This window comes from Pongo pygmaeus, chromosome 10 (assembly GCF_028885625.2).
Source record: "Pongo pygmaeus isolate AG05252 chromosome 10, NHGRI_mPonPyg2-v2.0_pri, whole genome shotgun sequence".
Lineage (NCBI taxonomy): Eukaryota > Metazoa > Chordata > Mammalia > Primates > Hominidae > Pongo > Pongo pygmaeus.
Window position 1 is genome coordinate 117,507,739 of NC_072383.2, and position 72,089 is coordinate 117,579,827.

General features: G+C 40.5%; 1 long non-coding RNA gene across 1 annotated transcript; it reads right to left on the minus strand.

Moving 5' to 3' along the window:
- Positions 1 to 29,657: 29,657 nt before the first annotated feature.
- LOC129010237 (uncharacterized) lies at positions 29,658 to 53,533 on the minus strand. Its single transcript, XR_008492954.1, has 3 exons — positions 53,382 to 53,533; positions 52,957 to 53,038; positions 29,658 to 29,878 (listed from the first exon to the last, which is right to left on the minus strand). It is a non-coding gene; the product is annotated as an uncharacterized LOC129010237 (long non-coding RNA).
- Between the last annotated feature and the right edge of the window lie 18,556 nt (positions 53,534 to 72,089).

Consider the following 72,089-nt stretch of genomic DNA (forward strand, 5'->3'; position numbering starts at 1 on the left):
CTATAACAAAGAATAATATAGCCCTAAACATCAATAATGGCGAGGTTGAGAAACTCTTGTCTATAAATAATCCAGTTCAGTTCCCTTCAAATGGGATAATCCTGAGGTGTGTGTTTTACCCTAATTCCCACTGGAATTAATCTCTAGTTGCCCACAGTGGTGGCTGGCTTGACAATGCACCTTCCCTCCCCTCACTTCCCTCCATCACCCACTGCTGTTTCCTTTACCTCTCAAATAAACTACTTGATCTTACATCCTTGCCTCTGGATCTATTTTTGGGATAACCCAAACTTAGCCAGTGGAACCATATACTTGCCAGAGGATTTGAGGATACCTTCCTTGGTCAACAAAGTGTCAACAAAGGGAAATACTACATACTCTAGCACCTTTTTCTTTTCTTTTTTTTGTTTAATTCACAATGCACAATTGCACGTTCCTAGGACTCCCAAAGCAGAAGTAATCAAACCTCTTTTTTCCTTTCTCTTCCTTTCTTTTCTTTTTTTCCTCTCTCTTTCTTTTTTTTTCTTTCTTGGAAACTTTTGAGGGAATATATCAACGCTTTAGCTCTTGAGACCTCATGGAATTAGTGGTAAATTCACCTGAACACATCTTAGAAATTGCTGGTATAAAGGAGTATTTAATAACATAAAAAGTTGTTTATACCTTTTCCTCCATTCTTGTCTAGTTCTCTGACATATTTTCATCTTGGTGTCTGCACGCCTAGCACAGCCCTGTTCAGAGCTGGACTGACATGTGGTTGATGAATGAATGAATGAATGAATGAATGAAGGAGTGATGGGCTGCAGTCCTTCTGCTTTCCTCCTCTATCTAGGCCCTCTCAGTTCCACATCTCAGCTCTTCCCTGAAGCCAGGGCACCCTTACTCCTGGGTTTTAGGGCCCCCAGTACAGTTGGGAGAGAGGAACGAATGGAGACCCCACTGCTGAGCTATAACCAAGTATGTGTATTGAGCATCTACTGCATGCCAGCCCTGTGCTGAGGACTCGATATGCATCACTTCATTTACTCCTCATGCCAATCCTATGAAGCAAGTGCTATCAGTTTCATCCCTATTTGGGGGAATGTAAGGCCCAGAGAGGAAAGAGCACCTGCTCAGGGTCACACAGCCATCAGTTACTAGCTACAATTCCAGCACCAACTTGGCTGACTACATAGTCCTTATCCTTAACCACTATTCTATGTTAGCAAGGGGTTGAGGGTAGGGTGAGGGTCTTGGAGAGTGAGACACAACTTGCTCAATGGAATGAGAGGCAGCATAGTAAAGTAGTTAGATATTTAGACTCCAGAGCCAGGCTGCCTGAACATGCATCCTAACTCTGCTTTCAGCTGAGTGACCCTGTGCAAGTTACCTAATCTATGTCTCAATTTTCTCATCTATAAAATGAAGACAGTAATGACTTTTACCTCCTAAGGTTGTTATGAGGTTTAAATGAAATATCTGTAGATATGTTTAATAAGCACTGTTTAAGCACTGCTTAGTAAGCACTATGTAAGTGTTAAATAAATAATTTATGCACCTCTGTGTGCCAGGCTTTGTCACCAACATTATCTCATTGAAGTAAGCAGAATATGGAATATGCAAGGGTGGGCCCTGATATCAAACTGCCTTGGTTTGAATCTTAGCTCTCATAACATACCAGCTATGTGACCTTAGGCAAGTTACTGAACTTATTTGGCCTCAGTTTTCCCATCTGTACAATGGGGGATAATAGGTTCTTCACCTTTCAGGGTAGTAGTGAGAATTAACTGGATTAATAGGCATAGTCAAGTGCTGTGTTAGTTATAAGCATTTATTTTTATTTAACCCATAACAATATATGACGTAGGTACTATTATCACCCCCATTTGCAGAATAGGAAACTGAGGCACAAAGGAATGATGTCACTTGTCCAGGTCACACAATTGGGAGGTGGCAGCATCAGGATTGGAGTTTATACCCATCTGACTCCAGTAAAACTCCACTTTTGAGGGGTCTGTTCTTTTTTGAGAGGGAGCCACCAGCCCCTCCCCTACATGCATATGGGGACTCAGAGGGATATCATTGGCTGAATCTAGGGGATTCTTCTGCAGACCAGGGTCTATGATAACTCAACAAAAGCAAAAAGACAAACAGTCATTGCAATGGAATTGCTGCCTTACTTAAAGTAAACATCTCAATTAACACAGAAGACCTTTTTGGTTCTGTGGCTGCAGGCAAGTTCATCTTTTGGATCAAATTGTTGACAGCCTCTATAGGAGGCTACATACAAATCAACAGCCAAGGTGCCTTTTGGTGCAGATGTGTACATGTGGTGTGTGCTCCAATGGGGCTGTGCAAGGGGAGAATGGACTAGAGTCAGCTTCAAATATTTCGATGTGACCCTCAGTAAGAAATACATTTTACATCACAACCAATACATCTCCTCAATCTCTCTCTCTCTCTCTCATACACACACATGCACACACACACACACACACACAGAGGCATACATATATAATTGCTTGCATTGGGTTATTTTTTCATTTTTTAAAATGCTGGCTCAACCCACTAAATTAGTTTCATGACCTTGTGGCACCATGTTGCAGCCCACAGTTTGGAAAACCTTAGATTAGATTGTGGTTGCCCAAACCGTATGTTGGGACACTCGGATATTGCAGGGAAGGTGGGAAGATGCCCTTGAAGTGTTGCCATAGGATTAAGGGCAAGTCTTTCAACTGGAGTGAGATAGACCCTCGCACTAGATGTTTGTAAAGTTTCATTGCCTTTCAGAAGCCCCTGCCTTCTTGTCTGACTACCTCTCCCACCATCCTCCTTCTTGCTAACTTCATCCAGCTACATTGACCCCTTTGCTTGCTTTTCCTATAACACATCAAGCATGTTCACATCTCAAAGCCTTTGCATCCAGCTGCTCCTAATGCTTTGAACCCTTTGCCTCCCAGGTCTTGCTTCCTTGAGGTCTGTCTCTGCAAAGATACCAGCTTATCAGCAAAACTTTCCTGCACTTCTCCTGCAAAATGGCAGCTCTCCATCATTTTTATATATGTGTCTTGCTTTATTGTTCTTCTTAAGTTATCACCACTTAATATATATTTACTCATTGTCTAGCTCTCTCCACTCAAAAGTAAGTTGCATAAAGGCAAAAAATTTGTTTCTTTTCATGCTGTATCCCAGGTTTTAGAGTAGTGCCTGGTGCATAGCAAGCACTTAGTAAGTTTTGTCAGATGGCACAGTGCCCACCACACCATAAACACTTTGTAAATATTAGTGGTTATTTTATCTTCTAGGGTCATTTTTTTGGTATTTATCTCCTAGGAAATCTTTAAAAAAATAACAGCTCCATTGAGAAATAATTCATATGCCATACAATTCACCCAAAGTATACAATTCAATGTTTTTTAGTATATTCAGAGATGTGTGAAAACATCACCATAGTCAATTTTAGAACATTTTTGTAACTGCAAAAAGAAACCTTGTACGCTAAAAATTTTTCAAATCAACAATTAAAAATTGTATATATTTATCATGTGTAACATGTTGTTTTGAAATACATATATATTGTAGAATGGCTAAATCAAGCTAATTAACATGTATTACCTCACATATCTATTTTTGTGGTGAAGAGATTTACAATCTAATCTCTTAGCAATTTTTAAGAAATTTGAATTTTCAAGAAATTTGTATTTCAGTCAATACATTGTTATTAACTGTAGTCACCATGTTGTACAATAGATCTCTTGAACTTATTCTTCCTAACTGAAATTGTGTACCCATTGGCCAGCATCTCCCCAACCCTCAGCCCAAGCCCAGTCCCTGGGAACCACCATTCTACTGTCTGTTGTGAGTTCAACTTTTTTGGATTCCACATATCTATGAGACTATGTATTTCTATTTGTCTTTCTATGCCTGGCTTATTTCACTTAACGTAATGTCCTCCAGTTTTATCAATGCTGTCGCAAATGAGAAGATGTTTTTTAATGACCAAATAGTATTCCAGTGTGTATACATAATGTTTGTGCCACATTTTCCTTTTTTTATTATCTTATTTTACTCTAAGTTCTGGGATACAAGTGCAGAACGTGCAGGTTTGTTACATAGGTATGCATGTGCCATGGTGGTTTGCTGCACCTATCAACCCATCATCTAGGTTTTAAGCCCCACATGCATTAGGTATTTGTCCTAATGGTCTCCCTCCCCTTGCCCCCCAACCCCCGATAGGCTCCCGTGTGTGATATTGCGTTCCCTGTGTCCATGTGTTCTCATTGTTTAACTCTCTCTTATGAGTGAGAACATGTGGTGTTTGGTTTTCTGTTCTTGTGTTAGTTTGCTGAGAATGATGGCTTCCAGCTTCATCCATGTCCCTGTAAAGGATATAAACTCATTCTTTTATGGCTGCATAGTATTCCGTGGTGTATATGTGCCACCTTTTCTTTATCCAGTCTATCATTGATGGGCATTTGGGCTGATTCCAAGTCTTTGCTGTTGTAAATAGTGCACATGTAAACATACATGTGCATGTGTCTTTACAGTAGAATGATTTATAATCCTTTGGGTATATACCCAGTAACGGGATTGCTAGGTCAAATGGGTATTTCTGGTTCTAGATCCTTGAGGAATTGCCACACTGTCTTCCACAATGGTTGAACTAATTTACACTCCCACCAACAATATAAAAGCATTATTTCTCCACATCCTTGCCAGCATTTGTTGTTTCCTGACTTTTTAATGATTGCCGTTCTAACTTGCGTGAGATATGGTTTTGATTTGCATTTCTTGGATGACCAGTGATGAGCTTTTAGTCATATATTTGTTGGCTGAATAAATGTCTTCTTTTGAGAAGTGTCTGCTCATATCCTTTGCCCACTTTTTGATGAGGTTGTTTGTTTTTTCTTGTAAATTTGTTTAAGTTGTTTGTAGATTCTGGATATTAGCCATTTGTCAGATGGATAGATTGCAAAACATTTCTCCCATTCTGTAGGTTGCCTATTCACTCTGATGATAGTTTCTTTTGCTGTGCAGAAGCTCTTTAGTTTAATTAGATCCCATTTGTCAGTTTTGGCTTTTGTTGCCATTGCTTTTGGTGTTTTAGACATGAAGTCCTTGCCCATGCCTATGTCCTGAATGGTATTGCCTAGGTTTTAACATAACATTTAAGTCTTTAATCCACCTTGAGTTAATTTTTATATAAGGTGTAAGGAAGGGGTACAGTTTCTGTTTTCTGCATATGGCTAGCCAGTTTTCCCAGCACCATTTATTAAATAAGGAATCCTTTCCCCATTGCTTGTTTTTGTCAGGTTTGTCGAAAATCAAATCAGATGGTTGTAGATGTGTGGTGTTATTTCTGAGGCCTCTGTTCTGTTCCATTGGTCTATATATCTGTTTTGGTACCAGTACCATGCTATTTTGGTTACTGTAGCCTTGCATTATATTTTGAAGTCAGGTAGCATGATGCTTCCAGCTTTGTTCTTTCTGCTTAGGATTGCCTTGGATGTATGGGCTCTTTTTTTGGTTCCATATGAAATTTAAAGTTTTTATTTCTAATTCTGTGAAGAAAGTCAGTGGTAGCTTGATGGAAATAGCATTGAATCTATTAATTGTTTTGGGCAGTATGGCCATTTTCATTATGTTGATTCTTCCTATCCATGAGAATGGAATTTTTTTCCAGTTGTTTGTGTCCTCTCTTATTTTCTTGAGGAGCAGTTTGTAGTTGTCCTTGAAGAGGTCCTTCACATCCCTTGTAAGTTGTATTCCTAGGTATTTTATTCTCTTTGTAGCAATTGTGAGTGGGAGTTCACTCATAATTTGGCTCTCTGCTTGTCTATTATTGGTGTATAGGAATGCTTGTGATTTTTGCAGCTTGATTTTGTATCCTGAGACTTTGCTGAAGTTGCTTATCAGCTTAAGGAGTTTTGGGGGCTGTGACAAGGGGGCTTTCTAAATATACAGTCATGTCATCTGCAAACAGAGACAATTTGACTTCCTCTCTTCCTATTTGAATATGCTTTATTTCTTTATCTTGCCTGATTGCCCTGGCCAGAACTTCGAATACTATGTGGAATAGGAGTGGGGAGAGAGGGCATCCTTGTCTTGTGCTGGTTTTCAAAGGGAATGCTTCCAGCTTTTGCCCATTCAGTATGATACTAGCTATGGGTTTGTCATAAATAGCTCTTGTTATTTTGAGATATGTTCCATCAGTACACCTAGTTTTCTGACAGTTTTTAGCATGCAAGTGTGTTGTTGAATATTGTCAAAGGCCTTTTCTGCATCTATTGAGATAATCATGTGGTTTTTGTTGTTAGTTCTCTTTATATGATGTATTACATTTATTGATTTGCTTATGTTGAACCAACCTTGCATCCTAGGGATGAAGCCAACTTGATTGTGGTGGATAAGCTTTTTGATGTGCTGCTGGATTCAGTTTGCCACTATTTTATTGAGGATTTTTGCATTGATGTTCACCAGGCATATTGGCCTGAAATTTTTTGTTGTTGTTGTATCTCTGCCAGGTTTTGGTATCAGGATGATGCTGGCCTCAAAAAATGAGTTAGGGAGGGGTCCCTCTTTTTCTATCATTTCAAATAGTTTCAGAAGGAGTGGTACCACCTCCTCTATGTACCTCTGGTAGAATTTGGCTATGAATCTGTCTGGTCCTGGGCTTTTTTTGGTTGGTAGGCTATTAATTATTTAATTTCAGAACTTGTTATTGGTCTTAATTTCAGAACTTTTTATTGGTCTATTCAGGGATTTGACTTCTTCCTGGTTTAGTCTTGGGAGGGTGTATGTGTCCAGGTATTTATCCATTTCTTCTAGATTTTCTAGTTTATTTCTGTAGAGGTGTTTATAGTATTCTCTGGTGGTAGTTTGTATTTCTGTGGGATCAGTGGTGATGTCCCCTTTATCATTTTTCATTGTGTCTATTTGATTCTTCTCTTTTTTCTTTATTAGTCTGGCTAGTGGTCTATCTATTTTGTTAATCTTTCAAAAAACCAGCTCCTAAATTCATTGATTTTTTTGAAGGGTGTTTTGTATCTCTATCTCCTTCTGTTCTGCTCTGATCTTACTTATTTCTTGTATTCTGCTAGGTTTTGAATTTGTTTGCTCTTGCTTCTCTAGTTCCTTTAATTGTGATGTTAGGTTGTCAATTTCAGATCTTTCCCACTTTCTGATGTGGGCATTTAGTGCATAAATTTCCCTCTTAACACTGCGTTAGCTGTGTCCCAGAGATTCTGGTACATTGTCTCTTTTTTCTCATTGGTTTCAAAGAACTTCATTATTTCTGCTTTAATTTCATTATTTACCCAGTAGTCATTCAGGAGAAGGTTGTTTAGTTTTCATGTAATTGTGCAGTTTGAGTCAGTTTCTTAATCCTGAGTTCTAATTTGATTGCACTGTGGTCTGAGAGACTGTTATGTTTTCCATTCTTTTCCATTTGCTGAGGAGTGTTCTACTTCCAATTATGTGGTTAGTTTTAGAATAAGTGCTATGTGGTGCTGAGAAGAATGTATATTCTGTTGATTTGGGGTGGAGAGTTCTGTAGATGTCTATCAGGTCCACTTGGTCCAGAGCTGAGTTCAAGTCCTGAATATTCTTGTTAATTTTCTGTCTCATTGATCTGTCTAATAGTGACAGTGGGGTGTTAAAATCTCCCAGTATTATTGTGTGGGAGTCTAAGTCTGTTTGTAGGTCTCTAAGAACTTGTTTTATGAATCTGGGTGCTCCTGTATTGGGTGCATATATATTTAGGATAGTTAGCTCTTCTTGTTGCATTGATCCCTTTCCCATTATGTAATTCCCTTCTTTGTCTTTTTTTATCTTTGTTGGTTTAAAGTCTGTTTTATCAGAGACTAAGATTGCAACCCCTGATTTTTTTTGCTTTCCATTTGCTTGGTAAATATTCTTCCATCCCTTTATTTTCAGTGTATGTGTGTCTTTGCACATGAGATGGGTCTCTTGAATACAGCACACTGAAGGGCCTTGACTCTTTATCCAATTTGCCAGTCTGTGTCTTTTAATTGGGGCATTTAGCCCATTTACATTTAAGATTAATATTGTTATGTGTGAATTTGATCCTGTCATCATGATGCTAGCTGGTTATTTTGCACATTAGTTGATGCAGTTTCTTCACAATGTCATTGGGCTTTATAGTTTGGTGTGTTTTTGCAGTGGCTGGTGCTGGTTTTTCCTTTCCGTATTTAGTGCTTCCTTCAGGAGCTCTTGTAAGGCAGGCCTGGTGGTAACAAAATCCCTCAGCATTTGCTTGTCTGTAAAGGATTTTATTTCTCCTTCACTTATGAAGCTTAGTTTGGCTGGTCATAAAATTCTGAGTTGAAGATTCTTTTCTTTAAGAATGTTGAATATTGGCCCCCACTCTCTTCTGGCATGTACGGTTTCTGCAGAGAGATCTGCTCTTAGTCTGATGGGCTTCCATTTGTAGGTAACCTGACCTTTCTTTCTGGCTGCCCTTAACATTTTTTCCTTCGTTTCAACCTTGGAGAATGTGACGATTACATATCTTGGGGTTGCCCTTCTTGAGGATTATCTTAGTGGTGTTCTCTGTATTTCCTGAATTTGAATGTTGGGCTGTCTTGCTAGGTTAAGGAAGTTCTCCTGGATAATACCCTGAAGTGTGTTTTCCAATTTGGTCCCTTTCTCACTGTCACTTTCAGGTACACCAATCAATCGGAGGTTTGATCTTTTCACATAGTCCTGTATTTCTTGGAGGCTTTGTTCATTCATTTTCGTCTTTTTTCTCTAATCTTTACTTCATGTCTTATTTCAGTAAGTTGATCTTCAGTCTCTGATATCCTTTCTTCTGCTTGATCGATTCAGCTATGGATACTTGTGTATGCCTCATGAAGTTCTTGTGCATGCCTCATGAAGTTCTTGTGCTGTGTTTTCAGCTCCATCAGGTCATTTATTTTCCACTCTAACTGGTTATTCTAGTTAGCAGTTCCTGTAACCTTTTATCAGGGTTCTCAGCTTCCTTGCATTGGGTTAGAACATGCTCCTTTAGCTCAGAGGAGTTTGTTATTACCCACCTTCTGAAGCCTACTTCTTTCAATTCGTCAAACTCCTTCTCTGTCCAGTTTTGTGCCCTTGCTGGAGAGGAGTTGCAATTATATGGAGGAGTAGAGGCATTCTGGTTTTTGGAATTTTCAGTATTTTTGCGCTGATTTTCCCTCATCTTCATGGATTTATCTACCTTTGATCTTTGAGGCTGATGACCTTTGGATGGGGTTTTTGCGTGGAGGTCTTTTTTGTTGATGTTGTTGCTGTTGCTTTCTGTTTGTTAGTTTTTCTTCTAACAGTCAGGCCCCTCTTCTGCAGATCTGCTGCTGTTTGCTAGAGGTCCACTCCAGACTCTGTCTGGGTATCACCAGCAGAGGCTGCAGAACAGCAAAGATTGCTGCCTGCTCCTTCTCTGGAAGTTTTGTCCCAGAGGGGAATCAGCCTGATGCCAGCTGGAGCTCTCCTGTGTGAAGCGTCTGTTGACCCCTGCTGGAAGGTGTCTCCCAGTCAGGAGGCACAGGGGTTAAGGACCCACTTGAGGAGGCAGTCTGTCCCTTAGCAGAGCTTGAGTGCTGTGCTGGGAGAATCCTGCTTATCTCCAGCACTCTTCAGAGCTGGAAGGCAGGAAAGTTCAAGTCCATTGAAGCTGTGACCACAGCCGCGTCTTCCCCCAGGTGCTCTGTCCCAGGGAGCTGGGAGTTTTATCTATAAGTCCCTGACTGGGGCTGCTGCTTTTCTTTCAGAGATGCCCTGCCAAGTGAGGAGGAATCTAGAGAGGCAGTCTGGCAACAGCTGCTTTACTGTGCCGTGGTGAATTCCACCCAGTCCAAACTTCCTGGCCTCCTTAGCACTGTCAGGGGATAACCACCTACTCAAGTCTTGGTAATGGCAGATGCCCCTCCCCCCACCAAGCTTGATCGTCACAGGTCAACTTCAGACGTCTGTGCTGGCAGTGAGAATTTCAAGCAAGTGGTTCTTAGCTTGCTGGTCTCCGTGGGAATGGGACCCACTGAGCAAGACCACTTGAGTCCCTGGCTTCAGCCCCCTTTCCAGGGGAGTGAATGGTTCTGTCTCGCTGGGGTTCCAGGCACCACTGGGATATGAAACAGCAACAACAACAACAACAAACTCCCACAGCTAGCTCAGTGCCTGCCCAAACAGCTGCCCAGTTTTGTGCTTGAAATCCAGGGCCCTGGTGGTGTAGGCACACGAGGGAATCTCCTGGTCTGCAGACTGCAAAAACCACAGGAAAAGCGCAGTATCAGGGCCGGACAGCACAGTTCCTCATGGCTTCCCTTGGCTGGGGGAGAGAGGTCCCCAGCTCCTTGCACTTCCCAGGTGAGGCAATACCCCACCCTGCTTCTGCTCACCCTCTGTGGACTGCACCCACTGTCTAACCAGTCCCAATGAGATGAGCTGGGTACCTCAGTCAGAAATGTGGAAATCTCCCACCTTCTGCCTTTGTCTCACTGGGAGCTGACCAGAACTCTTCCTATTCGACCATCTTGCCAGGTCTGTACCATGTTTTCTTTATCCATTCATCCATCAGTGGGCACTTAAGTTGGTTCTATTCCTTGGCTATGTGAATAATGCTGCAATGAACATGAAATTGCGGATACTGATTTCATTTCCCTAGGAAATAGACCCTGTAATAGGACTACTGGATCATATGGTAGTTCTATTTTTAATTTTTTTGAGGAACCTCCATACTGTTTTCCATAATGGCTGTGCTAATTTACATTCCAGGGTTCCCATTTCTCCAAATTCTCTTCTACACTTATCTTCCGTCTTTTTGATATAGCCATTCTAACAGTTGTGAAGTAATACCTGATTGTAGTCTTAATTTGCATTTTGCTGATAATTAGTAATTTTGAGCATTTTTCATCACCCTTTGGCCATTTGTATGTCTTCTTTTGAGAAATGTCTCTTCAGATCCTTTGAATTTCTAATTGGGTTATTTGTTTTGTTACTATTGTGTTGTTTGAGTTCCTTATATATTTAGGATATTACCCTCTTATCAGAAGTATAATTTGCAAATATTTTCTCTCATTCCATAGGTTATCTCTTCATTCTGTTGATTGTTTCCTTGGTTGTGCAGAAGCTTTTTAGTTTGATATACTCCCGTTCTTCTAGTTTTTGCTTTTATTGCCTGTGCTTTTGCGTTCATTTACAAAAAATTATTCCCCAGACCAACGTCATGGAACTTTCTCCCTGTTTTCTTCTAGTAGTTTTAGAGAGAAATTTCATACTCTTTAGTTATCACCTTCTCAAACCTCCACCTCCCCATCAATAAGCAACTGCAAATCTACTTTTTGTCTCTATAGATTTGACTATTCTGGTAATTTTCAATGGAATCATATAATATGTGTTTTTTTGTGTCTGACTTCTTTCAGTTAGCACAATCTTTTCAAGGTTTATCCATGTTATAGCATGTATCAGAACTTTATTTCTTTTTACAATCAAATAATATTCCATTGTATGGATATATAATACTATATTTTGTTTATTTATCCATCAGTTGATGAGTATTTGAGTTGTTTCCACTTTCTGGCTATTATGAATAATGCTTTCATAAAGATTCCTGTACAGATTTTTGCATAAACATATATTTTCGTTTCTCCTGGGTAGATCTGTAGGGTGGAATTGCTGGATCATATGATATCTCTATGTTTAACAATTTGAAGAATTACCCGACTGTTTTCTAAAGTGGCTGTGCCATTTTACATTCCATCAGCAGGGTTTGGGGGATTCAATTTCTTCACATCTTTGTCAATATTGTTATCTCCAACTTTTTTTATTCTAGCCAATCCTAGTAGGTGTAAAGTGGGTACCTCACTGTGGTTTTCATTTACATTTCCGTGATGACTAATGATGCTGAGCATATTTTTATGTGCTTATTTGTATACCTTCTTTAGAGAAATGTCTATTTTCCCTTGCCCAATCTCTAATTGGGTTATTTGTTTTTTATGAGTTGTAAGAGTTCCTTACACTCTTTAGATAAAAGTCGTTTATCGGATATATGATTTGCAAATATTTTCTTGCATTTTTTGCTTTGCTTTTTCACTTCCTGGATTCACCCTTTGAAGCATAAAAGTTTACAATTTGAAGTCTAATTTATAGTTTTCTTTTGTTACTTGTGCTTTTGATGTCATATCTAAGAATCCATGCCAAATCCAAGGTCGTGAAGATTTATTTCTCTGTTTGCTTCTAAGAGTTTTACAGTTTTAACTCTTACATTTAGGTCTTTGATCTACTTTGAGTTAATTTTTGTGTATGGTTGAGGTAGCTCACATTTCATTATTTTGCATGTGGCTACCCAGTTGTTCAAACACTATTTGTTCAAAAGACTATTCTTTCCTCATTCAATGGCCTTGGCCCTTTTCTTGAAAATCAGTTTACTGTAGACACATGGTTTATTACTGAACTCTCAATTCTAATCTATCTTTTTCTATGTGTTCATCCTTATGCCAGGACCACATTGTCTTGATAGTTTTTCCTTTGTGGTAAAATTTAAAATCAGGAAGTATAAATTCTCCAACTCTGTTCTTCTTTTTCAAAATTGTTTTGGCTATCATGGGTCCTTTGCAATTCCATATGAGTTTTAGAATCAGTTTGCCAATTTCCACAGAAAACGTCAGTTGGGATTCTGACAGGGTGCATTAAATCTATAGTTCAATTTTCAGAGTATTACCGTATTAATAATACTAAGTCATCTGATCAATGAACACGAGATGTTTTTCTATTTATTTACATCTTCTTTAATTTTTTTCAACAATATATTGTAGCCTCCAGAGAATGGAGGCTATTAACATATACTTTTGTTAAATATGTTCCTATATATTCTATTCTTTTGGTATCTATTGTAAATGAAATATTTTTAATTTTATGGTCAGATTGTTCATTGAAAGTGCATGGAAATACAATTGATTTCTATATATTAATCTTATATCCTTGAATAAACTGAACTTGTTTATTTTTTCTAATAGTTTTTAGTGGATTTCTTAGGATTTTCTTATATGCAAGACCATGCAATTTGCAAAAAGACAGTTTATTTCTTCTTTTCCAATCTGGATATATTTTATTTCTTTTTCTTGCCTAATTGCTTTGGTTGGAAATTTAGTATGATGTTGAAGAGAAGAAGTGAGAGCAGACATCCTTTTTGTATTCCTAATCTTAAAGGAAAACATTTAGTCTTTCACCATTAAGTATTATGTTGGCTGTGAGGTATTTTATAGATGTCTTTTATCAGGTTGAGGAAGTTTCTTTCTAGTCTTTGTTTGTTGTGTGTTTTTATAATGAAGAATTTTAGATTTTATCCAATGCTTTACCTGCATCTATCAAGATGATTATGTGGCTTTTGTTGTTTATTCTACCGATATGGTGTATAACATTAATTGATTTTCAGATGTTAGATTAACCTTTCCCTTGTACTCCTAAGATAAATGATATCCCAATTGGGTATGGTGTATAACTTCCTTATATGTTGCTAGATTTGATTTGCTAATTTTTTTGGAGGATTTTTGCATCCATATTCATGAGGGATATTGGTCTTTAGTTTTCTTTTCTTTGTCTACTTTTGGTATCAAAGAATGGGTTGGGAAGTATTCCTTCCCCTTCTATATTCTTTAAATGTTTGACAAAATTGACTCACAAAGCCATTTGAGCTTTGGATTTTCTTTCAGAGTAGTTTCTTTATCACTAATTCAATCTCATGACTTGTTATAGGTCTATTCAGATTGCTTGTTTCTTCTTGAGTCTGTTTAGGTAGTTCGTGGCTTTACAGGCATGTGTCTATTTCATCTCATTATCTAATTTATTGGCATAAAATGGTTCATGATGTTCCTTTATAATTCCTTTTTATTTTTGTAAGGTCAGTAGTAATTTCTCCTCTTCATTTCTGATTTTAGTAATTTGAGGCTCCTCTCTTTTTCTCTTTTGCAAATTAGCTAAAGGTGTGTCAATTTTGTTGATCTGCACAAAGAATCAGCTTTCAGTTTCATTGATTTTGTGTGTTCTTTTCCTATTCTCTGTTTCATCAATTTTCCTTTTATCTTTATTATTTTGTTCTTCTCTTTGCTTTTGGTTTAGTTTGTTCTTCTTTCCAGTGCCTTAAGGCAGAAATTTATGTTATTTGTGATATCTTTCTTCTTTTTAATATAGACATTTACAGCTATAAATTTCCTTCCAAGCACTGCTTTAGCAGCATTACATAAATTTTGGTATATTGTGTTGACAGTTTCATTCATCTCGAAGTATTTTCTATTTTTCCTTTTGATATCTTTTTTGACCCATTGGTTATTTAGGAATTGGTTATTTAATTTCAATATATGCTTAAATTTCCCACATTTCTTTTTTTTATTCATTCCTAATTTTATTTCATTGTGGCTAGATAATATACTTTGTATTATTTCTATCCTTTTAAATTTGTTGAGGTTTGTTTTATGGCACAGCACATGTCTGTCATGGAGAATGTTTCATATGCACTTAAGACAAATGTATATTCTGAGTTTAGGGGTGGAGTGTTCATTAGTGCCTGTTTTAATATGTTTATAATGTTGCTCAAGTATTCTGTTTGTTGGTATTCTGCCTAGATTTTTTATCCATTATTAAAAGCAAGTTATTAAAGTCTCTAACCATTTTTGTTGATTTGTCTGTTTCTTTCCTCATTTCTGTCAGTTTTGTTTCACATATTTTGGTGTTCTGTTGTTTGATACATACATAGTTGTTATATCTTCTTGATGGATCGACCCTTTTGTCATTATAAAAATTCTCCTTTATCTCCAGTGACATGTTTTGTTTTAAAGTCTATTTTGTTTGATATTAGTACAGACACTCTAGTTTTCTTGTGATTTTTATTTGCATGATACATCTTTCCCATTTTTTTACTTTCAATTAATTTGTATCTTTGAATCTAAAGTATGTCTCCTAAAGATAGCATATAGTTGGATCTTGTTTTCCATCTAGTTTGATAGTCTCTGTCTATTGATTGGATTTCTTAATCTATTTACATTTAATGTTATTGTTGATATAGTTGAATTTATGTCTGTCATTTTACTGTTTGTATTCTAAATATTTCATGTCTTTTGTTTCTCCCCTCTTTTACTGCTTTCTTTTGCATCAAGTGAATATTTTCTAATGTAGCATTTTGATTTATTTAATGATTTTTTTTCTTTCCAACTTTTAAGTTCAGGGGTTACATATGCAGGTTTGTTACATGGGTAAATTATATGTCGTGGGGGTTAGGTGTACAGATTATTTCATCACTCAGGTAATAAGCATACTATCCAATAGGTAGTTTTTTGGTCTGCACCCTTTTCCCATCCTCCACCCTCAAGTAGGCCCCAGTATCCACTCTTCCCTTTTTTGTGTTCATGTGTACTCAATGATTAGCTCCAATTTATACATGAAAACATGTGGTGTCTAGTTTTCTGTCCCTGTGTGAATTTACCTAAGATAATGGTCTACAGCTCCATCCATGTTGCTTCAAAGGACATGATTTCATTCTTTTTCATGGCTGCATGATATTCCATGGTGTATATGTACCACATTTTCTTTATGCAGTCTACTGTTGATGGGCATTTAGGTTGATTCCAGGTCTTTACTATTGTGAATAGTGCTGTGGGCTGGGCGTGGTGGCTCACGCCTATAATTCCAGCACTTTGGGAGGCCAAGGAGGGTGAATCACCTGAGGTCAGGAGTTCGAGACCAACCTGGCCAACATGGCGAAAACCCGTCTTTACTAAAAAAGCAAAAATTGGCTGGGCATGGTGGTGCATGCCTGTAATCTCAGCTACTTGGGAGGCTGAGGCAGAAGAATTGCTTGAACCCAGGAGGTGGAGGTTGGAGTGAGCTGAGATTGTGCCACTGTACTCCAGCCTGGGTGTCACAGGGAGATTCCACCTCAAAAAAAAAATAGTGCTGTGATTAATATATATGTGCATGTGTTTTTATGGTAGAATAATTTATATTCTTTTGGGTATGTACCCAGAATGGGATTGCTGGGTAAAATGGTAGTTCCATTTTTAAATTCTTTGAGAAATCTACAAACTGCTTTCCACATGGCTGAATTAATTTACATTCCCACTAGCAGTGTGGAAGCATTTTCTTCTCTCCACAACCTTACCAGCATCTGTTATTTTTTGACTTTTTAGTAATAGCCATTCTGACTGCTGTGAGATGGTATCTCATAGTGGTTTTGATTTGCATTTCTCTAATGATTAGGATGTTGAGCATTTTTTCATATGTTTGTTGGCCACATGTATGTCTTTTTTTCAGAAGCATATATTCATGTTTTTGCCTATTTTTAAATGGAGTTGTTTGGTTTTTGCTTGTTAATTTGTTTAAGTTTCTTTGAGATTCTGCATATTAGACCTATGTCAGATGCACAGATTGCAAATATTTTCTTTCATCCTGTAGGTTGTCTGTTTACTCTGTTTATAGTTTATTTTGCTGTGCAGAAGTTCTTTAGTGTAGTTAGGTCCCACTTGTCAATTTTTTTTTCAGTTGCTTTTGGAGTCTTCATCATGAAATCTTTGCCAGGGTCTATGTCCAGAATGATATTTACTAGGTTTTCTTCTAGGATTTTTATAGTTTTAGGTTTCATATTTCAGTATTTAATCTACCTTGAGTTGATTTTTGTATATAGTGAAAGGAAGGGGTCCAGTTTAAATCTTCTGCATATGGCTAGCCAGGTAACCTGCACCATTTATTGAATAAGAAATCCTTTCCCCATTGCTTGTTATTGTTGACTTTGCTGAAGATCAGATGGTTATAGGTGTGCGGCTTTATTTCTGGGTTCTTTATTCTGTTCCATTGGTCTGTGTCAGTTTCTGTAGCAGTACCATGCTGTTTTAGTTATTGTAGCATTATAGTATAGTTTGAAGTCAGGTATTGTGATGCCTCTGGTTTTGTTCTTTTTGCTTAGGATTGCTTTGGCTATTCGAGCTCTTTTTTGGTGTCATATGAATTTTATAATAGTTTTTCCTAATTCTGTGAAAAAATGTCGTTGGTAGTTTGATAGGAATAACATTGAAGCTGTAATTGCTTTGGACAGTATAGCCATTTTAACAATATTGATTCTTCCTATCCATGAGCATGGAATGTTTTCCCATTTGTTTGTGTCATCTCTGATTTCTTTCAGCAGTGTTTTGTAATTCTCATTGTAGAGATGATTCACCTCCCTGATTAGCTGTACTACACCTAGGTATTGTGTGTATGTGTGTGTGTTACCACTGTGAATGGGATTACAATCTTGATTTGCTCTCAGCTTGGAAGTAGTTGGTGTGTAGGAATACTACTAATTTTTATGCATTGCTTTTGTTTTTTTCATCCCCTTAAGCATTTATCCTTTCTGTTAGAAACTGTCCAATTAAACTCTTTAAGTTATTTTAAAGGGTACAATTAAGTTATTATTGGCTATAGCCACCCTGTTGTGCTATCAATAGTAGGTCTTATTCATTCTATTTTGTTTGTATCCATTAATCATCCCTACATCTCCACCTCCCTGAGCCCCACTACCCTTCCCAGCCTCTGGTAATCATCCTTCTACTCTCTATGTCTATGAGTTCAATTGATTTGATTTTTAGATCCCAGAAATAAATGTGAACATGCAATTTGTCCTTCTGTGTCTGGCTTATTTCACTTAACATAATGATCTCCAGTTCTATCCATGTTGTTGCAAATGACTGGATCTCACTCTCTTTTTATGCCTCAATAATATTCCATTGTGTATATATACCACATTGTATTTATCCATTTATCTGTTGTTGAACACTTAGATTGCTTCCAAATCATAGCTACTGTAAACAGCACTTCAACAAACATGGGAGTGCAGATATCTTTTCAATATATGGATTTCCTTTCTTTTGGGTATATACCTAGCAGTGAGATTGCTGGATCATATGGTAGCACAATTTTTAGTTTGTTGAGGAACTTTTAAACTGTTCCCCATAGTGGTTGTACTAATTTACATTCCCATCAAAAGTGTAAAAGTGTTCCCTTCTCTCCATAGTCTTGCTGGCATTTGTTATTGCCTGTTTTTTTGGATATGAGTCATTTTAACTGGGATGAGATGATATCTCATTGTAGTTTTGATTTGCATTCCTCTGATGATCAATGATGTTGAGCACCTTTTCATATGCCTGTTTGTCATTTGTATGTCTTGTTTTAAAAAATGTCTATTCAAATATTGTGCCCGTGTTTTGATCAGAGTATTATATTTTTTCTTATAAAGTTGTTTGAGCTCCTTATATAGTCTGATTATGAATCCCTTGTCAGATGTGTAGTTTGCAAATATTTTCTCCCATTCTGTGGGTTGTCTCTTCACTTTGTTTATTGTATTCTTTGCTTGCAGAAGCTTTTTAACTTGATGTGATGCCATTTGTCCATTTTTGCTTTGGTTGTCTGTGCTTGTGGGTATTGCTCATGAAATTTTTACCCAACCCAATGTCCTGGAGATTTTCCCCAATGTTTTCTTGTAGTAGTTTCATAGTTTGAGGTCTTGGATTTAAGTCTTTTATTCCTTTTTATTTTATTTTTATATGGCAAGAGATAGGGGTCTAGTTTCATTCTTCTGCATATGGATATCCAGTTTTCCCAGCACCATTTATTGGAAAGACTGTCTTTTCCCCAGTGTATGTTCTTGGCACCTTTGTTGAAAGTGAGCTTGCTTGTGAATTTGTTTCTGGGTTCTCTATTCTGTTCCATTGGTCTATGTGTCTGTTTTTATGCCAGTATTGTGCTGTTTTGTTTACTATAGCTCTGTAGTATAATTTGAAGTTAGGTAATGTGATTCCTCCAGTTTTGTTATTTTTGTTTAGGATAGCTTTTACTATTCTGGTGCCATATAAATTTTAGGATTGTTTTCTCTATTTCTGTGAAGTACTTCTTCCTCCTCTATTTTTTGGAATAGTTTGAGTAGGTTTGGCATTAATTGTTCTTTAAATGTTTGGTAGAATTCAGCAGTGAAGCCATCAGGTCTCAGGCGTTTCTTTTATGGGAGATTTTTATTATGGCTTCAATCTCATTACTTGTTATTGGTGTGTTCCGGTTTTGGATTTCTTCCTGTTTCAATCTTGAGAGGTTGTATGTGTCTAGGAGTTTGTCCTTCTAGATTTTTCAATTTATTGGCATATAGTTCCTCATAGTAGCTCCTAGTGATCCTTTGAATTTCTGCAGTATCAATTGTAATGCCTCCTTTTTTATTTCTGATTTTATTTATTTGCATCTTCTCTCTTTTTTCTTAGTCTGGCTAAAGGTTTGTCAATTTTGTTTAACTTTTCAAAAAACCAACTGTACATTGATTTTGTATCCTGAAACCTTGGCAAAGTTGTTTATCAGATCTAGGAGCTTTTGGACAGAGGCTATAGGGTTTTCTAGGTATAAAATCATAGTCTTTGAAGAGAGATAGTTTGCCTTCCTCTCTTCCTATTTGGATGCCTTTTATTTCTTTCTTTTGCCTGATTGCTCTGGCTAGGACTTCCAATACTATGTTGAATAGGAGTGGCAAGAATAAGTATCTTTGTCTTGTTCCAGTTCTTAAGGGGAATGCTTCCAGCATTGGCCTGTTCAATATGATGTTTGCTGTGGGTTTTTCATAGATGGCTTCATTTTTTGAAGTATGTTCCTTCACTGCCTCATTTGTTGAGAGTTTTTAACATGAAGGGATGTTGAATTTCATCAAAAGCCTTTTCTGTCCAGGTATAGTGCCTTATGCCTATAATCTCAGCACTTTTGGAGACTGAGGCTAGCATATTGCTTGAGTCCAAGAGTTCAAAACCAGTCTGGGCAACATGGCAAAGCACCATCTCTAACAAAAAAGCAAAAAAAAAAGAAACAAAAATTAACTGGATGTGGTGGCACATGCCTGTAGTCTGAGCTACTCGGGAGGCTGACATGGGAAGATGGTTTGAGCCTGGGAGGCGGAGGTTGCAGTGAGCTGAGATCATGCCACTACACTCCAGGCTGGGCAACAGAGAGAGACCCTGTCTCAGAAAAATAAATATTAATAAGTAAAAGGATTTTCTGTGTCTGTTGGGAAGATCATGTGAGTTTTTTCTTGTTGTTCTGTTTGTGTGATGAATCATATTTATTGATTTGTGTATGTTGAACCAACCTTGCATCCCAGGAATAAAATCTACTTGATCATGGTGGATTAGCGTGTTCATGTGCTGCTGGGGATTCAGTTTGCTAGTATTTTGTTGGGAGTTTTTGCAGCTATGTTCAACAGGGATATTGGCATGAAGATTTTTTCTTTTGTCTCTGCCAGGTTTTGGCATTAGAAGGATTCTGGCCTCATAGAATGAGTTAGGGAGGAGTCCTTCCTTCTCAATTTTTGAGATAGTTTTGGTAGGACTGGTATCAGTCCTTCTTTGTATGTCTGTGAATTTGTCTGGTCCAAGGCTTTTATTCACTGGTAGGCTTTTTAGTACTCATTCAGTTTTTTGAACTCATTTTTGGTGTGTTCAGGGATTCAATTTCTTCCTGTTTCAATCTTGGGTTGTTGGATATTTCCAGGAACGTATTCACTTCTGGGTTTTCTAGTTTGTGTGCATAGAGGTGTTCATAATAGTTTTTGAGGGGTGTTTGTATTTCTGAGGGGCCGGTGGTAATGTCCACTTTGTTATTTCTGATTGTGTTTATTTGGATCTTCTCTCTTTTTTTCTTCATTAGTATAGCTAGAGTCTATCAATCTTATTTGTGCCCTTTTACTTTTCAAAGGAAATTCCAATTTTACTATTCTGCCATCTTTATGGAGAGAACTTACTGCCATGGCTTTGTATTTGTTTTCTTTCACATTTGTATACATAGTGAGTCCTCTTACAGGTGGACTCCAGTGACGTCCCACTTCCTTTAATAAGGGTGGCGAGTTCTTCTCATTTGGGAAACCACTATTACCTTTGTGAACTGGTTGGGGTTCTGAGTCCTGCATGTTTTCTGACCAAGACACAGGTGTTATTGTCGTCAATTCTCAGCTACCTGGTGAATGACCACTTTCACAGAAAGGGATTGAAATTGTGACTAAAATGACATTTCAGTATTTTGGTATTTATTTTATATGGCACTGAAATACTGGCATTTTATTTTTTTAAATATGAGGTAGAGTTGCCATTATCTTTACTATTTTATTTTCTTAACTTTTATTTTAAGTTCAGGGATACAAGAGCAGGTTTGTTACCTAGGTAAACTTGTATCATGGGGGTTTGTTGTAAAGATTATTTTATTACCCAGGTATTAAGCCTAGTACCCATTAGTTATTTCTCCTGATCGTCTTCCTCCTCCCACTCTTCACCCTCCAAAAGACCCCATTGTGTGTTATTCCCCTCTATGTGATGAAGGATAACATAATTGAAGTGTGCAAGTCTTAAACCTACAATCACCTCCCAGATGAAGTGATAGAACATTTGCAGTATCCTAAGAGACCCCTTCATACTTCTTCCCAGCTAATGTTCCATCTCCAGAGGTGATCAGTTCTTCTGACTTTTAACACTATAGATTCATTTTGCCTGTTTTTGAAATTCACATAAAATCCTGAAGCAACAGTTCATCCCTTTTTATTGCTGTGTAGTTTTTTATTGTATGGACGTTCCATGGTTTATTTATGCATTCTTCCATTGGTGGACACCTGGGTTGTTTCCAGTTTTTTGCTATTATAAACAAGGCATGCACACAAGTCTTTGTGTGAACATATGTTTTCATTTCTCTTGGGTAATGTGTTAGTCCATTTGCACACTGCTAATAAAGACATTCTGAGAATGGGTACTTTATAAAGGAAAGATGTTTAATTGACTCACAGTTCCACATGGCTGGGAGGCCTCACAATCATGGCAGAAGGCAAATGAGGAGCAAAGTCATGTCTTACATGGCGGCAGGCAAGAGAGCTTGTGTGGGTGAACTCCCATTTATAAAACCATCAGATCTCAACAGACTTATCACTACCATGAGAACAATGTGGGGGAAACTGCCCCCATGATTCAATGATCTCTACCTATTGGGAGGCTGAGACGGGTGGATCACCTGAGGTCAGGGGTTTGAGACCAGCCTGGCCAACATGGTGAAACCCTGTCTCTACTAAAAATACAAAAAAAAAAAAAAAATAGCCCAGCATGGTGGCAGGTGCCTGTAATCCCAGCTACTTGGGAGGCTGAGGCAGGAGAATTGCTTGAACCTGGGAGGCAGAGGTTGCAGTGAGCTGAGATGTCATCATTGTACTCCAGCCTGGGCAACAAGAGCGAAACTCCATCTCAACAAACAAACAAACAAACAAACAAACATCTCCACCTAGCCCTGCCCTTGACATGTGGGGATTACTATAATTCAAGGTGAGATTTGGGTGGGGACACAGCCAAATCATATCAGAAAACCTAGGAATGAGTTTCTTTGGGTTATAGGGTAGATATATGTTCAATTTTATAAGATACTTCCAGATTTTTTTTCTCAAAATGGTTGTACACTTTATGTCTCCATTTGGAATGATTGAGTACTTGGCTGCTTCACATCCTAGCCAATATTATGTTGTCTGGTTTTTAGTATGCCATTTTGATGGACACATAGTGCTTTCTCATTGTGATTTTAATTTGTATTTCCCTGATGACTAATGTCATTGGGTACATTTTCCTGTGCTAACTGATTATTTGTATATCTTTTTTTGTGGAGTGTCCATTCAAGATTTTTGACCATTTTAATTGGATTATTTTTTATTATTGAGTTATAGGACTTTCTTTTATATTCTGGATACAAGTACTTTATTTTAGACACATTTATGGTGACTATTTTCTCTCAATTAGTGGCTTCCCTACTGATTTTCTTAATGGTATCTTTTTAATGAGCTGCAGCTTTAAATTTTTATGACATCCAATTTATGAATTTAAAAAAATAAGGTTAATGCTGTGAGACAATACATTTTTGTTGTTTTTATTGCCCAGTATGTGGTACTTTGTTATAACTACCCTTGAAAACTCATACATTGGTCATTTGCTCTTTTGTAAAATTTTAAAATCAGCTTGTCAATCTCTTCTGTCTGGGATATTGATTTGATTTCCATTCAATCTGAAGAGGATGGGCATCTTAAAAATATTGGGTCTTCTGATTCATGAACATGGTATATTATTCCATTTATTCAAGTCTTCTTTAATTTCTCTCAGCATCCTTTTTTAGTTTTCAGTGTACAAGTCTTGCACATTGTAAATTAAATTTATTTCTAATTATTATATCAGCAAAGATATTTTTTGGCAAAGATAGATATAATAATTAGAAATAAATTTAATTTAAAATGTGCAAGACCTGCCTATTTATATGCTTTAATAAATTCTATTGTTTTCTTTGTTTTCCAATTATTTGTTGCTTATAGAAATAAAATTTATGTTTATTATATATTGGCATGGATCTTGTGACCTTGATAAATTCATTTATTATAGTAGATTTTTTTGGATTAATTCATTAGGATTTTCTACACATAAAAGCATATTGTCTGTCATGGTTGACATTTGTTTAAAATAATTTGCAGTAGGATATAGCAGACACCCTCTATGACCTTAGTCAGACATCTAATCTCACTGAACTTTGGGGGACCTCACTTACAGAGGGACTTATATAGACTCATCTTTGAGGTTCCTTTTTAGATCTAAAATGTAGGGACCGCGCTCTACCATTTGCTTATTCTGTAACCCTGGGCAAAATACTATACCTCTCTGAGCCTCAGCTTGCTCATTTGTAAAGTGGGCATAATCATAGTAGAATATCTGTGTCATAAAGTAGTTATGGGTCTTATGCTTCCACACATAAAGACAGCTTGGGCTAGGGAAGTTTTGTAAAGTCCAGTCCAGGCACGTGGGGACACGGTGACACCATCATCAAGTGTACCCTGAGGTGTGTGTATGTGTGTGCCTATGAGTGTGTATGTGGCTTCCCTAAATCCCCCAGCTTCAAACAATGGTTCTCAAAATGAAATATTCCTTGGAATCCCCGGAGGAGCTTGTAAAAATACAGTTTCTTGGGCTCCACACCCATAGGTCTGACTCATAGCCCTAGAAGGACCCAAGAACCTTCATCTTTAACACTCTCAAGTCATTTTAATACACTGAGTTCCATGTGACTTACAGTTCCACATGGCTGGGGAGGCCTCAGAATCATAGCAGGAGGCAAAAAACACTTCTTACACGGTGGCAGCAAGAGAAAATGAAGATGCAAAGGCGGAAACCCCTGATCAAACCATCAGATCTGGAGAGATTTATTCACTATCACAAGAACAGTATGGGAGAAACTGCCCCCATGATTCAAATTTTCTCCCCCCGGGTCCCTCACACAACATGTGGGAATTATGGGAGTACAATTGAGGATGAGATTTGGGTGGAGACACAGAGCCAAACCATAGCATCAGGTAAATATGTAAGCCTCCACTCCTTATGTTTTTCTCTCTCATTCTGTATATCTCTTGTTTTGTGTCTTTATGTTTCTGTCACTCTTTGTATTGGTCCCTTTTTTTGTCTGTCTGTCTTTCATGTGCACATGTAATCTCTGTCTCTCTCGTCTGTCTCTGTATACTTGTGTCGTCTCTCTGGTTAATGTCTCTGAAATGCTGCCTCTCTACATCTCTCTCATTTCTTCTTTTTCTCAAGTTGTTCCTGTGTGCTGTGGTCTCTGCCCTGTCTCTCTTGGTCTGACTCTGGCGTCTCTTGCCTTTCTCTGGTCTTGCCCTGCTGTGCATCTCTCTGTGCATCTAAGCCTGTGTGTGTGTGATGCATAAGTCTCTGTTATTCTCTACCTTCAGTCCTTTTCTTTTTCTCTCTTGTAAATCCCCACCCCTCTTCCACCCAGCCCTGCAGCTCTGCAGTTTTTCCTGTGAAATACAAGAAGAGTCTCCTGTGGAGAAGCCTGAAATACCAGGTCAGACCCCCAGACTCCTGTAGACCTCAGAATGTTTAGCTCTAATCAAGAGCCCCCATTGGAGTCTGACCCACTCTCCTTTAGGGCTTATCTGGGGCCCTCAGCGTCCTGTGCTGCCAGAGATAAGGTGCCCTTGGTGGCAGAGATGACTTGGGCATGACCCTCAGCAGACTAGATAAAGAGCACAGGCTCCGAGATCCTGGAAAGACCCCATCCTCCAGGTGGAAAACTGACCTTTCTATCATTGACCCTAAGCGTCTCAGAGTGCACTCTGGGGGTTTATGACCCATTTAAATAGTCCTTAGAAAGATCAGACTAATTTCTTTCTTTGAGCTAATATTGTTAATTCATCATTAATTAAATATTTGATTTACTCAATATTTATTGAACACACTATGAACCAGATTCTGTTCTGAGAATGTAGCAGTGAAGATTTTAAAATGCAATATTATAAATCTCAACACTCATAATAACTACTGTGCCATGCATTGAGCACCTACTGTGTTCTAGGAGCTTAATTTATAGAAGAACCTTTATACCAGAATTCCTTGTGGGGAGAGAACTGCCTCTTTACTGTAAAATACTTTAATTATCTGCATGTAATCATTTTAGTGATTAATTAATTACAGCTATTAATACGGTGGACAGTTAACTCCTGATATTCAAGGGTGATATTTAAATGTTTAATAAATGGTAACCTACTGCCATTGACCAATGAAAGCATTTGCCCCACTTCTCAGTTCTATTCCAATTATTTGAATAAACATCAAATTTGTCATTCATTTATTCACTCATGAAATCATTCAGTTATTCTTTCTTCCAGCATATTGTTAAGGGACTCCTGGGTATCAGCACTGTGTTAGGAACCGGGGATGTAATTAAAAGGACATCATAAGGAACTCAGAGGAGGGAGATAGAGAAAGATACTGACTGAGTTCATGGAACATGACAAAGGAAAGGTTCAGGAGTGCATACCTGGGTGTTTAACTTAGAAGAATCAGGGAAGGCTTTCTGGAGGAAGAGACATTAATGCTGAGACCTAAGAGATGAACAGGGGATAATTCAATGAGGTCTGTATATTGCCAGTTTTGAATATTCCGTAGGATAGAGCCTGAACATAGTAGGGAGTCACTAAATCAATAAATGAATAAAACATGATGATTCTGAAAGCAATTCTCTGGTTGAATGGTAATTGACTAGGGAAGCTATAATGGAGATGTATTATCTTTTTCAGAAACAGTACTATTAGCATGTCCTCTGTCAATGCCTGCACCCAGCATCTGACCAAGAATCAAATGCCTTTTTCTCCACTCAAAATTCATGGTGATGTCAAAGCTTTCAGCAAATTATTTTCCTACTTACTAGCCCCAGACCAAGGGGACAAATAAGAGCCCAGGAAAATAGGCCTAGGAGGCAAAAATAGGTGAGAGAGAACATTAAGTCCTACGTTTTCAAACTCATGCCTGTTGGAGGCCATGCTGATTTGTGTTCCTAGAGCTTCTGTTCTTTTAGAAAACAGCAAGTCTGAATTTTCATGTGAAATTTTCTAATTTTTATGTTGGAATCTAATTTTTTTTAAAAAATATTACACATAGCAAACCAGATATCTATGGCTGTATTTGGCTGTTATTCCAGATTTAGAAGTTATTTCCTACAAATGAGGAAGGAATGAAAGAGACTTTTATATTTACTATGCAGCCATGTTGTTTTGAACATTGTACTACATGTTCTATGGATCTTCATCATAAATATTCATTGCATGAATATTCCTGTTATCTTATTTAATTATTGCAACAACCACATGGGACAGTTATCATAATGTCTGTTGAGGAAGATTACCAAGTTAAGTCTGCAGGGACTCAATATTAACGATAAGGAACTTAGTATTCAAACAGAATTAGAAGTAAACTAAGAAGAGGAGAATGGTTTTGAATTAGAGATCTGGTATTATAAGACTCTCAGTGGAAAGAGCCTTGAATAACCAGATAATTGTCTAGAAACCATCCTTTTGTTGGTTGGGCATCTCTTTAATTGCTTTAAATACCACTGCTCTTTTCTGCAACTTTCTTGCCTAGAGAGTTTTAACATCCTGGGATAGGAACTTGTTTCCCCTGTTATGTAAAATGAATGTAACTCATAAAGTGATTCACTATTAATTAATGTCGTGTCTGTGGTATTTCAGATCCACCTGGCTGAGCAACACCGCTATACTGTCAGTTTCTGTTCTCCCGATGTCTCTGACATAGTTAAATCGTTGGATTTAATTGTCTGTAGGAGTTGCATTTTAGAAAAGACAGTCAAAAAACACTTTCCTTAACCGTGGACTTCTGTCATTTTTGCCACTGAAATGAGCATTCTATAACACTAGCATATCAAGAATTCCTGTATCAGTGAGGATTTCACCAGATGGGCTCTGAGGCCCCTCAGAGTGTCGCCAAGTGGGATTTAGCCAAGTTGTGGATCTGCAGATCATCCCTGTGGAGATGTTGTCTGTTCTAAGATCTGAACCCCATGAACAATCTGATAAAAAGGTTTAACTATTAATATCTCAGAGGTATTAGACAGTCAGAAACTGACCTCCCTCGTTGCTTAGCAGAATGAATCTCAAATGCCGGTGTGCATTAAACCATCAGGTTGCTTTTTAGATTGCAGATTCCTCATCCTGGTACCTAGAGAGTCTGATTCACTGGGAGTGTTTGTTACAGTAAAAAGCTAAGCAAGAGGCCCAATAATAACATGGCTTAGAAAACAAAGAAGTTATTTCTTCTGCATGCACAACAATCTAAAGTGAGGTTTCCTTACTGGTGGAATCTGTTTCATGTGATGTGGCAGAATAAGGAGGGCCACATATTATTTGACAATCCTCTCATTGAGAAATGAGGTTGCTGTCTGCTCCTCTTGAATCTGGGCAGGCTCTGTGCCTGCTTTAAGCAAGAGAATGTTGTAGAAGTGACACTGTGCCAGTTCCTGGGCCCAGGATTTAAGAAACGGTAGGCTTCCACTTCTTTGATCATGTAATACTCACTCTTAGAACTCAGCAGCCATGCTGTGTGGAAGCCCAACACGCTGTGCAGAGGCACATGTGGAGAAGAGGTGGAGTTCCTAGCTGTCAGCCCTAGATGAGCTCAGTTTGCCAACTACGTGCAAGGGCTTAATTACCTCAGAGGCATTGGGCAGCCAGAAACTGACCTCCTTGTTACTTACAAGAGTTACCTTGGAAGTGGATCCTCCTGCCCCAGTTAAGCCTTCCCTCCTGGTGCCATCCTCATCAATCTCTGCCCAAATTGTACATTCACAGGTCCAATAAATGACTGTTATTTAAAGTGACTGAGATGTAGGGTGGTTTGTTAGGCAGCTGTCGATAACTAAACCACATAGGCATTCAAAGACCCAGGTTTCTTTCCTCTTGAGGTACCACCCCCATTCTCAACAAAAATTTCTTAGTCAAGGTTAGTTATCATTTACTTAGTCAAGGTTAGGTTAGGTTACAACCATATTCAGATTCTAGGCAACGAGAGAGCGTAGAGAGGCCATGCATATTTCTTATCCAGCTTGCTGAGGCCTGCCACGCATTACTTCTATTCACATTTCATTAGTGAGAACTTGTCACATGGCTGCATTCAATCACAAAGAGGACAGGGAAATGCAATCTCTAGACATGCAGCCATTTTCCAGCCACAAAGAGGGAAGGGGAGAATGGGTGCTGCTGGAAGTCTAGCCGTCGCCATCATACTGAGTCTGGAGCAAAGAACAGAGATCTGCCTTTGGCAACCCCCCAGGAGATTTTGATATAGGTGACCCAAGCATAGCTGTGAAAAGTATGAGTTTTGAAGTCAATCAGATCTGAGCTTAAAACTAAATTCTATTATTTACCAGCTGGGTGGCACCTGAGAGTTTTGTTTCTTTGTGTATATAAAAATGCAGAAAATAGTAATTCCTACCTCAGGAGGTAGTTGTGCTGATTTGATAATGGCCTGCATGAAAAGTGCTAGCACAGAGTTGGCACAAAACTAGATATAAAAATTAAAAAAAAAATAAAAACGAGAAAAAGAAAAAAGAAAGGTTGTATTGTCAACTGAATCAAGAGTTCCATTCTATCCTTTAAAACCACCAATGTATTCAGTCATTATATTTAAAATATTCCTCTTCACCCTCACATCAACTCTAATCTTATCCCCAATTTACAGATGAGAAAACTGAGATTCAGAGAAGTTAAGGAAGTAGACCAAAAATATCATTGATAAGCGCTGGTGTCAAAATGTGAGCCAAGATCATTTCTGGTGGTGTTTGATTACAGATGCTATATTAAAAATAAGTGAAGAGAAGTAAAAGGATGTTTTGGGGGCAAAGAAGTCACATATCTGGACTTTGCTCTACACAGGGGAATCTGGGAGTGTTGCTATGAGATGTGTGGAATGGGGAAAAACTGAAGGCAGAAGGAGCAGTTTAGGAATAGGGTGAAGAGGTTCTGAACATGGATAATTAAAGTAAAGGCTAAGTGAATATCTGTCTTCCTGCTGCAGTTATTTACCTACACAGAGGCAAACCTAGACATAGCAGTCCCATTCCTCACTCAAGAAGGCCCCTGCCAAACTGACCACCCAGTGCTTTCATTCATGGGGGATATGACTGAAAATGTTTTTAGCATTGGTTCCAGAAACTAGAGACAGTTTTTTGTGTGCCTCAGTTTACCTATTTGGAAAATGGAAATTCAATGCCAGTGATGGCTATTTCACAGAGATTCAGTAAGAAAATGCATGGAAATAGACTTTTTAAAGTTACAGTTGTCAACCCAATGTTAAGGTTTTACTGTACCTTGAGCAACACGCAACAGCAGAAAGCACTCATGTAAACTTCAACTTCATGATTGATTCTTTGTATCTTAATTTTGTAAATTTAAAATTTCGGATATTAAAGAATGAGGTAGTGGAGGGAGATTTTCTTGTGGTGTTGTTTCCATGGTGACCAGCTTGCAGGCATTAACTGCTGGCTGAAATAAAGACAAGTAAGAAAAAGATGGCAAGGTGGCTGGATATGGTGGCTCACGCCTGTAATCCCAGCATTTTGGGAGGCCAAGGTGAAAGGAGTTTGTACACAGGAGTTCAAGACCAGCTGGGGCAACATTGGGAGACCCTGTCTCAACAAAACATAAAAAATTAGCCCTGTGTGATGGTGCATGCCCGTGGTCCCAGCTCCTTGGGAGGCTGAGGTGGGAGGATCACTTCACCTCAGGAGGTTGAGACTGCAGTGAGCTGGGATCATGCCACTGCACTCCAATCGGGGTGACAGAACAAGACCCTGTCTCTAAAATAAAAAATGGCAAAGTGCTTTGCACAGTGCCCGGATCATAGTAAACAATCACCACCTCTATTAAAGCAGCATAGACATAGAGGCTTGTCATGAAGAGTATCATGGGAAATTCTCTTCCGCTTTGGAATGTTTCAGCCTGAATATTTTGAGATTTAAAATGTTTTTAAAGCAGGGAAACTTTACGGGATAAGACTTGGACAAGGAGTCTGATTTGTGGATTTCCCCTTATTCTGAGCCAACTGCACCATGGGGCTTCACCTATCCCAGTTTCCTTGTGTCTTGTTTAAGAAATCTTTGCCTACCTCAAGCTCAAGATATTCTTCTATATTGTCTCTAGAAGTTTTATCATGTTTCCATTCACATGGAGATCTACAATCCACCCGGGATTGATTTTTTTTTCTTTTTTTTTATTATTATTATACTCTAAGTTTTAGGGTACATGTGCACAATGTGCAGGTTAGTTACATATGTATACATGTGCCATGCTGGTGTGCTGCATCCATTAACTCGTCTTTTAGCATTAGGTATATCTCCTAATGCTATCCCTCCCCTCTCCCCCCCGCCCACAACAGTCCCAAGATTGTGATGTTCCCCTTCCTGTGTCCATGTGTTCTCATTGTTCAATTCCCACCTATGAGTGAGAACATGCGGCGTTTGATTTTTTGTCCTTGCGATAGTTTACTGAGAATGATGATTTCCAATTTCATCCATGTCCCTAAGAAGGACATGAACTAATCATTTTTTATGGCTGCATAGTATTCCATGGTGTATATGTGCCACATTTTCTTAATCCAGTCTATCATTGTTGGACATTTGGGTTGGTTCCAAGTCTTTGCTATTCTGAATAGTGCTGCAATAAACATACGTGTGCATGTGTCTTTATAGCAGCATGATTTATAATCCTTTGGGTATATACCCAGTAATGGGATGGCTGGGTCAAATGGTATTTCTAGTTCTAGATCCCTGAGGAATCGCCACACTGACTTCCACAATGGTTGAACTAGTTTACAGTCCCACCAACACTGTAAAAGTGTTCCTATTTCTCCACATCCTCTCCAGCACCTGTTGTTTCCTGACTTTTTAATGATTGCCATTCTAACTGGTGTGAGGTGGTATCTCATTGTGGTTTTGATTTGCATTTCTCTGATGGCCAGTGATGGTGAGCATTTTTTCATGTGTTTTTTTGGCTGCATAAATGTCTTCTTTTGAGAAGTGTCTGTTCATGTCCTTCGCCCACTTTTTGATGGGGTTGTTTGTTTTTTTCTTGTAAATTTGTTTGAGTTCATTGTAGATTCTGGATATTAGCCCTTTGTCAGATGAGTAGGTTGCGAAAATTTTCTCCCATTTTGTAGGTTGCCTGTTCACTCTGATTGTAGTTTCTTTTGCTGTGCAGAAGCTCTTTAGTTTAATTAGATCCCATTTGTCAATTTTGGCTTTTGTTGCCATTGCTTTTGGTGTTTTAGACATGAAGTCCTTGCCCATGCTTATGTCCTGAATGGCAATGTCTAGGTTTTCTTCCAGGGTTTTTATGGTTTTAGGTCTAACGTTTAAGTCTTTAATCCATCTTGAATTAATTTTTGTGTAAGGTGTAAGGAAGGGATCCAGTTTCAGCTTTCTGCATATGGCTAGCCAGTTTTCCCAGCACCATTTATTAAATAGGGAATCCTTTCCCCATTGCTTGTTTTTCTCAGGTTTGTCAAAGATAACTATCCTAAATATATATGCACCCAATACAGGAGCACCCAGATTCATAAAGCAAGTCCTGAGTGACCTACAAAGAGACTTAGACTCCCACACAATAATAATGGGAGACTTTAACACCCCACTGTCAACATTAGACAGATCAATGAGACAGAAAGTTAACAAGGATACCCAGGAATTGAACTCAGCTCTGCACCAAGCGGACCTAATAGACATCTGCAGAACTCTCCACCCCAAATCAACAGAATATACATTCTTTTCAGCACCACACCACACCTATTCCAAAACTGACCACATAGTTGGAAGTAAAGCTCTCCTCAGCAAATGTAAAAGAACAGAAATTATAACAAACTGTCTCTCAGACCACAGTGCAATCAAACTAGAGCTCAGGATTAAGAAACTCACTCAAAACCACTCAACTACATGGAAACTGAACAACCTGCTCCTGAATGACTACTGGGTATGTAACAAAATGAAGGCAGAAATAAAGATGTTCTTTAAAACCAACGAGAACAAAGACACAACATACCAGAATCTCTGGGACACATTCAAAGCAGTGTGTAGAGGGAAATTTACAGCACTAAATGCCCACAACAGAAAGCAGGAAAGATCCAAAATTGACACCCTAACATCACAATTAAAATAACTAGAAAAGCAAGAGCAAACACATTCAAAAGCTAGCAGAAGGCAAGAAATAACTAAAATCAGAGCAGAATTGAAGGAAATAGAGACTCAAAAAACCCTTCAAAAAATTAATGAATCCAGGAGCTGGTTTTTTGAAAGGATCAACAAAATTGATAGACCGCTAGCAAGACTAATAAAGAAGAAAAGAGAGAAGAATCAAATAGACTCAACAAAAAATGATAAAGGGGATATCACCACCGATCCCACAGAAATACAAACTACCATCAGAGAATACTACAAACACCTCTATGCAAATAAACTAGAAAATCTAGAAGAAATGGATAAATTCCTCGACACATACACCCTCCCAAGACTAAACCAGGAAGAAGTTGAATCTCTGAATAGACCAATAACAGGCTCTGAAATTGTGGCAATAATCAATAGCTTACCAACCAAAAAGAGTCCAGGACCAGATGGATTCACAGCTGAATTCTACCAGAGGTACAAGGAGGAACTGGTACCATTCCTTCTGAAACTATTCCAATCAGTAGAAAAAGAGGGAATCCTCCCTAACTCATTTTATGAGGCCAGCATCATCCTGATACCAAAGCCGGGCAGAGACACAACCAAAAAAGAGAATTTTAGACCAATATCCTTGATGGACATTGATGCAAAAATCCTCAATAAAATACTGGCAAACCGAATCCAGCAGCACATCAAAAAGCTTATCCACCATGATCAAGTGGGCTTCATCCCTGGGGTGCAAGGCTGGTTCAATATATGCAAATCAATAAATGTAGTCCAGCATATAAACAGAACCAAAGACAAAAACCACATGATTATCTTAATAGATGCAGAAAAGGCCTTTGACAAAATTCAACAACCCTTCATGCTAAAAACTCTCAATAAATTAGGTATTGATGGGACGTATCTCAAAATAATAAGACCTATCTATGACAAACCCACAGCCAATATCATACTGAATGGGCAAAAACTGGAAGCATTCCCTTTGAAAACGGGCACAAGACAGGGATGCCCTCTCTCACCACTCCTATTCAACATAGTGTTGGAAGTTCTGGCCAGGGCAATTAGGCAGGAGAAGGAAATAAAGGGCATTCAATTAGGAAAAGAGGAAGCCAAATTGTCCCTGTTTGCAGATGACATGATTGTATATCTAGACAACCCCATTGTCTCAGCCCAAAATCTCCTTAAGCTGATAAGCAACTTCATCGAAGTCTCAGGATACAAAATCAATGTACAAAAATCACAAGCATTCTTACACAACAATAACAGACAAACAGAGAGCGAAATCATGAGTGAACCCCCATTCACAATTGCTTCAAAGAGAATAAAATACCTAGGAATCCAACTTACAAGGGACGTGAAGGACCTCTTCAAGGAGAACTACAAACCACTGCTCAAGGAAATAAAAGGGGATACAAACAAATGGAAGAACATTCCATGCTCATGGGTAGGAAGAATCAATATGGTGAAAATGGCCATACTGCCCAAGGTAATTTATAGATTCAATACCATCCCCATCAAGCTAACAATGACTTTCTTCACAGAATTGGAAAAAACTACTTTAAAGATCATATGGAACCAAAAAAGAGCCCGCATCGCCAAGTCAATCCTAAGCCAAAAGAACAAAGCTGGAGGCATCACACTACCTGACTTCAAACTATACTACAAGGCTACAGTAACCAAAGCAGCATGGTACTGGTACCAAAACAGATATAGATCAATGGAACAGAACAGAGCCCTCAGAAATAATGCCACATATCTACAACTAACTGATCTTTGATTTTTTGTATATAATATGAGGTAGAGACCAAGATTCAAATTTGTCCATGTGGATGGCCAATTGACCCGGAACCCTTCATTGAGAAAGCTGTTGTTTCTCCATCGCTCTCCAATGGCACCTTTCTTATAAATCAAGTGTCCCTAGGCTGGGCACAGTGGCTCATGCCCGTAATCCTAGCACCTTGGGAGGCCAAGGTAGGAGGATTATTTGAGGCCAGGGTTTCAAGACCAGTCTAGGCAACATAGGGAGACCCCGTCTCTACAAAAAAATTAAAGAATTAGCTAGGCTTAGTGGTGTCTACCTGTAGTCCCAGCTACTTGGGAGGCTGAGGCAGGAGCATCACTTGAGCCTGGGAGGTCAAGGCTATAGTGAGCCATGATCACACCACTGCACTCTAGCCTGGGCAACAAGAAAGACCCTGCCTCAAAAAAAAATAAAATAAAATAAAGTGTCTCTACGTGTGAGGGGTTTGATTCTGAGCTCTTTATGCTGTTCCACTGGTCTATTTTTTTTTCCTGTATCAAAGCGTGCTCCTTTAATTCCTCTGGCTTTATTATAACTCCTGATATCCAGTCATGAAAATCATCTGACTTTGTTCTTCTTTGTGATAATCTTGGCTTTTGATTTTCCACACATATTTCAGAATCACCTTGTAAATTTCCACAAAAACAAAAACTTGCTGGGGTTTTCATTCTGATTACAGTGTCTATATCAATTTGGGGAGGATTGATGTCCTCACAGTATTGATTTTTTTTCACAATAACCCTGTGCAGTAGGTTCTGTTGTTATCCCACTTGAAAAATACATTCCTCCTGTGTAGCTGGGGCACAGGAATGTGAATGAATCCTGTGGTCTACCAAGGAAGAAGAGTGGGCATGGTTTGCCCCTCCTGGAAGATATATTTTATCATTGACTTTGTTTAGAATTACTGGCTCATGACAGTAATATAAAGCACACTGATTGTAGTCAGTATGATTATATTGCTTTTAAATTTTCTTTTTCTTTTCTTTTCTTTTTTTTGAGACAAGGTCCCATTCTGTCACTCAAGCTGAAGTGCAGTGGCACCATCATGGCTCACTGCTGCCTTGGCCTCCTAGGCTCAGGTGATCCTACTGCCTCAGCCTCCTGAGTAGCTGGGAACCACAGGTGTGCACCACCATGCCTGGCTAATTTTTTAAGCATGTGTAGGGATGGAGTCTCCTTATGTTGCCCAAGCTGGTCTTGAACTCCGGGGCTCAAGCAATCATCCCACCTCAGCCTCCCAAAATTCTGGGATTACAGGCGTGAGCCACCGTGGCCAGCCCTTTTAAATTTTCTACTAATCATGCACCTGTCACTCTGTGCACCTGGGGCAGGCCAGTCCCACTGCCCTTAATGTGCCGCCAACCTAATCTCACCAATTTGATGAGTCAATGAAAGACATCAATTTGGAAGTGAGAAACACAGGTAGGTAAATACAAGTGATGTCTTTTTTTTGGATGAGCATGGTGGAAGACACACTCAGCTTTTCACAGGGAGCAATGGCAGGGGAGTTGTGATATAAATGAGCCATAAATGGCCTCTGTATATTAACCCCAAGTTGGCCTCTGTATATTGGCCCTTGGTTGTTTATTTTTTCACTCTAGGCTGAGACCTATTAGATAAAAAGCCCAAGAAATGAAATTCAAATTTTTGCACATCCAATTGTTTTAAAAATAGCTCAAACAGATTTCCAGTCATTTAGAGCCTATGCTGGAAAATCTCAGCTCTTAGCCATTGATAAGAAAGGGCCTTGTAATTATGAGGCCCCAGGCCACTGCTGCCCTTTGGAGCTCTCTGACTCAGAGACCACTGTGCTGATGAGCCCCAGCATCTAGACAAATAACCTGCTGTCTGATCCCCTTTCTTCAAGGAGTCCCCTTGCCCTCCTCTCCTCTGGATGGTCTCCTGCTGTGAGGACTTCACCTGTCATGCAACCACATTCAAGCACTGCTCAGTAATGCTTGTGGTGTATTACTGCCTCTGCTGGTCATATCCTTTTCCTTGATCAGCTTTGAAATGGAAACCCCTAACAGAGATGGTGTTTAAAACAGTTAAACTGAGGTGTCTGTAGCATAGCGGTAGCAGTTGCCCTTGCTGAAGTGTCGCAGGTTAGATTTATTCCTGACAATACAGCAGTCCCCCTTAATCCTCGGGGGATATGTTCCAAGACCCCCAGTGGATTCCTGAAACCACAGATAGTACTGTAGCTGATTGCCATCCATTGGAAGACGTTTCTGTTCATGTCTTCCACCTGCAAATGTAATGCATTTTGCTTCTTAACTAAGCACTTACCACGCACTGTAGCCATGACTTTTGCAGTCTAAGATACAATAGCAAAACTCGCATGAATTTCTTTTTCCTTTTTCACAATTTCACGGATAGAAGATTTGTTCTTACTGTAGATCTTAGCAACCTCAGCATGTGATTTTTTTTCCTCCGTCATTAAGTTGAGAACTTTCACCTTTTTTACATTAAGGAAGCATTTTGGCATATCCAAATTGCTAGCATCACCACTCTTGTGCTTTGGGGCCATTATTAAGTAAAATAAAGGTTACTTTAACACAAGCACTGCAATACTGTGACAGTCGATCTGATGACCTAGATGGCTACTAAGTGACTGACAGGTGGGGATGCTGGACAAAGGGAGGATTCCCATGCCAGGTGGGACAGAATGAGATGGCTGGAGATTTCATCACGCTATTCTATGCCTCCCCAGTCCAGCTCATTTGTTGCCATCTTTCTCTACTGCATGCCAACCCAGACTTCCAGCATACCAAATTTTGCCCAGCTCACACACGTCAGACACCTCCTTGTCTGGAGCCAAGGATTAGAGAAATAGCAATTAGGATTCTGTCATTGAGCTGCAGTATAATGAATGGTGTCTCCTTTTGTAGTGCCCCCGCATTAGGAATGACCCCCGTGCATTTGGCCTGTGTTCAATGACATCATGCAGAAGGAACCAGCATGCTGCTGGCTAAAGGACTCCAATAAGTCATGCTGTGGATGTGAGAAATCAGCTAGGCCTTCCCCGGAAAGGCATCCTCATCCAAGGTGCCATTAGTAATGCTGCTATTCGCAATCATAATAAAAATAAAAGTAATAGGAAAATCGCATAGAGGCAATTCTGCTGCCTACTGGATTTCTAATTTTCTTGAGGATGCCAGAAGCAATCTTGGGCCCATTATGTCTAAATGAGGCACATTATAAAAGGCTTGCAAAGTCCAAACTGCTTTTACAGTCATTAATTAGCCAGACTTGTAAATAGGCCCATAAGATTAAGCCTGGGTATCGTCTCTGGTCTCTAGAATGGGGCTGTAGTATGCAGGGAAGTCAAATATCAGTTGTTCAGTCATTATCTTCCCTTCTTTCTTATCTCAGTTCTAATCAGATGTTGCCTTTTTGAGGGGTTGAAAGAGGGAGATGCCACATAACCAAACACCTGATGAGAATGCTCTGAACTTCCCTGCAAGGCTGTGGGCAGTGTGAGCACAGGGACTGATGGTGTCATCTTAGTTCCTATACACACAGCATCTTATACTCAGCAGGTGTATCAGCCAGCATTCCTAGCAAGCTAAAGGAATTTCACTCTGGCTTTCTTCACCTAAAAGAAAACATACAAGAAGGATTTGGGGGTGCATGAAATGAATGAATGAGAAACTGAAGAATCAGGCTTGCAAGAGAATAAGCACCAGAAATTCCAGCAAATGTCCAGCAGCAGGAATGGTGTGGTTCGCGACTTTAACCATCTTCAGGCACTTGCTCAAGATTCTGAGCCCATATATATATATATATATTATATATCCTAATCCCCAATACCTCAGAATGTGACCTTCTTTGAAAATAGGGGTTTTGCAGAAGTAATTAGTTATGGCGAAGTCATATGTATGGCAGGTGTCCTCATAAGAAGACAGCCATGGGGAGGCACAGAGATACAGGGTGAATGCCAACTGAAGAGAGAGGCAGAGACTAGAGTGATGCATTTGCAAGCTAAGGATTGCTGAAAGCTACCAAAAGCTAGGAGAGATGCATGGAACAGATTCTCCCTTAGAAACTTCGGGAGTAACCAGTCCTGCCATTCCCTTGATCTCAGACGGCTTGACTCCAGAACAGGGAGACAATTTCTGTTGTTTGAAGAAACCCAGTTTGTGGTACTTTGTTATAGGAGCCCTAGGAAAGTAGTAGAGATGATCTGAAGGCTTGAACCTGAGCAACTACAAGGTTATGGTTGCCATTGATTAAGGTAAGAAACACTAGATAAGGTTCTCCATAAAGAGGGTAAATGGTCAATTGTATGCATATGTGATTCTGGGTTTACCAGACAGATTAAGTTTATTCCTATAGAACAGGGTTTCTCAGTCATGGCACTAACTACATTTGAAGCCAGATAATTATTTGTTATGCAGGTCTGTCCTATGCATTGTAGGATGTGTTTGCAGCATCCCTGGCTTCTGCTATACAGATGCTAGTAACACCAGCCACCCTACCCAAGTCATTACAATAAAAAAGTCTTCAGTCATTGATATCCTTTAGGAGGTATTTTAGTCCACTTGAGCTGCTGTAACAAAATAACCTTAGATTAGGTAATTTATAAACAGCAGAAATTTATTGCTCAAAGTCTTGGAGGCTGGGAAGTCCAAGATCAAGGCACCAGCAGATTTAGTGTCTGGTGAGCATGCTTTCTCTCTCTCTCTCTCTCTCTCTCCCCCACCCCCTTTGAGACAGCGTCCTTCTCTATTGCCCAGGCTGATGTGCAGTGGCATGATCATGGTTCACTGCAGCCTTGACCTCCCAGGCTCAAGCAATCCTCCCACCTCAGCTTCCTGAACAGCTGGGACTACAGGTGTGTGACACCATGCCTGGCTAATTTTTTAACCTTTGTGCAGAGACAGGGTCTTCCTCTCTTGCCTAGGCTGGTCTTGAACTCCTGGGCTCAAGCGATCCTCCAGCCTCTGCCTCCCAAAGTGCTGGCATTACAGGTGGGCTTTCTCTCTCCTTCAAAGATGGCATTTCCCTCTGGTAGAAGAAGCAAGCAAGCTCCCTCAAACTTCTTTTTTTTTTTTTATTTTATTTTATTTTATTTTATTTTATTTTTTTCCATGGATGTTCTTTTTTTTTTTTTTTCTTTTATTATTATTATTATTATTGTTATTATTATTATTATACTTTAGGTTTTATGGTACATGTGCGCAATGTGCAGGTAAGTTACATATGTATACATGTGCCATGCTGGTGCGCTGCACCCACCAACCCGTCATCTAGCATTAGGTATATCTCCCAATGCTATCCCTCCCCCCTCCCCCCACCCCACAACAGTCCCCAGAGTGTGATGTTCCCCTTCCTGTGTCCATGTGTTCTCATTGTTCAATTCCCACCTATGAGTGAGAATATGCGGTGTTTGGTTTTTTGTTCTTGCGATAGTTTACTGAGAATGATGATTTCCAATTTCATCCATGTCCCTACAAAGGACGTGAACTCATCATTTTTTATGGCTGCATAGTATTCCATGGTGTATATGTGCCACATTTTCTTAATCCAGTCTATCATTGTTGGACATTTGGGTTGGTTCCAAGTCTTTGCTATTGTGAATAATGCGGCAATAAACATACGTGTGCATGTGTCTTTATAGCAGCATGATTTATAGTCCTTTGGGTATATACCCAGTAATGGGATGGCTGGGTCGAATGGAATTTCTACTTCTAGATCCCTGAGGAATCGCCACACTGACTTCCACAAGGGTTGAACTAGTTTACAGTCCCACCAACAGTGTAAAAGTGTCCCTATTTCTCCACATCCTCTCCAGCACCTGTTGTTTCCTGACTTTTTAATGATTGCCATTCTAACTGGTGTGAGATGGTATCTCATTGTGGTTTTGATTTGCATTTCTCTGATGGCCAGTGACGGTGAGCATTTTTTCATGTGTTTTTTGGCTGCATAAATGTCTTCTTTTGAGAAGTGTCTGTTCATGTCCTTCGCCCACTTTTTGATGGGGTTGTTTGTTTTTTTCTTGTAAATTTGTTGGAGTTCATTGTAGATTCTGGATATTAGCCCTTTGTCAGATGAGTAGGTTGCGAAAATTTTCTCCCATTTTGTAGGTTGCCTGTTCACTCTGATGGTAGTTTCTTTTGCTGTGCAGAAGCTCTTGAGTTTAATTAGATCCCATTTGTCAATTTTGGCTTTTGTTGCCATTGCTTTTGGTGTTTTAGACATGAAGTCCTTGCCCATGCCTATGTCCTGAATGGTAATGCCTAGGTTTTCTTCTAGGGTTTTTATGGTTTTAGGTCTAACATTTAAGTCTTTAATCCATCTTGAATTGATTTTTGTATAGGGTGTAAGGAAGGGATCCAGTTTCAGCTTTCTACATATGCCTAGCCAGTTTTCCCAGCACCATTTATTAAATAGGGAATCCTTTCCCCATTGCTTGTTTTTGTCAGGTTTGTCAAAGATCAGATACTTGTAGATATGTGGCATTATTTCTGACGGCTCTGTTCTGTTCCGTTGATCTATATCTCTGTTTTGGTACCAGTACCATGCTGTTTTGGTTACTGTAGCCTTGTAGTATAGTTTGAAGTCAGGTAGTGTGATGCCTCCAGCTTTGTTCTTTTGGCTTAGGATTGACTTGGCGATGCGGGCTCTTTTTTGGTTCCATATGAACTTTAAAGTAGTTTTTTCCAATTCTGTGAAGAAAGTCATTGGTAGCTTGATGGGGATGGCATTGAATCTGTAAATTACCTTGGGAAGGATGGCCATTTTCATGATATTGATTCTTCCTACCCATGAGCATGGAATGTTCTTCCATTTGTTTGTATCCTCTTTTATTTCCTTGAGCAGTGGTTTGTAGTTCTCCTTGAAGAGGTCTTTCACATCCCTTGTAAGTTGGATTCCTAGGTATTTTATTCTCTTTGAAGCAATTGTGAATGGGAGTTCACTCATGATTTGGCTCTCTGTTTGTCTGTTATTGATGTATAAGAATGCTTGTGATTTTTGCACATTGATTTTGTATCCTGAGACTTTGCTGAAGTTGCTTATCAGCTTAAGGAGATTTTGGGCTGAGACAATGGGGTTTTCTAGATATACTATCATGTCATCTGCAAACAGGGACAATTTGACTTCCTCTTTTCCTAATTGAATACCCTTGATTTCCTTCTCCTGCCTAATTGCCCTGGCCAGAACTTCCAACACTATGTTGAATAGAAGTGGTGAGAGAGGGCATCCCTGTCTTGTGCCAGTTTTCAAAGGGAATGCTTCCAGTTTTTGCCCATTCAGTATGATATTGGCTGTGGGTTTGTCATAAATAGCTCTTATTATTTTGAGATACGTCCCATCAATTCCTAATTTATTGAGAGTTTTTAGCATGAAGGGTTGTTGAATTTTGTCAAAGGCCTTTTCTGCATCTATTGAGATAATCATGTGGTTTTTGTCTTTCGTTCTGTTTATATGCTGGATTACATTTATTGATTTGCGTATATTGAACCAGCCTTGCATCCCAGGGATGAAGCCCACTTGATCATGGTGGATAAGCTTTTTGATGTGCTGCTGGATTCTGTTTGCCAGTATTTTATTGAGGATTTTTGCATCAATGTTCATCAAGGATATTGGTCTAAAATTCTCTTTTTTTGTTGTGTCTCTGCCAGGCTTTGGTATCAGGATGATGCTGGCCTCATAAAATGAGTTAGGGAGGATTCCCTCTTTTTCTATTGATTGGAATAGTTTCAGAAGGAATGGTACCAGCTCCTCCTTGTACCTCTGGTAGAATTCGGCTGTGAATCCATCTGGACCTGGACTTTTTTTGGTTGGTAAGCTATTGATTATTGCCACAATTTCAGCTCCTGTTATTGGTCTATTCAGAGATTCAACTTCTTCCTGGTTTAGTCTTGGGAGGGTGTATGTGTCGAGGAATTTATCCATTTCTTCTAGATTTTCTAGTTTATTTGCATAGAGGTGTTTGTAATATTCTCTGATGGTAGTTTGTATTTCTGTGGGATCGGTGGTGATATCCCCTTTATCATTTTTTATTGCATCTATTTGATTCTTCTCTCTTTTTTTCTTTATTAATCTTGCTAGCGGTCTATCAATTTTGTTGATCCTTTCAAAAAACCAGCTCCTGGATTCATTTATTTTTTGAAGGGTTTTTTGTGTCTCTATTTCCTTCAGTTCTGCTCTGATTTTAGTTATTTCTTGCCTTCTGCTAGCTTTTGAATGTGTTTGCTCTTGCTTTTCTAGTTCTTTTAATTGTGATGTTAGGGTGTCAATTTTGGATCTTTCCTGCTTTCTCTTGTGGGCATTTAGTGCTATAAATTTCCCTCTACACACTGCTTTGAATGCATCCCAGAGATTCTGGTATGTTGTGTCTTGGTTCTCGTTGGTTTCAAAGAACATCTTTATTTCTGCCTTCATTTCGTTATGTACCCAGTAGTCATTCAGGAGCAGGTTGTTCAGTTTCCACGTAGTTGAGCGGTTTTGAGTGAGATTCTTAATCCTGAGTTCTAGCTTGATTGCACTGTGATCTGAGAGACAGTTTGTTACAATTTCTGTTCTTTTACATTTATTGAGGAGAGCTTTACTTCCAAGTATATGGTCAATTTTGGAATAGGTGTGGTGTGGTGCTGAAAAAAATGTATATTCTGTTGATTTGGGGTGGAGAGTTCTGTAGATGTCTATTAGGTCCGCTTGGTGCAGAGCTGAGTTCAATTCCTGGGTATCCTTGTTGACTTTCTGTCTCGTTGATCTGTCTAATGTTGATAGTGGGGTGTTAAAGTCTCCCATTATTAATGTGTGGGAGTCTAAGTCTCTTTGTAGGTCACTCAAGACTTGCTTTATGAATCTGGGTGCTCCTGTATTGGGTGCATATATATTTAGGATAGTTAGCTCTTCTTGTTGAATTAATCCCTTTACCATTATGTAATGGCCTTCTTTGTCTCTTTTGATCTTTGTTGGTTTAAAGTCTGTTTTATCAGAGACTAGGATTGCAACCCCTGCCTTTTTTTGTTTTCCGTTTGCTTGGTAGATCTTCCTCCATCCTTTTATTTTGAGCCTATGTGTGTCTCTGCACGTGAGATGGGTTTCCTGAATACAGCACACTGATGGGTCTTGAGTCTTTATCCAGTTTGCCAGTCTGTGTCTTTTAATTGGAGCATTTAGTCCATTTACATTTAAAGTTAATATTGTTATGTGTGAATTTGATCCTGTCATTATGATGTTAGCTGGATATTTTGCTCGTTAGTTGATGCAGTCTCTTCCTCGTCTCGATGTTCTTTACATTTCAGTATGATTTTGCAGTGGCTGGTACCGGTTGTGCCTTTCCATGTTTAGCGCTTCCTTCAGGAGCTCTTTTAGGGCAGGCCTGGTGGTGACAAAATCTCTCAGCATTTGCTTGTCTGTAAAGTATTTTATTTCTCCTTCACTTATGAAGCTTAGTTTGGCAGGATATGAAATTCTGGGTTGAAAATTCTTTTCTTTAAGAATGTTGAATATTGGCCCCCACTCTCTTCTGGCTTGTAGGGTTTCTGCCGAGAGATCCGCTGTTAGTCTGATGGGCTTCCCTTTGATGGTAACCCGACCTTTCTCTCTGGCTGCCCTTAACATTTTTTCCTTCATTTCAACTTTGGTGAATCTGACAATTATGTGTCTTGGAGTTGCTCTTCTCGAGGAGTATCTTTGTGGCGTTCTCTGTATTTCCTGAATCTGAATGTTGGCCTGCCTTGCTAGATTGGGGAAGTTCTCCTGGATAATATCCTGCAGAGTGTTTTCCAACTTGTTTCCATTCTCCCCGTCACTTTCAGGTACACCAATCAGACGTAGATTTGGTCTTTTCACATAGTCCCACATTTCTTGGAGGCTTTGCTCGTTTCTTTTTATTCTTTTTTCTCTAAACTTCCCTTCTCGCTTCATTTCATTCATTTCATCTTCCAGGGCTGATACCCTTTCTTCCATTTGATCGCATCGGCTCCTGAGGCTTCTGCATTCTTCACGTAGTTCTCGAGCCTTGGTTTTCAGCTCCATCAGCTCCTTTAAGCACTTCTCTGTATTGGTTATTCTAGTTATACATTCTTCTAAATTTTTTTCAAAGTTTTCAACTTCTTTGCCTTTGGTTTGAATATCCTCCCGTAGCTCGGAGTAATTTGATCGTCTGAAGCCTTCTTCTCTCAGCTCGTCAAAGTCATTCTCCGTCCAGCTTTGTTCCGTTGCTGGTGAGGAACTGCGTTCCTTTGGAGGAGGAGAGGTACTCTGCTTTTTAGAGTTTCCAGTTTTTCTGCTCTGTTTTTTCCCCATCTTTGTGGTTTTATCTACTTTTGGTCTTTGATGATGGTGATGTACAGATGGGTTTTTGGTGTGGATGTCCTTTCTGTTAGTTTTCCTTCTAACAGACAGAACCCTCAGCTGCAGGTCTGTTGGAGTACCTGGCCGGCCGTGTGAGGTGTCAGTCTGCCCCTGCTGGGGGGTGCCTCCCAGTTAGGCTGCTCGGGGGTCAGGGGTCAGGGACCCACTTGAGGAGGCAGTCAGCCCGTTCTCAGATCTCCAGCTGCGTGCTGGGAGAACCACTGCTCTCCTCACAGCTGTCAGACAGGGACATTTAAGTCTGCAGAGGTTACTGCTGTCTTTTTGTTTGTCTGTGTCCTGCCCCCAGAGGTGGAGCCTACAGAGGCAGGCAGGCCTCCTTGAGCTGTGGTGGGCTCCACCCAGTTCAAGCTTCCAGGCTGCTTTGTTTACCTAAGCGAGCCTGGGCAATGGCGGGCGCCCCTCCCCCAGCCTCGCTGCCGACTTGCTGTTTGATCTCAGACTGCTGTGCTAGCAATCAGCGAGACTCCGTGGGCGTAGGACCCTCTGAGCCAGGTGCGGGCTATACTCTCCTGGGGCACCGTTTCCTAAGCCCGTCGGAAAAGCACAGTATTCGGGTGGGAGTGGCCCGATTTTCCAGGTGCCGTCTGTCACCCCTGGAAAGGGAACTCCCTGACCCCTTGCGCTTCCCGAGTGAGGCAATGCCTCGCCCCTGCTTCGGCTGGCGCACAGTGCACTCACCCACTGACCTGCGCCCACTGTCTGGCACTCCCTAGTGAGATGAACACGGTACCTCAGATGGAAATGCAGAAATCACCCGTCTTCTGCGTCGCTCGCGCTGGGAGCTGTAGACCGGAGCTGTTCCTATTCGGCCATCTTGGCTCCTCGCCTCTCAAACTTCTTTTATAAGGACACAAATTACATTTATAAGGGCAGAGCCCTCATAGCCTAATCACCTCCCAAAGACCCCACCTCTTAATACCACCACATTGGGGATTAGGTTCAACATATGAATTTGAGGGGAGGGTGCACAAACATTCATATCATAGCAGGGGACAAAATTGTCCTTGGTTAAGAACCATTGTATAGAAAAACTCCTGGAGCTAGGCTGGGCTTGGTGGCTCATGCCTGTAATCCTAGCATTTTGGGAGGCTGAGGTGGGCAGACTGCCAGAGCTCAAAAGTTTGAGAACAGCCTGTGCAACATGGTGAAACTCCGTCTCTACTAAAAATACAAAAAGTTAGCTGGGCGTGGTGGCACTCACTGGTAGTCCCAGGTTGGAGGGCTGAGGTGGGAGAATCATCTGAGCCCAGGAGGCGGAGGTTGCAGTGAGCCAAGACATGCCGCCACTGCGCTCCAGCTTGGGTGACAGAGCGAGACTCTGACTCCAAAAAAAAAAGGAAAGAAAGAAAGAAGAAGGAAGGAAGGAAGGAAAGAAAGAGAAAGAAAGAAAGGAAAGACAGAAAGAAAAGAAAAGAAAGAGAAGGAAGGAAGGAAGAGAAGAGAGAAAGAAAGAAAGAAAGTCCCAGAGCCTAAACTTACTAAAACTTGAATCTTTATTCGTCTGTGGATTCCTCAGCTTATTTATTGTTTCACTGAAAGTTCTCATGAGGGCCTCCTTTCGGTTTGAGCCAATTAATACCATCTGGTCATATTCATTTAATTGTTTATCATGTATTTCCATTCTAGAATATAACTCCACGAGGGCAAGGATTTTGCTTGTCTTGTTCCCAAATGTATCTGTCTCAAAAAAAGAAAAAAAAAGATTGACTAGAACTATATTGGTGGAAAAGGTTCTGAACTATAGAATGCTGCACACATGGAAGCCACTAGACATTTCCTGCCTGGCTCACTTAGGTGTCTCTGCAAGTAATTCAGAAAGGCTCTTTTACACCAATTTTTAAAAATTATTTTTGAGTTACACATGACTATATTCTTTTTTTAAAAAAATTAAAACATAAATATAGATAAGAACTCTTTTAACCACCCCCTCAATCTTTATTCCTTTTCCACCTCTTTCCTCTGGAATGTATCCTTCCACACCTTTCTCTGTGTTACAAAAAGTGTTCATAGAAAATACGTAGGGCTGGGTACAGTGGCTTACGCCTGTAATCCCAGAACTTTGGGAGGCCAAGGGGAAGAATCACTTGAGGCCTGGAGTTTGAGAGCAGCCTGGGCAACATAGTGAGACCCCATCTCTATTTTTAAAAATCACAAATAATAAATAAATAAGGAAAATACATAGCATTATTTCACCTGTGTTTTTGTATATACAAACATAAATCATATCACATTGTATGTATCATATTGCAACTTGCTTTTTTGATTCAAAGGTGAAAAGTATGTTGTTAAAATCCTTGAAAAGTAGTATGGCTTTTGGAGCTAGATGACCTGGATTTGAATGTCCTGTGTACTCATGTGACCTTGGGCACATTATTTAACATCTTGGGGCCTCAATTGTTCTGTGAGCATAATTTGGGAATCTCCTAAATAACTGTTGTAAGGATTAAGCTGTTTATTGTGGGTAGGCATTTAGGAGAGTTTCTGGAGCATCCCTGCCCCTGGACAAGTGTGCATGGATATTATTATCTATCTGACAGAGGACGTGGTCCCTTTGCTGCTACAAAGTATTTCACAGTGTGGTTATTTCCCCATAGATGGATATTAAATCATTTCCCATGTTTTGGCTATTACAAGCAACTCAGTGTTGAAAATCTTTGTGTAGCTCTCATTGTGCACATCCATCTGCATTTTTCTCTAGGATAGATGCCAGGGAAAGAAATCTCTGGATCCTAGGGCACATGCATTTTTTAGTTTTAATAAATATTGCCAAACAGTCCCCCAAAGGGGCTGAACCAAGGTACACCCCTATCTACAGAGTGTGAGGATCAAATTCTTACCAGGTTGAATCTGCGTTTTTGGATAAACCTAACCCCTCTCATGTTCATTAAGCCACATCTATTTTCAGAGCTCAGTTGACATCTCTGGCTGCTCCCTCTTCATTTTTCCAGCTTTGCGTCCTCAAGCAGCTCCTTGCTATTGTTTTCCTTCCTGACTCTTGTTTAATGCGGCCAAGTGCTTTTGGAATCCTGGGTAATGATGGCAGACAACGTGCAGCGGGTATGGGAAATTGGAGGTGCTGAATATAGCGTTTGTAAGGAGTCTTTGGCATGATTTCAGCCTGAAATGGAGCACTTTGCACTCAACCTAAATTGCCTCAATTGCACCTGGCATGCTGGGTGGAGGTGGCACAACTCATGCAGTCTGAATATTTCTCCAGAACAGGATGGGCTGTCTTCCCCAGCCTTCGAAGCAGTATACCAGCTTACCACGGAGATAAGACTTAAACCTAGCTTTGGACTTGAAAGAGCACTTTCCTTTCAAACCCTACAGATGTCAGCAAAAGACCCTTTTGTTGGTAACCTCAGGGGGTGGTAATTCCTTAATATAGAGAAAAGAAAAATTTGGTAATTTAGGGCCTCAACTGACTATCATAAAATCCACTTCATTTATTCATTATTATTTTGGGAGAAGTGTAAGATTTGCAAAACAGAACTGAAAAGATTCTCCAAAAATTCCAAATAAGCACCTTAGCAGCTCCCTGGGAGGAGAAGATGAATTTAAAACGATCATATATTTTTATTTTTTCACCCAGTGTTTACCCCCCAGCAACCTTTCATCATGATGATTGTGTTTAGTCAACTATCAGCTGAGGTGACTGTTTTGTTCTATTTGCTCTCCCTGCCTGGAAAAAAAAGGGCTTTGAAATAAATTTCTGGAATGGTGCTTGGCATTCAAATGCTAATGAGATAGTGAGGCAAAGCGTTGGACACTAAATGTTTACATTAAAATGGAAATATGTAATCGATTTTTCCAATAGGGTCTTCTATTCACTGTTAAAATATACTTTATGAGACTAAAAACAAAACAACCACAAAAAAAAATCACCCTCTGTAAGTAATACCGACTGAGGCAGCAACTTCTTGGTGAGCTACAGCCCTGACCAGGTATAGAGATAATTGTTTCCAATACTGCATCAGTACACACCATTGTCCTTGTTATAATAAAAAGAAAAGGAGATTCATTTCTTAGCTAGGCATGGGATTATTATCATTGTAGGTACTTTCTTTCTTTTTTTTTTGAGATGGAATCTCACTCTGTCACTGAAGCTGGAGTGCAGTGGCGCAATCTGGGCTCACTGCAACCTCCGCCTCTAGAGGGTTCAAGCGATTCTCCTGCCTCAGCCTCCATAGTAGCTGGGAGTACAGACACATGCCACCATCCCTGGCTAATTTTTGTATTTTTAGTAGAGACAGGGTTTCACCATATTGGCGAGGCTGGTCTCAAACTTCTGACCTCATGATCTACTCACCTTGGCCAAAGTGCTGGGATCACAGGTGTGAGCCACTGCACCAACCATTGTAGGTAATTTTTAATGGTGGTGATTACTGAGTAAAATAATATCTTCTTTTTAGATGCCTCTCTCCAAATGATCTCTCTCCATGATCTTTCGAAATGATAATGTTGAAATTCTTTTAGTCTGTTTGTTTGACCATTCTAGATGGTTTGAGAAAAAGTGGATTAAACACTAGCGTTTTGGAGTTTGAGAGATGTAAATTGGAATTGAAGCTCTGCCATTTCCTGGCTGTGCAGCTTAGGGTCTCTTTGAGCCTCGGTCATCACATCTGAAAAATGCTGCTCAGGCTGAAAGAAGAGCTGGGTTACCAGAAAATATGGAAAAGAAAGCCCACTTTAGATAACAATTCAAAATATCTTCCTATTATGGGCACAAGATATCAATAATAAAATGAACTAATGTTTATCTTGTGTTCATTATATGCCAGTCACTGTTTAAAAGCTATTTGCATTAACAAATGTAATTCTTCTAATAACTTTATTAAGTAGATACTATTATTAGGTAGGTACTTATATCAGTTTTAAACATAGTGGTTAACTTATTCAAACAAATATTTACTGAATGTGTTTGCATTTTCTCAGCAAAATAGGATTAGTTGATTTATTCATTAAAATATATATTAAGTACCTACTGTGTACCAGGCACGTATAATTCTGGGGATATATTGGTGAGCAAAATTAGACAGTCTTTGCTATCAGAGAAATTAGCAACTTGCCTACAACCATACCACCCTGAATGTGCCCGATCTCATCTAATCTTGGTAGCTAAGCAGGGTCGGGCCTGGTTAATACTTGGATGGGAGAAATTAGAGTCTGGGCAAAAAGGTAGATTGTATTCAGCTTCTCTAAAAAACGGTGAATTGTTATAAAGTGAACAAAATGTGAAGGACACAGGGACTTGCTCCTGTAAGAGAAGCTAACAAAGACATCTGCTGTAGACTGGGAAAGTGACTTGGGGGCTGAGGTCTAAAGGAGATGCCAGAATTGATTAAGTGAGGAACAGAGCATGGGTGGGTGTGTTCCAGGCAGTGGGAGCAGTCCTTTCATAGGCCCCAGAGTGAGAGGAACATGGCTTGTGAGAGAGAGCCTCCCTCTAACCCATTTCCATCTCTCTTTCCCATCCTGGAAAGTGAAGAGGATCGGGCATTTTTCTAGCCCTTTAATTAAGAGAGCCACTGTACTGTTGTGTGGTAAAGAGGAAAAGGTGTGTTATAAGATGTGGAATCACGACCATAACTCAGTTTTGTTTGAAAACGTTTTTCTGGGCTCTTGCCAATGTCTCCATGCTTCCCTAGAAGCTGAGAGACCCAAGTCAAGGTAAACAGAAGAAGGAAACTCTGTGAATGAAGCCTAAAGAACCAATATGGCAGCTCAACATGCCACGAGCTACAGGGAAAGCCTTGAGGGGAGCTGTTGTCTCAGCATCGTGGAACAGGTGCGTGACACAGTACATGAATGATGGAGACAGCACCATGTAATCGCCTGAGAGATGTTCTGGGATCTTATTACACCGTGTTAGACTTGGGCAGGAGCATCTCAAAATTGCAATTCCTCCCATGGGTGGGGAGTGTGTGTGCACACACCAGTAACTGAAAGTATGCCAAGTGTTCTAAGCCTCCTGAAACAAACTGGAATAGAAGTGTGAAATTTTGTAACTGTGATGGTTAATGATACTCTGCTTCTCAGCAGAGCCAGAAATATTCTTGTTAAAATGCCCTGTGTTCTACCAACAAAAGCGGCAATGTGTGTTGAATGTTGCCAGCCTCAAGGGCCTTCCTCAGCTCTGTGTGTATGTGTGTGTGTGTGCATGCACGTGTGCCCACACATGCATGCATGAGGGTAAACACTAGACATAGAGATGGGGAAATGTATCTAATTTGGAAAAGATCTCAGAAATTGCCACTGTAGCCTGTATGATTGAGAAATAAACATGAAATTCTTATTTCATGTTTTCACATGAAATAATTATTTCAATAATTACCACAAGGACAGTCTCTGTTATACTTCCCACCCTCATCTGGCCTTCTTGCTCCCTGGTAAGTCAATTAGATCCCATAACTTTTCAATCTCCATGGGCTATTAAAATAGCCTAGTTACTGGTCCATGTTTTTCTATTTTTTATTATATTAAAATATAACAAAATTTATCATCTTAACTATTTTTAAGTGTACAGTTCTGTGGGATTAAGCACCTATCATTGTCCAACCATCACTACCATCCGTCTCAAGAACCCTATTCATCATGCAAAACTGACTCTGTGCTCGTTAAATAATTCCCTACTCCCTTTCTCCCTAAATCCCTGGTAACCTTCATTCTACTTTCTGTCTTTGTGAATTTGACTACTCTCGGCACTTCATAAGTACGTGAAATCATGAAGTATTTGTCTTTTTGTGACTGTCTTATTTCACTCAGCATAATGTCCTCAAGGCTTATCCATATTGTGGCATTTGTCAGAATTTCCTTCTTTTCTTTTTTTTTCTTTTTTTGAGACAGAAGTCTTGCTCTTTTGCCCATGCTCAAGTGCAATGGTGTGATCACAGCTCACTGCAGTCTCAACCTCCTGAGCTCAAGTGATCCTCCTGCCACAGCTTCCCAAGTAGCTGGGACCACAGATACACGCCACCATGCCTGGCTATTTTTAAAATTTTTTTGCAGAGATGGGGTCTCGCCATATTACCTACATTGGTTTTGAACTCCTGGCTCCAGCAATCCTCCTGCCTCAGCCTCCCAAAGTGCTGGGATTATAGGCATGAGCCACTGCACCTGATTCCTTCATTTTTTAAGGCTAAATAATAGTCAAATATACATATATATATATTTCACATTATGCTTATCCATTCATCCATTGATGGACTCTTGGGTTGCTTCCACATATTAGCTGTTGTGAATAATGCTGCTGTGAATATGGGTGTACAAATATCTTGAGATCCTTCTTTCAGTTCTTTTGGGAATATGCCCAGAAGTGGGATTGTGGATTATATGATAACTCTTTTTTTTAGGAACTACCATACTGTTTCCCACAGTGGCTGCACCATTTTATATTCCCACCAACCATGCACAAGGGTCCCAATTTTACAATCCAGTCCATTTTTAAACTTCGATTTTATACTCACTTCCAAGTTCCCCCTTTCAGTTCTCCAGCATTGGCTGGGCTGGCGAGGTTGATCTGGCCTGCCCTCTTCCTGCCTCCCACACACTTTCCTGCTTCTTTTCCACTATGTTAAAGTGGGAAGGAGGAAGGGGAGAAGAGGACGTTTCCTCATGACATTGTCCTTGGTGAACTGATCGTTTTCCTGTCTGTTGTCTCCACACGGGAGCATCTCCGTGCTGGGAGTTAGGGCTGCTTCTTTCCGCTGGTCATTTCCACGGATCTGGCTTCATTGTCCATAAACTCAGTGTGGTAGGTGGAGGCCGCAACAGACTTTCCTGGTAATGAATTCAATCTTTACAAAATGTTATTGTTTTTCTTCCTACTGGGCCTCAAGACCTAAATATTTTTGTTATTTCTTGTCTGAGGATTTCTATATCATGTGGGGAGTATAAAAATCAGACCCACACACCATGATATGTGCATGCTTGGGGTTCCAGTTTCTTACAGGAGACTTTTTTTCCCCACTGTAGTAATGCCCTAAGCTGTATTCCTTTGAGACTTTTTTTTTTAAGAGACAAGGTCTTGCTCTGTTGCCCAGGCTGGAGTACAGTGGTGCAATCATAGCTCACTGTATCTTCAAAATCCTGGGCTCAAGTGATCCTCCCACCTAAGCCCCCTGAGTAACTAGGACAACAGGCATGCACCACCATGCCCAGCTAATTTTATTTTCTGTAGAGATGGGGTCTCACCATGTTGCCCAGGCTGGGAGTTTTGTTGTTTTTTTTTTTAAGCTGCGATGTTTCCCGGCGTATATCTGACAGCTTACCTCCAGCCTACCTTAAGTGCTTGCTTCTCCTTCTCTGCGTAGGAGCTCTCTTGGGTTTCATAGGAGCTTTTCTGGCTGAGTTCTGTACAGTATGGAAACACAAGGGAAGTTAATACCCTCAGAGCAACCCTCAACATTTGGGGGATGAGAGTTGGTGGATAAATGTGCCATTCCCCATCTGAGGTGGAATGATTCCTAAGTGAGTTCTGCACAGTCTCCCAGAGGTCCCCAGCAGGACTGAACCTCAGTTGCCCACGAGAGTGACTTGCTTATTATGAACCCATTACTGATTTTTTTTCTCTTTTCCTCTCTTTATTCCCCCATTTCCTCACTGTGCTTCCTGGGATCACCTCCTGAATAAACTAACTGAATCCAAATCTTTGTTTCAGAGTCTGTTTTGGGGAAACCCAGACTAAAAGACCCACCGAGAGCCCAGACTCATCTGTGCTAGTGGGAAACCTTTCTGCTTCTGTTCCCTTTGAGAGACCTCACTTTATGCAACAGTCTCACATTTGGCTTCCCTCTTTGCAGAGCCCCAAATCCATGTCCCTTGTTGCCATAGTGACATTAGAACTCCAGCCCTCAGCCACTCGGTGCTTGTGTTCTGTATCTGAACTCCCCCGGGTTGCCCTGGTCTCAGCTGGAGTTCACCCACATAGTATTTAGTTCTTTTTGTTTTACTTTTGACCCTTTGGGGTGTTCTTCTGTTTGAGCCTGGCTCTCCATTACTTAATTATTTCTAATTAGCATTTTTGTGGCGTTGAGGTTGCCTATGCTCGTCAATGGGTCATGTTCTGAGGAGTCTATGTCTTTCAATCAGCAGTGTGGTTGGATGATTCTACTCACCAGAGTTACATCAGTGAAAGACCAGAAGGCCCTGCCCTCAGGGGGCTTACATTCTAGTATGGAGAGATGAAGTATAAACAATAAATAGATACACATGGAATATATAAGTCAGGTGATGATCTGTGTCATGGAGAAAAATAAAAGAATAAATGAGGATGGAGGAGGAAGCGGAGGAAGGGCTAGAGGACTGATACTTTACATAGGGCAGCTGGGGAGTCCTCACTTATAAAGTGGGATTTGAGCAGAGACCTGATAGAAAAGGGAGAAGGAATGCTGTGGCTCTCTGGAGGAAAAGCATTCCAGGCAGAGGCAATCGCAGGTATGGAGGCCCTAAGGCAGGAATATGCTTGGCATGTTCCAGGGGCAAGAGGGAGGTAGAAGTGGCTGGATTGGAATGAGGGAAGGGGAGTATGGAGGAGAAAGACAGAAGGTAGCTGGGTCAGAAGGTGGCAAGGACAGAAGGTAACTGGGTCAGATCATGCAGGGACATGTTGGCCATAGGAGGGATTTGGTTTATATCATGAGTAAGATTGAGGGGGCTATGAGTAGAGAAGTGATGGGATCTGACTTCAACCCAGCAATTCTGCTACTGGGTATTTATCCAAAGGGAAAGAAATCATTATATAAACAAGACACTTGCACTCATATGTTTATCACAGCAGTATTCACAATAGCAAAGTCACAGAATCAACCTAAGTGTCTATCAATGGATGCTTGGATAAAGAAAATGTGGTACGTATACACAATGGAGATACTATGCAACCATAAAAAATAATGAAATCATGTCTTTTGCAGCAACATGGATGGAGCTGGAGGCTATTATTCTAAGAGCAATAACTCAGAAACAGAAAATCAAGTACTGCATGTTCTCACTTATAAGTGGGAGCTAAACAGTGAGTACACACAGATATATAGATTGAAAGAATAGACACCGGGGACTCCAAAATGGGGGAGGATGGTGAGGATTTAAAACACTACCTATTGCATATAGTGTTCACTGTTTGAATGATGAGTACACTAAAAACCCAAACCTCACCATTAAACAATATATTTATGTAACAAACCATCACATGTGATCCTTGAATCTAAAATAAAAATAAAATATTGAGCCCAGGGGCTCAAGACTACCCTGGGAAACCAACATGGAAAGACCCCCCCGCCATCTCTACAAAAAAATTAAAAAATTAGTCAGGTGTGGTGGCAGGTGTCTGTAGTCCTAACTTCTCAGGAGGCTGAAGTGGGAGGATTGCTTGAGCCCAGGAGTTTGAGGCTGCAGTGAGCTATGATTATGCCATTGCACTTTAGGCTGGACAACAGAGTGAGACCCAAAATAAATAAATAAAATAAAATAAAAGTCAAAGGGGGAAAATAAATAGAATGTAGGGAAGCAAGGGTAGATCAGGAGACTGCTTAGAAGCCTGTTGCATTAACCTGAGTGAGGGGGTACAGTGGCTTCATTCTGGGTAGCAACACCAGATTCTGGGAATATTTTGAAATGTGAGTTGCTAATGGATAAGATGTGGGAGATAATGAAAAAAGAGGCATTGAGGATAACTCCAGGGTTTTTGGCCTGAGCAATTGATTGGATAGAGTTGCCATTTGCTGAGATAGGAAAGACTAGGGAGGGATGGGTTTGGTAAGAGTTCAGGAGTTCAGTATTGGATATGTTAAGTCCATCATGTTAAAGGACATACATGAAGACGTTGAGTAAGCAATGGATTATGAGACTATGAGGCTCAAGGCAGAGGCCATGTAGCTCACAGTCTAGTGGGAAATACTGGTAAATAAATGGGCAAATTGTTCCAAAACAATGTGTAAGTGTGACTATAGTGTGAGTGTGATGGGCTATGGAAACACACAGAAGGGACACGGACTTGTGCTGTTGGGAAATGCCATTGGAACAAGTGATATTTAAGCTGCAACCTTGAAGATCCAATAGGACAAGCCAAATGAGAATAAGAGGAGAACATATTTTAGTCCAAGAAAGCAGCCTGTGCAAAGGCCCTGGGTTAAGGGGAAACATGTTGCCATTTTGGAACTAAAGACAGTTGAGTTTCACTCAAAGACAGTGGTCAGGAGGAAGGATGGAGAAAGAAGCATCACATGGTCACGTCTTGGAGGCCACATTAAGGAGTTTAGGTGATTTCATGAGCACACAAGGATATCACTGAAAAGTTTTAAGCAGGATGCTGATGTGGTCAGATTTAACAGATGCTTCTCCTCTAGAGAGACCTTTCCCCAGGAGTGTTTTGAGCCAAGTCCTATGAGCTTACCTCCCTTGGGCCACCCCAGGCCTGCCTTCTTGTCCATCTCCATTAGCTCTACTCCCAACCTCATCAGGCTTGTCACATCTAAGTAGGTCAGGTTAGGCAGAGATGGTTCCTGGGGACTTTATCTTCCAGTGGTCAGGCCCAGACGCAGGGGGTAGTAATCTGCATGGACAGCCTGGCTTCCTACACTGAACTGGGGGCACCACAGGGAAAGGCAGACTTGACTGCTTTCCAGGCCAACTCAAACAGAATAGATTTCTCTTCCTTGTGATCCATGAGTTTCCTAAAAAAGCCTCAACCTTTGGCAGGTAAGACTGCTAAAATCTAAGGCTCAAGTATGTTGGTTTTGCCCTGGACAGCTCTTTCTCTCTATCACTAGATCATGCTAAACACTGCAGCATGGGGCATTTGAAATGCATGCGTATGTTATTCCTGGAAAGATCCTCAGAAAATCCCCCTGTGGTTTTTGGAAGTAGGATAAATCTGGATGTGGCAGACTAGGAACAATGAACTCAGCCCATAAAGACCTGAGTTCTGTTGATCTGTCATTTACTCTGTGGCCTGGGGCATAGTAATTGTCATATCTAAGCTTTAGTTTCTTCACCTTTTAAAGGAATGGGTTAAATTTGACAACTTAGGTGAAACGTACAAATCCCTCAAAATATACAACTTAAAATTAACAGAAAAAGAAATAGAAAATCTACATAGCCCTGCATTTAAGAAATTGGATTATGGTATTAAAACCTCTCCCTGCCTTTCCTCCCCTACAACTACAGGCACATTTCATCAAATATTTAAGAAAAAAATAATGCCAATATCACATAAACTCGTTTATAAAATAAAGGAGAGAATTGTTTTCAACTCATTTCATTAGGCCAACATAACTCCAATAAGAAAGCCTAATGAAGATATTAATTCTTTTTTTTTTTTTTTTTTTGAGATGGAATCTCACTCTGTCACCCAGGCTAGAGTGCAGTGGCACAATCTCGGCTCATTGCAAGCTCCGCCTCCCGGGTTCACGCCATTCTCCTGCCTCAGCCTCCAGAGTAGCTGGGACTACAGGCGCCTGCCACCACACCCAGCTAATTTTTTGTGTTTTTAGTAAAGACAGGGTTTCACCATGTTAGCCAGGATGGTCTTGATCTCCTGACCTCGTGATCCACCTGCCTCAACCTCCCAAAGTGTTGAGATTACAGGCATGAGCCACTGTGCCCTGCCAAGGATATTAATTAAAAAAAAAAAAAAACGAATAGACCAAGATCTCTCACAAACACACACAAAATTTCTTAACAAAATATTATTAAATAGAATTTAGCAATATATAAAAATGATCAATGAGATTAGAGCAGTGGGTAATTGCCTTTCACTCTCCCATATCAAACCCTTGACAGACATCACTAATCAATTGCTTTGGTTTTTTATTCCAGCTGAATCATTCTCCACCTAACTCTCCAGGCAGCTACTACCAATCAATTAAAGTTGGCGTGTGAGAGGATATCTATTCAACATCATTGAACCAAGTAGACCCTACCAATGTAAGGCTGAGACACTATAATTTTATTAACCTATTATGATTTTGAGTTTATTTTACAGGCAAGCATTTCCTTCAGTGTGGGATAATTTACTCCAGACCAGACGTGGAAAGACCAAGAATCAGTTGTTTTGCACAATTTATATGAAGGAAGAAGCCATAAAATATTAAATGCCTATCAGGACCATAACCTTGTTTGTTCTCATTTACAGCTGTATCACCAGCCCCCAAGGATAAAGTCTGACACACAGACATCCAAGACTGTGGAATGAATGAGTGAATTCTGAGGGAAGCAGACAAGTGGTTCTATCTTCATAGAGTTGTTACAGTTACTGGCATTGAGTCAAGGAAAACCAGCCACAAATGATGAAACCAGGGATTAGGGTCCAACTCAAAGGCTTCCATGTGAGGTTTGGGCATCTATATCCTGATTATTCTTATATTAATAACTTCAGCCTTGTCTCTCCTCTGAATTGCAGACACACATATATCCAGCTGCCTTCTTGATATTTTCACCAGGCTGCCTCAATTACTTCTTAAGCTGGTATTTTATTATAGATTACATTGCCTTCCTACTCCCCTGCCCCTAAACCTGGTCCTTTTCCATTATTTTCTGTCTCACTGAAACTCACAGCCATCTATTCATTTATACATCCATTATCCATCAGTCTATCTTCTAAATTTCTGAATGTATCCATTCAGAACCTAATTAGTTCTCAGATATATTCACTTTTCTCTGTCTTCCCCAGGAGCGCGCTCCTCTGAGCTCCCATCCTCCCTCCTCTGAAAGACTGAAAGTCTGCTGATAGACCTCCCTGCATCAGTTCTATCCTACTCCACGCCATTTTCCACACTGCAGCTTAAGTGATCTGTTTGAAATACAAAGTACGTTATTTCCTCAGTGCTGAAAACCTGTTGGTGGCTTCTCATTGCTCATAAGAGAAACAGAAAACTCTCCAGACTGGTCTACAAAGCCCTGGGTGATCTGGTCCCTGCTGTCTTCTTAAGCTGCATCACATACTACTTACCCTTTGCTTTCTGTGTGTTTATCCCACGGGACTTTACAGACCATCAGACACAGCATCCTCCTTCCCACTTCTCTGCCCAGAACTCTCTTCCCCTTCCTCTTTATCTAGTAATTCCTACATACGCTTCAGAATTCTTATCACTTTCTTGAGAAAGACTTTCCTAACCTTCCACCTTCCCCGCTTTCCCCACAGGCTGTTAAAAAATCTGTTCCATTCTCCCATTTATTTTAATTTATAATGAAACACTCAGTTATGGAATTACTTGATTAATTGATTAATGTCTGTCTCTCCAAGTAGAATATAAACTCCATTTGAGCAGGAATCGTGTTTATTTTAGCTCCTATTATATCCCCAGGGCCTAGCACAGTGTCTGGCATTCAATAGACATTCAATAAATCATTGATTAATAATGAGAAAAATGAATGAATGAATGAATGAATGGAGGATCCCAGTTACTTCTTATGGTAGGTTAGGGTTTCTCAATCTCGCACTGTTGACTTTTGGGGTGAGATAATTCTTTGTTGTGGGGGACTTTCCTGTGCATCATACAATGTTTAGCAGCATTCTTTGACTCTACCAGAGATGCATCGCCCCTGATGCAACAGCAAATAATGCCTCTAGACATTCTCAAATATTTCCTGGGAGACAAAATTGAGAATTGCTGTGATAAGTTACATTCAAGATATTTGCTTGACATGTTGGGCTCTATATTTTTTGTTGTCCTATGCATTATAGAATGTTTAGCAGCATATCTGACCTCTACCTACTAGATGCCAGAGCCCTTCTCTAGTTGATAGACTCATCTGTCAATAATAGATTCATCTATCAACTAGTGCTACTTCCTGGTGTCCCTCCCTGGGTAATAAATATACTTCCTGCCTTGCTGATGTCCTTACTTGGTAACACGAGTTGCTTTGGCCAATAGAATTTCTGTAGATATTAATTTCATGCCTAGAGAAGGAATTTTAAGAGCTAACAGTGATTCTAATACTGCTCCTCTTCTTCTGACTCATGACTGAGAATGGGACTGTCCTTCATTCAGTTCTGGAATAAGGAAGATATGGATATAAGACAGAGCTGAACTCCGACTCAAGGAAAACTTGCAGATGACGTGTACACAGGCAACAAATAAATATCTGTGGTTGTAACCCATGGACATTTTGGAGTTCTTTGTGACCACAGCATAACTTAGTGAAAGTGGTCAACAAAGACTCATTATTGGATGGTAATTGATCCAGTTGTATTCTGTTTTTTAAGGACATATGAATGGTAAAAGAATGAGGGGAAAAAGGACAAACTAGGTTCAGACTTCAAGATATTTATTCAGGTTCTTCCTGGGGCTTTTGGAGCTTTGGACCCACCATAATTGTGGAAATAATTTGATCTCATTTCTCACATTTATATGTATCTTTTCAATAATCCCTATTACCAAACCTGAGCATGCTCCCTTTTTTTGCAACCCCAAAGAGCATATTAAAGCAAGAATGTGAACACTATATGGGTAGAGAGAGAATCTGACTTATCCACTGAGATATCACCAGCATTAGCACACTGTCAACCAGAATAGGTAGTCACTAAATGTTTATTGAGTAATTGAATCCTCATGGAGAGATTCCCATGTGCTCTTTCTCTCTTGTAGTTAGGCTATGGCCAGTGACCCACTAGCATAAGCAACACTTCTGGTCTGAGAAAGTCAAGAGAGGGGGTGAGTTCTCCATTCTCTATCTCTTCCACATGCATGGCAGGAAGTGAAGAACTTTGAGATAGCAGAGTGTAGATGGAAGCATCTAGGATCCCTGTGAACCATTACAGGGGAACTGTCAAGGATAGCTGATGGCACCTATTTGCATTCTCACGAGTGAGAAATAAACTTTTGTTGTCCTAACCCAGTGGTTCTCAACTGGGAATGATTTTGCCCCCCTTCCCCACCAGGGTACATTTGGCAATGTCTGAAGACATTTTGGTTGTCATGACTAGGGAGATGCTATTGACATCTAGTGGGTAGAGGCAGAAATGCTGCTAAAAATCCTACAATGCACAGGATAACACAGGGCTGTCTAGCCCCAAAATATCAATAACACTGAAGTTGAGAAACCCTCTGCTAAAGCACAGAAATTTGGGGGATTTACTGTTACTGCAGCATTGCAGACCCTTTCCTCACTAAAATAATGAATAATTGAAATATATTACACATCTTACTTCTCTGACTAGCAGGATATCTGTATTTTCTCCATAGAGCTAGAACCTTCACAAAGGCAATAAAGAAATTATGAATGAATTGAATAAACCAGATGACTCCATGAGGAGTCAATGCATTTTCTAAGTGAAAACAGATAAGTACAAGAAACTGTAAAGCCCAAATGGTGAGAATTAATGCCATATAACTGTTAAGAGTAAAGGTTGTCATATTATGGCTCATAGGCCAAATCAGGTCCTGCCCCCCCCCCCCACATCTGTTTGTATACATAAAGTTTTATTGGAACACAGCCATGCACATAGTCTGTGGCTGCTCTTGCACTACAAGAACAGAGGTGAGTAGTTTCAAAAGAGACAAGAGACAATATAGCCTGCAAAGCCTAAAATACTTATTGTCTCACCCTTTACAGAAAGTTTGCCAACTCCTGTTAAGAGCATAGGTTTGAGTCCCACCTCCAACACTGACTAGCTTTGTAACCATGAGAAAGTCATGTCACCTCTCTGAGCTTTAATTTTCTCATCAGTCAAATGAAGAGAGTAATAGGACCTCCCTCATATGATTGTTTAAGGACTTCGTAAGTTCAAATACTTTGACTGGCACATAAAATATGCTTAATAAATGATAGATACTATTAATAAGTTAGTACAATAAATGACATATAATAATAATAATAAAACAAAGCTACCATGTTTGCCTCAGGTGGAAGTAGATACTTCCCAGAGGCCTGGCAGTATGTTTTCTTCCTTCATCACAGACACTCTGGCAGCCTGTAAGGAAACGTGTTTATCTTGAATGCACCTGGCAGAGACGACATGGATGGGGCTGAGCTGGTGGAAAGACCCCATTTCTCAAACCCAGCTTTCTACGTGAAATTATTCAAAAGGAAACCTTATCAAGCAGCCTTCCAGCCCAGTGTCATCCATCTTCCAGAGGTAATTCAATAGCCCTTGGTAGCAGATGATTTATAGGGTGGGTGGCCACAGGGAGGTTACTCTTTGTATTACAGCCTGTTTTTTTAATCAATGGCCAGCAACCCACTGGCTGGGGCCAGAAGCAACAGGCTCTTTGTTTAATCCTGTTAACCTAGGCCTTGGCTGCAGCCAGCCCCAGGCCAGCAGAGGGATGCTGGCCAGTTGGACAGAGAAGAGACTTTGATCATTCCGAGTTGAGTCTAGCTGTTAAAAATAGGACTGCTTTATCTTAATGGCAGTAGAGTTCTGTCTCTTATATAAAGCTGCTTTAAGCCCTCAAACCTCCTTTGATCAGTGCTACAGTCCTGTAAGGAAGAGATTGCCTTCCTCACTTTACAGATGAGAAGCTGATGCTGAAAGGTGGTTACTTGTCTCATGCCTATATTAAGAACACCAAGTGTCAATGTCCTTTATGAGGAAGCCTAGAGTGTGAGCTGTCTCTGATGTACTGGTCTTAGCTTTTGTCTCATTGCTGAACATACCAAGGTAACCTCCATGAGGCAGGATCTTGCTCTCTCATTTATAGCTTTATTTGCAAAACATCTAGCATTGAGTCTGGCACATAGTAGGTGCTTAATAAATATGTTTAAAGAATAAATGGTGCCCAGATCTTTGCATATGTTGCTTTTGATTCCTGAAACACTCTTCCCATCCTGTTACTTAATTAACCACCAGTTATTTCACAGCTTAGATGCCGTCTGGGTCAGTCAGTGTCTAATCTGGAAAATAGGAATCATGCCAGTTAATTTAACTGAGAGCATTTAATATAGGGAATTGGTTAAATACCTATTGGAAGATGGAAAGATAAAGAGGGAACACTAAGACAACCAATAGTAATTGTGGTGGATTTGTTATCCACTTCTGCATAACAAATCACCCCAAAACTAGCAGTTTAAAACAGCAAACATTCATTATCTCATATTTTCTGTTGGTCAGGAATCTGGGCATGGCTTCAATGGATCCTCTGCCTCAGAATATCCCACAAGACAACAATTGAGGGATCAGCGGGGGCTGTCGTCTCATCTGAAGTCTCAACTAGGGAAGGAGCTGCTTCCAAGCTCATTCAAGTGATCGATGGCAGAATTTGGTTCCTCATGGGCTGTTGGACTGAAGACTTTAGTTTATCACAGTCTGCTGGCTGCAGTCCCCACTCAGTTCCTTGCCATAAGGGCCTCTCCATAGAGCAGCTTGGCAACGGAGCAGCTGGCTTCATCAGAGTGAGTAAGCAAAAGAGAAAACCCATGATGGAGGCCACAGTTTTATTATTTAATCTCAGAAGTAACATCCCATTACTTGTGCTATGAGAAGTGAGTCAGTAAGTCCATCCTCCTTTCCAGGGGATGGGATTGATGGCAGCGGCACCCTGTTTGGAGCAGCCACTGCTGAGACACCAGCTGCAGCGGGGGAGATGTGGCTGGGGCTGTGTGCTTCATGGAGCTGGCAGGAGCCAGGAACCAGCAGGAGCTCTGTCCCCTTCCGAGTTGGCAGGGTGAGAGCCCCGTGCTCCTGGGCGCAGCTGCAGTCTCCCAGCCATGGCTTCAGACCCGGGCATCCCTGTGCTCTCTGGGACTCAGGAAGCCCCCCCCCCCCACACCTGTAGGCTCAGAAATGCCTGCTCCTGCTCCCTGGCCTCTCCCAGCTCCTGGTGCCCACTCTGGGGTGGAGCAAAGTAGTGGCCAAGGCTGGCTGCTGTCACAACCCAGCCAGGTGTGCACATGCCTGGGGTGGTGCTGACACATCAGCCTCCTGCTGCCTCAGGCCCCTCCAGACTTTGGGTGCCGAGGAGTGCAGGAGGGAGATAGTGGTGTAGGTGGGGGGTGTTGAGGACTGCAGGCACCCCTCAGCACGGACAGCCTGGGTGCTGTGGATGGCATGTTGATGGTGGCAGGAGGCAGACAGGCTCCTGGGTGGCAAGGGGCAAATTCCTAGTGAAAGCCTCCCTTCAAGCCAGGGACGGCCTGAAACCTGGGGGCGGGGCTGCCAGTTCCAGGTGGAGTCCACAGCCGCGAGTGAACGCTTATGGTGATTCTTCTGGGTTGCCCATGGCCGCCCATGGACCAATCAGCGTGCACTTCCTCCCTTCTGAGCCCATAAAACTACCCCCTCCCCCAGCCAGGTTCACACAGATGTCGGGACTTACCAGCTGTGGGAAGGAGCTGCCCACTTTGGGTCTCCTCACTGCTGGACTCTCATCGGGGAAGACCTGCCTGCAGAAAGGAGCTACCCACTTAAAGTCTCCTGAGAGCTATTTTGTCACTCAGTGAAGTTCCCCTCTACCTTGCTCACACTCCAGTTGTCCTTGTACTTCGTTCTTCCTGGATGTGGAACAAGAACTCCGGACCCACCAAATGGTGGGATTGAAAGAGCTGTAACACAAACAGGGCTGAAACATGCCCCCTGCTCACCCCATTGTGGGCGGTGAGAAGGAGAGAAGAGCTGGGGCCCTTTGGGGAACCCAGACCTAGGGGCTCCCTGAGCCAGGGCTGTGACACTCTCTTTGGGACTCTGCAGTTTCTGGCATCTCCAAGCTTCTGGACACCACCACACTCCCCAGTGCCCACAGTGGAAGACATGCGTGGTATGCCTTGTCCAGCCACAGCCTCACACAGAGCTGGCACCTGTGCCAGTGCCTGGAGCTACACCAATGCTTGGAGCTACCTGCCCTGCCACAGCTGGCATGCCTGGGTGTATGCAGTGGCCAGACCCTGTGTTCACTCACCCCTCGCAGTTCCATATCTGGTTCACCCTTGCCAGGCATGGGATCCAGTCTGGTAGTGTGAGCTGAGCTCAGCCTGCTGGGCCAAGTGGGTGGGACAAGCCCAGCAGGCCTGAGCAAAACTCGGGCAAAGATGCCATGAGCCACAAAGGTTTTTGGCTGGAAAAGTGACCCCCCAAGGATCCTGTGACAGTATTACCCAATGGCATGAATATCAGGGGACACGTGTCACTGAGGACCATCTCAGAGGATGCCCCTCACAGGCAGAAAGAAACTAATAAATCCCACAGGGCTGAAAGAACAAAGAGGAAAGATTGTGGTTTTAGAAACTAGATGTTTGGAGAAGGGTTCCCATGGGGCTGAGACTGACTCTGGGGAGGTGGCCCTGGCCAGCGAATACTGGTAAATCTGACAGGGTAAAATGAGGTTGTTTCCAGGAGTATAAGGAAAAAACACCTGGAAACAAGAGATGATGGCTGTTTCTGCAGCCATCTGGCACTGACAGGAACAGGATGCAGACTTCTGCTTCCATTATGGGTTGAATTGCATCCCTCCAAATTCATATGGTGAAGCTCTAACCCACAGTATCTAAGAATGAGACATCATTGAAAATAGGGTCATTGCAGATGTAATTAGTTAAGATAAAGTGGATTCAGGTGGATTCTAGTCCAATACAACTAATGTCCTTATAAAAAAGTGGAGATTGGGACACAAACACACACACACACAGAAGATAGTAGGAATAGGAAGGCCAGAAGGTATTTCTACAAGCCAAGGAATACCAAAGATTGACAGCAAACCACCAGGAGCTAGGGGAGAGGCATGGAACAGATTCTCTCTCACAGATCTAGGAAGGAGCCAACCCTGCTGACACCTTCATCTTGGACTTCAAGCCTCCAGAACTCTAAGATGGTAAATTTCTGTTGTTTAATCCACCCAGTTTGTGGTACTTTGTTATGGCAGCCCTAGCAAACTAATACAGCCTCCTCCATCCTTGAAGTCATCTCTGGAGCCATTCATCTTACAGAATCTACCAGGGAGGCAGGCAAGGCAGGATGTCGTTGCAGCCCAGCATTGCCACACAGAAGATCAGAGGGTGGGTGGAAGCTGAGTTTTGGTAGCGATAGCTGACACCTCTTTTGGGGAAGCCTTTAGTGACCTCCTCCTTCATTCAGTCTCCAACGTGTACCCTTGGTCCCCAGCACCACCTTCTGTAAGGGCACTTGCTACTCTCTTGTACTAACTGATTGTATCTTTCCCTAGACTATAAACTTCATGAGGACAGGCACTCTGTTCTTTTTTCCCCACTATATCTCTCGCATCAAGCATTGTTTCTGGAACACAGTGGGTGGTCAGTAAATATTTGCTGAATGAATGAAGGATGGTAGAAGTAGAGAAAATCATGCCTGAAGGCAGGAAGGTTGGGTGAAATAGATTGGGACACATCATTTTATATACATAATCTCATTTAATGCTCATAATAATTGTGCAATGCAAGTACTTTTATTCCTATTTTGCTTATGAGGAAATTAGAGATCAAAGAGATAAAATGACTTGCCCAAGGCCACATAATAGCTGGCAAGAGGCAGAGCTAGGGCTTGAACCTCCTTTCTATTATCCAGCTCTCCTCCTAAATTTTAAAGCCATCGTGTATTAAGGATTTATGATATGCCAGGAATTGGGTGAGATGCTATCTGCATATCCCTATCTATGTCCATATTTGTATTGGCTACATTATCATTTAATCCTCATTTCATAGAGTAAGCAATGCTGATTAAGAGCTAGAAACTAAAAAGAGTATTCCAGTTATGTCCAATTCCACCGTGCAGCCATTCAGCTCATAATCAACCAATGTCCCTCCACTAAGAGTGGATTAATAGATTGTTGATACATCTAATGATTTGTTTAATTGATGGCTTCTGCCATTATTAGGGGAGAGTTTAAAGGGGTTTTTAGGAGTTTGAGACCCACATCAATTAGCCTTGGAAACAAGAATGTAAACACAAATGTTATTTGTTCTGTTGCCAAGGAAAATAAGCACCTATACTTGTAGCCAAAGCTTTAAGAATTTAGTCAGCAAATATTTGAGCATATATTATGTGTTTGGTGCTGCTCTCACAGCTGTGTGGGATATAAAAGTATAAGATGCACTTCCTGTCCCCAGGGACCTTGCAATGTAGTTAAGGAAGAGAGATATGCACACGTGGAATGTTAATTAACAAAGCAAGGCCATCTAGGGGGAAATAGCAAATTAATGGAATGAAAAATAGGAAAATGGTGCTTAGGGAATTCAGAGGAGGGAGTGTTGATGGTGATAGTAATAAAGAAATTTAGTATCATTTTATTGAGCATTTATTGTATCCCAGACACATGGCATTAAGTGCTCTATGTGTATTACCATTTTACAGCTAAGGAAACTGAGGCTTAGGGAAGTTGAATGACACGCACAAGGTCACACAGCCAGTGAGTGATGACAGGAGAGTGATCTTGTGGTATCTCACACAAGAAGGAGCTCTTAATTTCTTGACATTCTTTATATTTAAAAAATTATTTTTAATTTTTGTGGGTACATAGTAAGTGTATATATTTATGGGGTACATGAGATGCTTTGATACAGGCATACAGTGTGTAATAATCACATCATGGAAAATGGGGTATCCATCTCCTCAAGCATTTATCCTTTGTGTTACAAACAATCCAAGTATACTCTTTTATTTTTAAATGTACAATTAAGTTATTATTGACTATAGTCACTCTGTTGTGCTATCAAATAGTAGATCTTATTCATTCTTACTAACTATTTTTTTTTTTTTTTGAGATGGAGTTTTTTTCTTGTTGCCCAGGCTGGAGTGCAGTGGCACAAGCTTGACTGACCGCAACCTCTGCCTCCCGGGTTCAAGCAATTCTCCTGCCTCAGCCTCCCGAGTAGCTGGGATTACAGGCATCTACCACCACACCTGGGTAAATTTTTATTTTTAGTAGAGATGAGGTTTCACCATGTTGGTCAGGCTGGTCTTGAACTCCTGACCTCGTGATCCACCCACCTCAGCCTCCCAACATGCTGGGGTTACAGGCGTGAGCCACCACACCTGACCCTCTATTTTTTTGTACCCATTAACCATTCATTCTATTAATACATTTTTGAGAATGGGTTGTATTCTGTATGTCCACAGGCGGCAGTGACTATGTAGGGAGTCTGGGGAAGCTCATGTAAATCTTCTTAGAGTTGATGAAATTTGAACTGGGTTTTGAAGCGTGAATAAGAGTACAATAGTTGGAGAAGGAGAGAAGCCATTCCATGCAGAAGGAACAGTGTATGTAAAGCATGTAGGCTTCCTCCTTATATTTTTTCCTTCTTCCTTTAGCTATATCCACCACATGCCTGTCCTTTCTTTCTTTTCTTTTTTTTTTTTAAGTCATCCTCACTCTTTTATGTCCCTTCCTCCAGGAAGGGTTTGGATATTTACCTTTTTACTTTGCTGGCACTAGCCTTTTTGGGGGGGAGAGAGAACCCTCTGTGATTTCCAGAGTAGACCCTGATCTCATCAATTATTTTAAGCACTTGGAAGAGAAGGATGTATGATCCCTCCTCCCACAACACATACCTATTAAAAATGCTAGGAACATGTTTTTGAGTGAACAATCCTTGGGAGAACTAAAGTGCTTATTGCCAATTTTAAAAAAAGGCATTCAGAGAGAAAACTAAAGCAGATGGAAAAAAATTGAATTTTCTGCCCTAGGAGATCTTGAGCTGTGAAACCCACATAATTGACCACTGGTTTCAGAGGGGGTGGGTGGATATGAGAAGTAAGAAGGCAGGGGGAAAGAAGAGGAGCTCACAGGAGCTCAGAAGAGCATTTGCAAGGGAGGAAAGAATCGTTTTGCAGAATGAAGAGTGCAATCCCATAGGACATCCAGGTTCTTTCCCAGAGGCCAGAGGAAACTTGTTAGGCATACCACACATGATAACCTCTTAGAACTTCTGTTTTTTTTCATCTTTGTAATGGGGTAATAGCACTGAACCCATGAGATAATACAAGATGAGTTGTATAAAGAGTTGTTTGGCACATAGTAGAAGTTCAAAAATATTATCTATTATTAACAATAACATTGGGTTAGAGAGTAGAGTGCAAGGTTGAGATTTTAGGTTAGGTTCTGTAGAAGAAGAATATGAGATTGAAATTCTCATGAATGTGATATATTGAGGTAAGGCCCTTAGAAGAAAAGGAGAAGGGGAGGAAAAGAAGCAGGAGTGATCAGGGGAAGGAGCCAAGCAAGGGTATGGCCTCAGTTGGAAACTATGGCCTGGTCCCACAGGGAGCTCTGGAGCATGAATTGTGCAGAATTGATCCCATGTTAAAGCAAGGGGATGAGCCTTTTAAAACTCCAGGTCGGTCAGTTATTGGATGCAGGATGTCTTGAGGGAAGTTGTGTACCTGAAATGAGCTTTCTGGGTGAGACAGTTCCTGTTTGCCTGACAGCAATTTTCCTCTAGGGCAGATGTCAGCCTTGCAGCCAATACTCGCAACATCTAGGGTATGGATGTCTTGGGCTAGTAAAGTGGATCAGAGTTGGGTACACCAAAAATTGTCAGGGTGAAGGATGATGAATGGGAACTCAACAAAGTGAGCACATCACTTCTGTTCTTATGTAGTGTGAGGATAAACATCTTCATGCAGAGATTAAGGGAAGGTGCACGCTGATATCACCCAGGAGATTTCCAGCTAAGTCCTCATAAGGATCTCAAGAACTTCCAGCTTCCCATCAGGACCTATCTTATAGTATGCTGCTGTTTAAAGATTAACACTGTTAAAGATGAACACTTCTGATCTGTGACTCTTGAGATTCAATTGACTCCTCAGGGGCAGAAATGATGCCTTATCTTTCTTTGCATCCCCCATGGTGCCATGCATGGTGTCTTTTATGGACAGTTGCTGCTCAGCAAGTGTTGGCTGATTGAAGATCATCTTCCCCAGGTATTCTCAGGAATTCCAAGCTGTTGATTTTCTGAAGTAAGTAGAGAAAACACTTTCAGTTATGAATGTCTAGGCTTCTTGGTTTGGCATTTCAGGTCCTCCCCCTTCCCTTCACCGTCATGTTCTGGCCGCCAGGGTTATTTCTGATGACCCTCTCGCACACCTTTACAAGCCTTATGTTAATGTTCGATGCTTTCAACCTTTTTATCATACTGTAGTATCGTCATTTATTGTATTCCATACACACGGTATTCAGTGCTTTATGTGCATTACCATTTTACAGATGAGGAAACTGAGGCTTAGAGAAGTTGAGTGACTTGCACAAGGTCACACAGCCAGTGAGTGATGAAGGGAGAATTTGATCTTGGGTTATTTCACACAAGAAGGAGCTTTTAACTTCTTGCCATTCTCTATATTTTTTTTAAAAAATATTTTTAATTTTTGTGAGTACATAGTAGGTGTATACATCATACCTAGCTGTTCAGGCTAAAATCCTAGGAATGATTTTTGATTCCTGTCTTTCTCTGATTACATCAAATACACTGGCAAGTCTGGTTTATTTTACTTTCAATTATGCCTGAATCTGCCCACTTTCTGTCTTTTTCTTTGCTATCATCCCAGCCTGTCTCTCCCCTATCCCTCACCCAGATTACAAGAACCTCCTCAGTGGTGTCCCTGGTCCAAATCTTGCTCAGAAAAGCAGGTTGTGTTGAGTACAGTGCCTGGCATATAGTGGGTTCTCAATGAATTCTTGCTGAATGAATGGATAGGGAATGAGCATAAGGATCTCTTTTTGACATTAAAAAAAATCATGGATTTTTAAAATAGCAGGTATCTGCATAAATTTTGTTCAAGGAGCCATTTGTTGACCAAATATATCTACGCATTCAGTAACGCTTTCAAAGGGATGGACATACAGACATTGGCAAGTCATTGCACTGGGGATGAGACATTAACAGATACCTTGCAATACCTCTACAGCCCTCTAGGAGGCGGTGGCTTGCCGGTTAGATACCACTGCTCTGGTTAAACTAGGTCTTTGCTATTCCTGCAGCATGATTCATTCTGGGATTCTGTTGCCATCCTTGTGCCTTTGTTCTGGCTGTGTCCTCCACTTGGAATGCCCTTTCGAATTCACCTCAAAGGCAATGTATACAAAGCTCATCCATCTTTAAAGTCTCAACCCAAATGTCAACTCTTTTGAAGCCTTTTCTGATTTCACCCAAGTGAGAAGACATATCGCCCTCCTTGCTAAGCCTCCATAGAGCTTTATCTATACTGCCTTTATTTATAGCTGTGGCTGTCTGACTTGGAAATTTCATGATTTTTTTTAAAGAAGATGTCTGACATTGATTCGGCAACTTTGGATTTTGCTAAAAAGCCTTTGAAACAAACAGATCTTGTCACCACCCTCATTTTATAAAAGAAATTTAATTCTTTATCTTTTATTTTATTTTTTAATATTTATTTTTTAAAGTTTTTTTTTAAAATAAAGATGGGGGTCTCACTGTATTGCCCAAGATGGTCTCAAACTCCTAGGCTCAAGTGATCCTTCCACCTCAGCCTTGCAGAGTGCTGGTATCACAGGCATGAGCAACTGTACCCAGCCAAGAAACTTATTTAAACATGAGAGAAAGGGAAGGAAGTGCATGATTTCAAAATAAAGAATTATTTTAACAAATGAATTTAGTTCTATGAAAAATTATTACAAGGATGGTTCTTATTTTTCTCTTGTTTCTGAGTCCTAGTAAAGAATTCATCACAGCAAAGCCCTGGTCCAGAGAGGGGAATATGAGAAATTTGTCTTCTAATTCTTCAGGTCTTTACTCCATTACCACTTCTAGCCTGAGCTTCTGAAGTGTCTGAATCACCACCAACTCCCCAACAAATCCTGTCTCATGGTGAATGGTGTAAGACTATTTGATAGAGGACAGTGCAGGGCAGAGACCCTGCTCTTTCTCTTGAATAGTTTTGGTTCCTCATCCTTTGGTCTCTGTACCATTGATGATTAAAGAAAGCCCTTAGAGTAGACTTACCCTTTTCTGGAAGGTGAGGGCATTGTAGAGCCCCTTGCATTTTTATGCCACTTACTTAACACTAAAGGTAATCACTCAGCCTTCCAGGAAGACATTTTCTGTCCAATGTGGGGAAAAGAGGCTACGATATTCTTGATTTTTCATGTTATAGTAGGCTCAATAAATACTTCTCAAGTATCTATGGCTCGACCTTGGACTCTGATGTTAGCTCTTCCTTTTGGTCCTGAGAGCTTTCTTTGCTGAACATGAGCCTTGCCATGGTTGGCATTATATTGCAGAATACAGCTGTTCCTTTAAACAATGGCAAGATGCAGTGGAGACTAAAGGTGGCTGAGTTCTGGGTCCCTTCCAGCCATGGGAGAGGTCTTGTGGCTCATCTGGAGCTGCTTTTGATGACTGCTCTTTTTAGAGCCCCTGGGAGAACTTGACCAAAACAAACAGCATATTCGTGGGTCAAGGCACTAATCACAGACACCCTAGGAATTTAGGGGACAGAGATGTCTCAGGAGGCTGAATGCCTAGTTCTCAGACCCTCTGTCTGAGGGATAATGAATTCTCATTT